This window comes from Xenopus tropicalis, chromosome 4 (assembly GCF_000004195.4).
Source record: "Xenopus tropicalis strain Nigerian chromosome 4, UCB_Xtro_10.0, whole genome shotgun sequence".
In the NCBI taxonomy this organism is placed as follows: Eukaryota; Metazoa; Chordata; class Amphibia; order Anura; family Pipidae; genus Xenopus; species Xenopus tropicalis.
Genome location: NC_030680.2, coordinates 116,906,160 through 116,978,248, shown reverse-complemented (window position 1 = coordinate 116,978,248; position 72,089 = coordinate 116,906,160). Strand labels below are relative to the sequence as shown.

At 36.2% G+C, this 72,089-nt stretch overlaps 1 long non-coding RNA gene across 1 annotated transcript; it reads left to right on the top strand.

Annotated features, from left to right (window-relative positions):
• Positions 1-23,332: 23,332 nt before the first annotated feature.
• Positions 23,333-35,655, top strand: LOC105947125. Its single transcript, XR_001170529.2, has 3 exons — positions 23,333-23,363; positions 30,556-30,718; positions 35,347-35,655. It is a non-coding gene; the product is annotated as an uncharacterized LOC105947125 (long non-coding RNA).
• The last annotated feature ends 36,434 nt before the right edge of the window (positions 35,656-72,089 follow it).

Sequence of the window (72,089 nt, the reverse complement as noted above, 5' to 3'; positions counted from 1 at the left end):
TACAGCTTAATGTAAGGAGTGCTGTATTATCCCTTGCCTTCCCTAATCTCATATTTTTGTGCCTTTTTTGTGAAAAAATTCACCGATGGTGAAATGCAGAGTTTTTCAGCAAAAAATTTCACTAGTAACAACAGAAACTTTACACTCCCATGTTATCATTAAAATCATTATTACCATGTATTTCAAAATATTAACAACATATTCCACAATACTGTAAAAAAATGACTGTATACATTGACCATACATACAATAACATTTTGCAAACAATGTTCTATATATACTTACTTTGCACATTCTCTCTTTACATAGCGCTAGTGATGAGCAAAATAATTTGGCATTCATTGATTTGCAATGAATTTCCGCGTTTCGCCATTGGCGGATTGTTTTGTGAACCAGGTGCAAAATTTATGGGCTTTATTGGTCATTGTTCTGACGCTCACTTCAAAAAATTGGAAATTGGCAATTTTTTTAGCGTTTAACGTTCTGCGTTCTGCAAAGTGAAACAGGACAGATTTGCTCATCATTACATAGCACATATTAGGGTTGATTCACTAAAGTGCGATAACGCTTATCGCATGCTTTTTGTGTTAAAATTGACGTGAAAAAGTGCGAGATTCGACAAAGTATTATTGTATGCGTTAAATAGCGCACAACCGAATGCATTAATTTTACCTCAATGCATTAATTCTTGCGCAGAAATAACACTAATGCATGATTCACAAACACTTAGGGGCTGATTTACTAAGACACGATTTCGAATCCGAATTGGAAAAATTCCGATTGGAAACGAACATTTTGCGACTTTTTCGGTAATTTTGCGATTTTTTCGTATTTTTTGCAATTTTTTCGGCGTCTTTACGATTTTTGCGTAAAAACGTGAGTTTTTCGTAGCCATTACGAAAGTTGCGCAAAGTCGCGATTTTTTTGTAGCGTTAACACTTGCGCGCAAAGTCGCGCCTTTTTCGTAGCGTTAAAACTTAAAAGGCGCGACGTTTCGCACAACTTTCGTAATGGCTACGAAAAACTCGCGTTTTTACGCAAAAATTGTAAAGACGCCGAAAAAATCGCAAAAGATACGAAAAAATCGCAAAATTACAGATCATTACGAAAAAAACGCAATCGGACGCATTCGGCCCGTTCGTGGGTTAGTAAATGTGCCCCCTAGACGCGCTAAATATCGCATTAGTCTGTGCGAAAATTAACACCTACTTGGGGCAGGCGGTAAATATAGAAGAGTACAGTTCATGAGCTTTTGGCAACACAATATGGAAGTAGTTTTACAAAAATAGTCTTTGCGACTTAAATAACGCAAACAGCATCGGGTCTAAATTAACGCAAATATCCTTTTAGTGAATCGTGTGTTAAGATGCGAAAAATAAGACGTGATAAAATTTTTAACGCATGCTATAAATAGCGCTCGTTTTATCGCACTTTAGTGATCAACCCTATTATGTCCTTATGTACACAGACAGATAGAAATCCCCATTACTCCCTAGTTACTCTGGCATTCATTCCATATTCAAACATTGCACACACAAACTCTGCATTCATGGTAATTCCCATTCCTCAGTCTTCCTCAGGTTTAAAATTGCACACCTGGAATTGTAAAAGAAACCCACAAACTGTGGGGGGGAGGGGGTTGTGCAATGCCCAAGACATCAGGTTTGAAAAACCAGTGCCCATTTAAAGAATTCAGCAGGGGGCACAGTGCTCTAATGTGTTTTGTCTAAGGGTTTATATCAAATGGATTAATGATCCCCTTTATATTTAAGTCATCAAAGAATTACAATATCACACAAAAGGCTCAAGGTAAGAGTCCGAAAGCTTTTGTACAGGTCATGTAGCATCCAACTGAGCTCTAATTTCCTTTTGTATAAAAGTAGGCCAGTTAAATCCTCTATTAAACACACAATTTACAGGAAGCCAAATTATAATTATGATTTTAACTGCAATAAAAACAAAACTTTTTCTCTTAGAATTGTGCATGTATTTTTTGTTAAGGAAACTTTGTTATAAAAACAAAGTTGGAGTAGACATTGTACTGGTACATTGACATAACCTTTTAGCCCATTGTCATATTTCCGTTGGTAGTGACCACAGGGGCTTCTGTGCTGCTGAATATGGAAAGCTGAAAAGAGGGATAATAAAAGATGTATTTAGGGGATGGGGTAAGGGGAATGGCAGCTTTCTGGAGTGTATCATAATGTTTTATTTGACAACTGCTGAGAAAAAAATATAGAATTATATTATCTAACTATAAAGAATACTTTGTACCTTTTATATTTTTTGTAGTTTTAATGAGGACAGAGCAACAATAGCTGTACTTTGCAAGCAGGAAAACGCACATAAAATAAAGGTACATCGACTGAGGTAGAAAGAATGTAGTTAACTTCTTATTTCGTATTAATATCAGTTGTGGTTAAGCTTTCGGTTCCATATTTATGAGGATAGACAAAAGTACAAACTGAACAGTAATGGCATTTAAAAAATATTGAGCCCATAAATGTTGCAGGGTAATTGAATACTTTTGATACATCTATGAATAAATGCATAATTTATATGTTATTCCTGTATAATGTTTTATAATATGAACAACACAAATACAGGTAGCTACCAAGTCCTTTTACTTGAAAAAAAAATGTATATATTGTACGGCTTGAATTAAATTAGCTGCCTTTTCTGTGTCTGATAAGTCTCATCAAATCATTTTTTAATCAAGTAAAGAATTTTGTAAATCAATGTTTTTGAATCTCATGACTGCCTGACTGCCGCACCAGATAAATCAGTGCAAATGGGTTTCTTTTAACTTAAATATCACTCCACTGTAAATGATGTAACCCTTTTTTTGACCAAAAAATGGACTTTGGCTACTCTGAAGTAGATAATGGTTACTCCGTGACCCTATTTTTGGGCTGAGCCCTTACAGTGACTTGTGGAGAAAGGGAAAGGTGTTAAACAACACCAGAGATGCTGCAAAACAATCAAAACTTTTGTATGCCAGTGGCTTTTAACCATTAAATAACGTTTTTATTTATCAAACTGAATATTACTTATGTAGAACATGTTTTAACTGAGAGTAGTTGCAGTGACATTAATGTGCAAAGCAAATACACTGGTGCCACAGTGTAGATGGGACTGCATGGTTTAAGATCAAGTTGTGGAGATTCGCTTTATTAGTTCAGATCCCCTCCAATGGATATCTCAGGAAGAAGATACTAGCCTGTTTACTTGTCCAGCTAGGTATACCTTCATTATATCAATTCTAGTTGGAGCCAAGTGCTGTTTTTTCTAGCTTGCCTGTCTGTCTGAGGTGTACTAGTACTAATACAGGTGCTGTTTCTGTTAAATACCTTGTTCACTGGGTCCCTGTTTCCTGAAAGGCATTTTTACACTACTGTTGTTTGTTTCACTCCAGTGGATGTTTTATGAGAGGCCTAAGACATTATACAGGTATCAACAAGGTGGCTGGGAAGTGTCCCAGCAAGTGTCCCTTCCCTCCTTCCACGTCCTCCAAACTTTCCACGCTTTCTTGCTTTTCTGTGGCTGAAGAAAGTGCATCTATGGGCTGGGATTAGTGCAGAGCTGTTTCCTCTGTGTAATCTGTTAGTATCAAAGGCTTATCTCTAAGCAGGGAAGGGAATCTGAGTGATTTCAGCACAACCTTCTCACTGGTTTGCCTCAGCCTACAGTAGTTCTGGTAAGCTTTTCTAGGAACATATGCTGGTATTAAAATATGTGGCTCTAAAGAGAGCCACGGGCCAATGGAATTGAGGCTGAGTTTCCTATGACCAAGGAGGCATGGGAGTGTGAAGGCTGGCCAATAGGAAGCTTTGGCTGGAAAAGTTGAAGCCAAAGCTGTTTGGTCTAGTAAAGGAGCCAGCATTTTGACTGAAACCGGGTACAGGAAAGATCATCCCTCCCAGCCACCCTTAAGGAGGCTATTGTATGTCACAGCATAATTAAGTGGTAAGGGTTGATATTTTGAAAAATATTTAATATGTACAAATCATATTTAGGATATACAAGGGGTTACAGGAAGTTGGGAAATTGAATTTCATATAAAGGTGATTACTTACCTGATATGGTGTTAATCCTGTTTTGGAAGGGCTGTCGTCCCTGTGATTAATTTTGATGTTACTGATTTCTTGGATTTAAATAGGATCCACTGCATGCCCACCGAGTCAGTTTCAATTGCAGCTCGTACAGGGTACGGGTTCTATTGAGGTAACGTTGATTATATAACTAAGATTATATGTTTATACAAAATTCCATGTGATGGTTATTAATGTTACAATGCTATATATGCTAATAAATTGGGATTAAATTTATAAAATGTCTAACAAATGCTGTGGTCAATTCAATCCCATGCCTGGTGTCAAGTGCATTATTTAATAACTTTAACAAGTCAGGCCATTTCCTTGGTCATGTTTAGTGGGTGTACGGCAATACAAAATTTGCATGGTACATGCCACAAGCCTGTTCCTGTTCTCAGATTTCACTTTGGAAATCTGGCAACCTAAAGGGCACCTATCATCCCATACTGTTTCCCCAACTGGAGGTGCAGGCTAATAGAGCCAGTTTGGGGAAACAATATTGTTTATTGAAAAAAATAGCCAGCACTAGGCTATCCCCACTAGGAGCTCCCGGGACACGTGACCATGTTGTGACAATTGCATGTGCATAATGAGAAAGTGCCCCAACTCGTTCATTGAGATGTGTCCACTGCCCGTAGCCCAGGCACATGCTCATAATGAACGAGTTGGGGAGATTCACTCATTAAGCACATGCATGCCAAACAACATTGGAATTCCCTTCCTGAACCAATTTAATAACTTTAACGAGTCAGGCCACGATTGTACTGGCTGATACATTACATAGCTTCAAGAAGGGTTTGAATGACTTTTTAGCAAGTGAAGGGAATACAGGGTTATGGGCGATAGATCTTGGTACAAGTTGATCCAGGGACTGGTCAAATTGCCATAATTTTTTTCCCCTCTGCAGCAAATTAGAGGCTTCATTTGTTTTTTTGACTTTCTCTGGATCAAATAGCAGTTAAGCAGGTTATAGACATTAAGGTTGAACTTGATGGACGTATGTCTTTTTTTCAACCTAACTTACTATGCTACTATGTACAGTAACATGGCCGCCTGCACAGGGAGCTCCCTCCCATGTGGGTAACTTAGCGCTGACAGAGGCTATTTTTTCAAGAAAAACTGTTGTTTCCCCTACTGGAGTGTAATCTTTATTAGGTGCACTTTAAGTTTAGGTGCTGGCAACCTTTTCTGAAAAGATAATATTTTAATTCTAATCTAAGGGTTATTTATGTAAAGTATACATATCGCAAGTTTTAGAAGACTCCGATATCTTCTGACTGTGGTACCTGTAAATATCCTGTATATTATATTTTCAATCAAATCTAATTATCAAGAGATATGTACGGGCCATGTAGATGTTAATGTACATATTGCATCTAAATTCTGATAAACAAATGCAAGAAAGATATGTGAGAAAGTAAAGTAAAATAGTTATGTTTAGAAATATTCAGGAAGCCCAGATTCTTTTTATACTTCATAATCTTAAACACCATGAAATTTTAATGTGTTTTTCTCAGTTCCAAAAATGTAAACTAATATATGTATATGTGAATATTTTTTAAACTAAATGAGACCAAGTGTGTAAATAGATTGCCGGGATTATATTAGTAGAAAAACATAGACCATAAACATAAAATATTTTCACATTTGCTTACACTCAGCATTTTTAAACTTTAATACATCCCTAAAGGTACTAATATGAACTCTGTATATTTATGGAACATAGTAAACATCTCTCCTACTTCTGGAAAAATCCACCTGTATTATGTACCATCTACATTTCCAAGACCAGAACTGCTTAATGTAAAAGTCATGAATTGTCTGGCTGTTCCGATTTTGCTTAGTGCTACAGTGATATTTGCTTTTCCTTCAAGATTTTTAAGTTTATGGATAACTTTTTCCACTTTATTTCTAATTGCTTGCACTTCTCTCTGTGATATGAGTTCAGGCAATGGCTCATTTTCAACTGCCTTGTGAAGGCTTAAATCCTCCAGCAGCTGAATTCTGACAGTCTCTTATCTAGCATTCCTAACACAAATCTGTCCCTCTCAAGTATTCTTCCTTCCCTCTGCAAAGCCACAATGCTCCGCTAAATCAAACAGGCTTGTTATTAAGCTTTTTCTGTCTACCGAGGACTTTGATAAAGACAAGCTTTCAACAAGCCTTCTCAAAGAGCATATATTGGTATAAAATCAGCATCTACCTTGTTTAGAATTGTATAATATCAAATATATTATATTAGCACGGATAAGGAATTGTAAATGTTGTTGCCTCTATGTATTATATATAGTGATGAGCGAAATTTTCGCAAGGCATGGTTTCGTTGCGAAATTCTGCATTTTGCCATTGGCTATTTTTTTTTAATGATTTTCTTTTTTTCTGTAATAATCAAACAGTACCTTATGCTTGATGGTAACTAAGATGTAATTAATCCTTATTGAGGCAAAACAAGCCTATTGGATTTATTTCATGGTTAAATTTTTTTTAGTAGACTTAGGGGCCAATTCACTAAAGGTCGTTAACGCTTCTCGCATAGTTTTTTGCGTTAAAAAGTGTTCAATAATTAAGTGCCGATTCGTCAAAGTCAGTTCGCATGCGCTACTACTCATATAGCATGCACAAAAAACCACATTATCGCAAAGCGTTGCATCACATTGAGGCAATTATCGAATAAATAACTAACGCATAATTCACAAACACATATGAAGTGTTAAAAGCATAAGATGTGGTGATAATTACTGTGTAACTTAATGCCTCCCAGGAGTAGGAGTTACTAAACAACATTGCAGCTGGTGATTGTCTGTGGTGACAAGATGGAGTTTGCAGTTGGATTTTTTCAAGTATGTGATTGTCCTAGAGTGATGCATCCTCCAGTTTTCAGGGAAATTTTCATAATGGTAGTTTTCAGAAAGTAATGGTTACATGCGTAGTAGTGTGCGCTAATATTGTGTGCTATGTGTGCATAAATATATTGCATGCTTTAAAATAGTGCTTGAAAATCTGTCATCGCCAGATAAGTAACGACAAGACCATTGCTTCTTAATTCAGACAAGTGTCCTTTTAGTGAATTGATTGTCAACATGCAAAATATAAGAAGTGATAATATTTTTGACCCATGCTATAAATATCACTCGTTTTTTATCACTCGAATCGGCCCCTTAATGTTGGAGATCCAAATTACAAAAAGACCCCTTATCCAGAACTCCAGGTCCCCAGAATTCTGGATATCGAAGTGCAACAATCAGATATTGACGCCAATACCTTTAATGGGTGGCATTTAGTTTGCAGCTTACTGAGGGGAAATTTGCAGAAGCACAACTGCACTCCCTGTCATAAATGACCCTTATGCTCTATAACTATTAATATTTTATTCTAAATCTTGAAAATGAAAATTATAACAGCAAAGGCACTTTATAAAATGGCAAATAATATTTTAGAGTATTAAAGTAGTTTAGAGGAGACATAAACACCTGCATTCCATGCAGTTAGAAGGAAAAAGGATTCATTTTCCAAAAGATATGGGTTTTAACAGTAGGAGTCATCCAATTGCTGAATGTTTGGCTGAAGTGCTTGTTTTGACAGCTAAAAATGGAAAATTCCAGAAAGGACTGAATGCATTTTTAGAAAATCAGAAAATGACTTTTAATCATACACTTATTTGTAAAAGAAATGGTTGTGGCAAGAAAATAAGAACAGAAATTGTACAATTGTTTTGATTAGGCCAAACTCTGGGATCAAGCTCCATCCTGGTTCTCTTCCTATCTTTCTAACCGCACCTTCTCTGTTGCTCTTGCTAACAAATCCTCTTCCCCAGGTCACCTCAGTGTGGGGGTGCCTCAGAGTTCTGTACTTGGTCCTTTGCTGTTCTCCCTGTACACTCTTTCTTTAGGAGACCTTATTTCTTCTTTTGGTCTTAAATATCACTTATATGCAGATGACATCCAGATATATTTAGACACCCCTGCACTAACCCCTGATGTTCAAACCCAGATTGCTAACTGCCTCCTGGCTATTTCCTCCTGGATGAATCAACGCCACCTTAAACTTAACCTAGCTAAAACAGAGCTCATGGTGTTCCCGCCCAAACCTGGCCCTCCTCCTCCTTTCACCATTACTATTGATGGCATGACCATTAACCCTGTTCCTCCTGCTCTCTCCTAAGAGGGAAACTGCTCAGCCTCACTTAAGCTCTCTGGCATGGTTGCCTGTTAAGCAAAGGATAGCTTCCAAAATCCTTCTGCTAACATTCAAAGCCCTTCACTCCTCTGCTCCTCACTACATTTCTTCACTCTTCTCTCTGCACATTCCTGGTTGTCTCCTCCGCTCCTGTCAGAGCCTCCGTCTCTTTACACCATCCACACCCACTGCGCTCTCTCGGCTTAAACATTTCTATCTCGCTGCTCCTTACCTCTGGAACTCTATCCCTGAATCCCTCCGTAGGGAAAACTCACCCACTCTCTTTAAGATAAAACTCAGCTGTTACCTTCTGGAGCACTAAAACATTATTTTGCCCAGTCCTGCGCTTAAGGGCAAATGCCCATACCTGGTGCACTCTTACCTTCCAGTTTGTGCCTGTATGTTACCCAACCACTTAGATTGTAAGCTCTACGGGGCAGGGACCTCCTTCCTACTGTGTCTCATGCCACATGGCACTTATTCCCTGTGTATTTATACTTATTTATTGTATTTTTTATAACACTTGTCCTCCCTATGTGTAATTTTTTATATTGGAAGATTGTACAGAGCTGCGTACCCTTGTGGCCCTTTATAAATAAAGTTATACATACATACATACATACAACTACAGCATTGCAAATGAGAATTTAAAGGAGAAGGAAACGTATGATCACAGGACAGTGCCAAAATGTTAGACACCTCCCAGTGAATGTAATCACTTTCCTGATACCCTGGGTCAGTGCTCCAGTTAGCAGAAACCTGCACCGGCCTGGAGTTCCTGTAAGAGAAAGGAAAGCACTGGAGCTATAAACGCAGGGGCTGCATGACAAGGGATCTGAATGACCAGCAGCCAGATTACACTGGTTTATGTTTAAAGTGTAGGGAACTGGTAAATTGTACCTTTTCTAACTCTGGGTTCCCTAGTATTTGGACAGCTATGAAGGGTCCTAAATGTAATAGGAAGTAAGTCCCTGTTCCTGGGTCATAGCATGACCCTTTGTACATTTCCACAATTTGGCCATAAGGTGGCACTGTGGTATAAAAGGCTAGAGCCATGAGGCCAGACAGCCATTTTGGTGAGGTCTCTGCTGAATAAGCAGGCAGGCTGTGGAATCTGGGAGTAGGTAGGTTTAGAAAGAATAGGCAGCTCCTGTTACAGATCACACTAGGGGGCACATTTACTAACCCACGAACGGGCCGAATGCGTCCGATTGCATTTTTTTCGTAATGATCGGTAATTTTGCGTTTTTTTTCGTATTTTTTGCGATTTTTTCGGCGTCTTTCCGATTTTTGCGAAAAAACGCGAGTTTTTCGTAGCCATTACGAAAGTTGCGCAAAGTCGTGATTTTTTCGTAGCGTTAAAACTTGCGCGAAACGTTGCGCCTTTTAAGTTTTAACGCTACGAAAAAGGCGCGACTTTGCGCGCAAGTGTTAACACTACGAAAAAATCGCGACTTTGCGCAACTTTCGTAATGGCTACGAAAAACCCGTGTTTTTACGCAAAAATCGTAAAGACGCCGAAAAAATCGCAAAAAATACGAAAAAGTCGCAAAATGTTCGTTTCCAATCGGAATTTTTCCAATTCGGATTCGAAATCGTGTCTTAGTAAATCAGCCCCTAGGTGTGATAGACCCAGGTTCCACTGGAAGCCATAACCTGAAAGCTGGGAGTTAACCCATTGTGCCCTGCAGCTAAGGGGTTATTGTGACTATTTCTTGTAAGTACTACCTATGCTGTGAAATGCTACTACCTGCCTATTCTATGCTGTAATTACTCCTAAGTGGCTGTGTAAATAAACAGTTCATGGTTTCAAGGTTAAGAACCACTGGCACCCATTTATTGAGAAATACAACACATATCCACCTGGCCTCCATACAAAGCGAGGGCTCACCCCTGAAAGATACAGTCTCATCCGGGATAAAATATGGTGTAGCTTGTGGTAATTGAAGGGCTAATTTACTATAAGCTTACAAAAGATTGGCAGAATCTGTGATTGGGTGAGAAACAATGAGGGGGCAGTAAAGCTTGGCTGGGGGTGGAGAAGGATAGGGATGTGATGTCACGAGAGACGCAGTTCAACTGAGGAGTCCCCTTGTCACAGTAAAGATATATTTATTTCCCCCCTTACTTGTGACCTATTACAGGGTTATTTTGGTTAACAAATTACACATCACCTTTTGAATATGGCATCTTTTTTACTTAATGCAATATATGTTTCCTGCACAGCAATTCACCCTTTATTTACCTGACAGTGGGATGGAAGATGCAGGATTGTTCAATTTGAGTCTCTTTTCTGCTTTTGCCAGGATATGGAATTAACAGGAAAATAAAGCACAGCTTCACACAGCCAGATATGTAATCTTATAGAACAAACACTAGTATGTTGAATCAAAGAGAGAACATTCTATTGTTTTAACATCTAAGCAATAAAAGAAAGCAAAAATGTAAAAAAAAAGGTAAAAAAGAAAAAGTATAGTGCAAACAAGTCATTACTGTCTAAACTGCCTCTGCATTTAATAATTGTATGATGTTTAAAATACATGTTTAATTGTTTATCCTTTGTGGTAAGGTCACTATCAGGATACCTGGGAAAGTCCAGGATGGACTAAATACATACATTACGTGAACTTTCTAGCTAGCTCCTAACCTATAATCTGTGCTTTTTGTTATTCTTACACACACTTGACCCTTTGAATCCCTTATTTCCATCTACTTAAAGGGTCACCTGTCACCCTAAGAAATAATTCCAAATCCTTTTGTATCATGTTGGTACAGCTAAATAACCTTTACTTACACTATATAAATTATTTTTTTTTCTTTCAGTCTTGGAATTTACAGTCACAGCCAGCAGGCAGATGCCATTTTGTGTATACTCTTATTAAGGCAAGCTTTGTTTCACCCCAAAATCTTACATACTTGCCATCTTGGTGATGTCCAGAAAGTGCTGAATGAAAAGTTAAAGTAATTGTAATTAAAAATCTGAGCTGTCAATCATATATTGCCTGTCCCACCTCTATGCCTGAAGCATAGAGGTGGGGCAGGAAATATATGATTGACAGCTTAGGTTTTTAAATACATTTATAACAGTTATATGTCAGGACCTGCCTGTACTCGAACTCTGGACTGTATGTAAGACTGGTTCTGCATTACCTTGTTAAACCACGGGAGACCTTGGGGATCCAGTCCTACACATATTGTTAATCACTCCTTACTTGTTCTTTGTTCATGCTCACCTCCTCCTCCCTCAGTAAGCCCAAGTGTTTGCAATCTGGCAATTAATGGGTTTTATAAGCCTGTTACAAGCAACTCCTGGTTGCTTGATCATTAAAGCCTTATACCTTGATCCAGTGCCTGTGTTCCTGCCTGATTCCTGCCCATGTTCCTGCCCGGTTCCGTGTGCTATAACCTGTTCCTGACCTTGGTTGGATCTTCTGGTATTGACCTCGGCCTGTTTATTCGACTTCTCCCTGTCTTCAGCCTGCCCCTGACCACAGTCTGTTTATCGGACTCTCTTACTGTATGCTCGCTGCCAGTCCAGACCCTCTGCCTGCTGTAAGGACTTGTGTTGTGTTGCTGCCTGCCTCTGACCACTGGTCTGTTGTAAGGACTTTCGTATTTGTTTATTGCTCACTTCATTATTCACTCCTTTTAAATTATTAAATTATGTTTCACCATAACAACATGTTTCCGGCCTATCAACAAGTGAAGTACCCACTCTATCCATATTACACAACATATAGGCTCCTACCTGCCAGCCACCCACCTGTGGCTGTACCTGACAGTATGGATGATTTAATTAAAAATAGAATTTGGATTTTATGTTTATTTTTTTTTTTATATGATTTTTATTATACAGCTATTTATGTATGGGTGACAGGTCCCCTTTAAATGATTTAATATTTTCACTTTTACAATCAGTTCTCTTTCAAAAAAAAAAAAAACCAGGCAAGGCAATAAATAATGTAAGTATACATTTGCAACAAAATTTAAATGAAGCGTGTCAAGATAAACAATAGAAAGTAGGTCCCTGCCCTACAGGGCTTAAAACGTAAAGCCTGCTTGTTTGGTATTTACTTTTAGCTAGCTATAATTACTGTATTAACTCATGGCATGCAAATCACTCCTTAATGACCGTGTGTCCATTTAGCCAAACTTGCAGACTGCCTGTTGGATCTCATCAGTGCAAGATATTAGAACATGGCGTCTGAAGGGTTAGAACATGGAAAGCAGCAAAGCAGAGAAACCATTCCAGTTTGGATGAAAAGGGTTAAAAGAAGCCATAGAGTCCTTCACATTGTAAGAAATGCAGTGTAAAGCCTTCTGAAATCAAGGTATTCACATGTCTCAGGGCACAACCACCTCTTTTTTGCACTTTGCCCTATGTCTGGGTCATTGTGCAAATAGCTGGAGACCTGTGCACTCCGAACTGGCGTCTAGAATCAAGTGTGGCCTACATTAGGCAGCACTCAATTTTTAAAGGGAGAGAGGTGGAGGCATGTAAGTGTCTTTCTCTCCCGCCCCCTACCCACCCCTTAATTGCACTTAATTTGAGGAGGGAGGCACAGCCTGTGTTGGGGCCCTGTACGGCACGTGGTAAGGACAGGGCTGGGCTTTTGTGCCCCTTAATGCTCTTGCACTTCTGCCCCCCATGGTTGTAAATTACCCCTATAGTGAAGTAGTGCCCAGTCTTTATAGACTACATTTTCGGCTATTTTACTTTTATACTGAACTGATAAAGTAAGCTTTATCAAAAGGTCTATGTTAAATACAGCCATAAGTCCTCTATCAAAAGAAATACATGATTTCTTTTTTGTAAACATGTTCTTTGGTATCAGACTACCTCTTTTAGAAAAATCCTTCATTCCTAGGGGTGGAGTCTGCACAGCTCTCTCCTATTTCCCTTCGCCCCATCCCATCAGAATGTGTGATCTATGTTACCAGCTGCAGCACCGAAGCTAAGCGAGACCAAGCTAAAATGGCAGCTGCTATCTTAAACAAATGGAGGGAGCTTCTGGGGCTCTTTCTGCTCTTTCTTTCCTTCACCTTTAAAGTGTTCTACATAGATTTGTGGCATTGCATTATAAATTGTAATATTTTTTTTCAAAAAACAGCAGAAAACACTCTACACTTAACTGCTTATAAAGTTAAAAAGCCAACTCAATATTTAAGAACCTAAAGTATTCTTGGCTTTGTCTGACTGAGAACTGTATAAAGTCTGCAGAGAGTGGCAGCAGCAAGGGTCATGATCCCACAACATATTCCTCCTACCAGTGTCAAAACCTAACTTGGTTTTATGCAGTAGCCAAGTTCACTAAGTTTACAAGTTAAGAAGCGTGTGCTTTTTGTCTTTATGGCTGACTGCATGTTAGTCTTGACACTTGTTTTAATGAAGACAAACCGCAGTCCTTATATGCTTCTCTTTATTGGTCCGACAGCTAATTTCGCTTGTATGAATAATATTTTCCTTCTGACCAGATATAATTACCCAGATTTTGAGTAATGTTCCCATAAATATAGTAGTTTATAAAAGCGCAGGCTTATTAGAAGAGAAGCATAGAATTGCTATCATGGAGATGAATTAAAGGGCTTTTCTACTTTTATATGAAACAGATTTTAATTGGTATTCACATGAAAGAACTCAATTCACACATTTAGACTGGTTCACTTTTCATAATGAATGGTAAAGTCACAGAATATCAGTTAAACATTTTAATCATTAGTGGGGGTGTTTTGAGAGCTTGCTATTTGCTGGCACAATGCTTTATACTAGTGTTGTATGTGAACCACTACAAAGGATTTCACTCTTCATGAATTGATGCAGATAGGAAATTTTTATAAAAATGTATTTTTATTGGACCTTTAACAAGCAAATACAGTATGCATTGGTCCCCCTTAAAAGACTAAATACCTATGATGTAAACAGGGGGAATGATAAAGAAATATATGGGTACTGGCAGAAATCACTTTCCTACAGTATATCTTTCTCCAAAATCAATGGTACTTCAATTACTGCAGGGTCTAAAGGAACCTGTATGTACATCTGTTAATGCTCAAGTTGTACACCTTGTAATAAAGAAATTAAATATAACCAGGAATTGTAAATGTGCTATTCAAGCATGCATAAAAGTGTATATATATGGATGATGGGTGCAGTCAAAGAAATTAAATATAACCAGAAATTGTAAATGTGCTATTCAAGCATGCATAAAAGTGTATATATATGGACGATGGGTGCAGTCAAAGAAATTAAATATAACCAGAAATTGTAAATGTGCTATTCAAGAATGCATAAAAGTGTATATACAGGGTTGTACTGGGCTGCCGGGACACCAAGAAAAATCCCGGTGGGCCCCGGTGGCCCAGACCAGACCCTTGCCGGCGCTACCCCTCCCGAACGCTCCTCCCCTGACACGTCAAATTTATGCGCTCGGGGGAGGACGATGGGTGGGGGCCCTGCGAGGGAGGTTAGGAGGGCCCCTACGGGGGGGTGGGGTGGTTAAAGGACATGCCCGGCTGAGTGCACCTGCAGGGCCCCTGGGACGGGAGCCCCGGTGGGCCCTTCACACCCCAATCTGACCCTGTGTATATATATGGACAATGGGTGCAGTCAAAGAGCCATTTTGCATATAGTACTGCGTTTGTTGGAAATGCACAACGATTTGGACATTTAAGGATGCCATTGCCCTTGTATAGACATTTTCAACCCCCCCACTTCCCATAGTGAACTTCAAGGGAACATGATACAACATCAACCTCTGGACACCAACAATATGTACAATTGCAATAACAAATGGCATGTGAACACTGAAGGCTCTAATCCATATACATTACAAAAGGTGTGAAGTGAAAACCTTTAATTTCTGAAGTGGATTCATTAAATATACACCAAATATAACGGGTAACATTACAATTATAAACTATTTGCGGAAAAATAAGCATGTGAGCATGGGAGCAATTGCTGCTCGCGCCATTTCCCACAACTGCAAGAGACTTGTGAATCAACTCTAATGGAGTTCTTAAGCCAGTAACACTGTATTTTGGGGAAACACATTGCAATTTTGTCTTCATGTTGGAAGAGTTCTGTGTCCTAGTTCCTTCAAACCTTTGCAACACTTTAGGGCACATTTACAACTGGCATTGTTTAAAGTTCAAAAATGAGTGCAAAACCCTTTTTCAGGGCCGGATTTATCTTCAGGGCACCCCGAGGCCGCCCCAGTTGGTCGCCCCGCCCCCTGTGCGCATGCGCGAACGCGCGGCACACCCCCGTGCGCAGGTGCGAGTGCGCATGCGCAAACCTTTAAACTCCCATACGGAGCAGTGAGGAGAGGTCCCGACTGCTCCGTATGGGAGCCAAATGTAAAAATTTTGTTGCGGCGGGGCGGCACCCTAGGCCCGGGCCTTTGTGGCCTTTCCACAAATCCGGGCCTGCCCTTTTTACCCTGCATTCGGCAGTGTTGTGTGCATGAGGGGAGAAAGAGGGGAGGCACATAGTCCATGCACACCTGGATGCCCGGAGTCATCATAAAAAATCCTCTTATAGTCAAAGAGAACACCTAAACAAATAAACTAATCTCATTTCAATAAGGAAATTTGAAAAATATGAGGAACATTTCCAGGAAATGTAAAAATAACATTTAACCAACCGTTTCCGTTAGATTATTCCTTGTATATTTACTCTGCATTCAAATCACTGGGGTCAAAGTTGGACATTGTGAATGTAGCAGCATCGTTTCTGTAAAGAGGTTGAATAAAGCATAAATGTGCAGATGAAGCAAACAATCAATTCATATTCTGCGAAAGTTGGATGAGCTATCGAAATATGAACCCTGTATATTTGTATGAAAGGGCATTCGTTTAGAAGCAACTCAAAAGATAATTTGTTTGAACCTTGTGTGTGAATCAACTTTAGCTTTAAAGAGAGATTAATAAGGCATGAATGTATTGATCAGAAATAAAGAACAAGAAAATCATAAAAACTAAAGTAGCCAGGGAACTTTTAATGAGCATGTTTGTGTTCATAAAGTCAGGCATTCCTTCTTGCAATTTCACACATAGCGTTAATGAATAATTATTTTTTCACAGTACTTAAAAATATTACATGTGAAGGGGATCAGAATACATCCTTACTGTATATGAAGAACTGGGTTACATGACTAGAAATGCTGTATTCTTTTTTCTTGACTTTGTAGAACCAGACCCAACAAAATGCCCACTGTGGCCATGCGTCTCAAGATAAAAAAAAAAAAAGATATAGACAAACAGAATCCCCTTGATGGTCCAAACAGAGCTCTACACATTTTGTTAGCTGTCATGTACACCTGATGAAAAGGCCATTGCCTCAAGCTTGTGTGGTTTTCCTTGCATTCAGCTAATGAAACATGTATGTCTCTATTTGGCCCACTGAGAAGTCTGTGTGCGAGCATATGTCTCCATCCTTTTCTGTGCTGTAACAATAATGATCCATGCTTTCAAAGTTGTCCGCAACAGCTCCACATCTTGTGATCTTATGAATCCATGTCTCTGGTGTAAGCAACAACTCTGCATGCTCTGTGTACTCAGGACTCCCATAGATAAACAAACTCAGAGATCACTGGAAATCATAAAAATATAAGTAAAAATAAAGTTTTTATCTTTAAAGGATATAATTTAGAATCCTCTTATATGCAGAACATACCATTTTTGTACTTCTCAACCCCATAACATAACAGGGATTCTGGGGGTTACTGATTTTACATCTATTTTTTCCAGATTATCAGGATAATTGATTAGTTATGAGCTCAGATGTATTACCTGCACAAGTACTGGTTCCCATTTTATCATGCTGTGCCATGTGTTGCCAGTAAACATAAAGAATGACATAGACCAATGAGAAAACTAGAACTCTACAGAGACCTCACTTTGGTATTTTTATGCCAACACTGTAGATTCTACAGTGAATTGCGCTTATAGGTTAAAGATTTTGCTGCATGAGTAGCAGTCAGCCATCAAGCACCAGTATTTAAAAGGAACATTTACAAAAGTCAAATTAGTCTCAGTTTCAATAAAAACAAAAGCAGTGCTGGGAATGCTATCACTATTGAAAAAATTGCTTAAATTTTGCCTAGGACAACTCTCATTAAAAGCTTTTAGGTGCAAATTTTTATAATTTTGCACTTAAGGAATATTGAACAGTTTTGGAAGCCATAATTCAAATTCAGGTGTATTAGCATGGTAAACATTTGAATGCCAACATTGATAAATCAAACCCCTAGAGTGATCTATTACAAAAGCTTCCCTGACACTAGCTACTCCTATTGAGGCCTCCTACTCCAGTACCCACTACTCCCTTCGCTAAGTGGTGTCTAAAGACCCAGTGGTTTCCTCAGAAAAATACAATGTATTATAAATAGAGTAAATAATGATAACTGTTGTATGTTGGAGGAGCAAACAGTTGGTTCTATTTTTCTATGTGGTGCTCTCTTTTTAGCCTAAATGTTATTTACAACATCAGCAGATGCTGAATTTAAAAGTATCCCTATTTTCCCACACATGATGACCTAATTGGAAACCTCTGCCAGCTTGTTGTTCTTCATTATTTTTTTAAGTAATGTAATAAAAGGAGAGAATTGCATCCAAGAACATGAAATCGTGACTAGTACAGGTTCTGAATCAGTAGCAGTGAGAAACTGTATTCATGCTTTCATGGTAGTCAAAAGACACGCACAACATAATGTGATTTTGTTTTAAAGGAGATATTTTATATAAAGTTCAGTTATAATATTCATCCTCCCTCAAAATGTGAAATGATGCAGAAAGAAAGATGCTTTGAAAGCATTTTAGCTCCTAAAACTGTCATTATATGAGAGCTGCATACACAACCTCTCTAATCAGAAGCCAGAGCAAAATGAAAGATGGGAGTGTCACTTTAGTCTCTTTTGTGTCTCTCTGCTGGTGCTGCTGCCTGGGGGGGGAGCGAGCAGAGCAGGAAGGGACTGTCTGTGACATCGCAAAGCCCCGCCCAGCCTATGCATATTAACTGCACTTTAAGTAGCTGCAGCTCAGTTACTGAAGTCTATCAGGGTGGGCGGCCCCAGCCACATACTGAAGAGTATAAATAAATCTAAAGCAACTGGACTTGTTAAGTAATCATTGAAGACGCTTCACTACTCAGCCGAGCAGCTTCTTCAGTTCAACTGACTGGTATGGGAAGTCCTCAGCATATATACTCTTCCACTAATCCAATCAAAATGGCACTTTGTACCTCTTCAGAAAGGTGACATCTGAAACTCACAGAGGTGTGAATACTGTGGAGTTTGAAAGGATTACCAAAGTATCATGCAACTCTTCAAAACAGGTGTATGAATGGATGTGTGAAGAGTTCTGAAACTGCCGGGGTACAGATATTATGTAGTGAACCGTCTTCAATGATTACTTAACAAGTCCAGTTGCTTTAGATTTATTTATACTAGATATACCATGACCTGGATGAATGAAAATCTTCATAGTCATACTGAAGAGTCTAAACCAGAAGCTCGCAATAGGGGTGGGTAGAGCACAGTTTTCAAGCAGTTATGGACATATTTCATATTTGAATCCAAAGGTATTAAAATAAAAGCACTTACTTCTGTTTTACATTATTTTACATGGTTTTGTACATTGTAAAATTTATAGTATATGTCCTCTTTAAGGACAGGTTGCCCCTCAACATCATTGAAAAGCCTGGCACATATACACTGTGTTCCTTACTTAGACTACATATTAACAATTGTTTTTTTATCATTTATGTAATAAAATATGTGGTAATGGATACCATAAGACATAATTTTAACCTCATAATATCATAAACTAGGCTGAATATAGTTATGCAGTCTGCAAAGTAAATCCAGAAACAAAAAATGTTATTACAAAGAAAAAAGATTATGTTTTGGATAACTATAACTTTTACCATTACACTTTTCCTATGTGGTTGTAAAAAAAAAAATGAATCAGTATACGTCTCAACAACATCCTTAAGTTATTTCCAGTTGCATTAGGAACAAATGGATTTCAGGCAAACCCATAACGTAAAGCTACTGATCTCTCATCCTTTGTTCCTTGAAGCTCATGTTGCTTTGTGGGGCTTTTTTTCAACTATCCTTTGTATGCCTTATACATTGCAATTTCTTACAGTACCTTACTTATAATATATGCTTATGCCTGACAATACTATTACAAAACCACTTGAAGATAATATAAATATAACACATCACTGTAATGTTCTTGTTACAGATGCTTGGCAGAAAAATTCAGAATAATTCAGTCTTTACTATTCAATCTGAAATATTTCTACAGACTGCCTAAGAATGCCATTTCAGCTTTTGATTTAATGATATTACTTAAGGTAACCATGCACTGGCAAACCTTAAATGTAGCCAAAAAGACAGGTATTGCATTTGTTACTATACATGAGGAAGGCCAAGCAACATTGTTCAATCATTTGGGGTCAAGAGCCTTAAACCATCAAAATGGGCGCAGGCATGTAAAAAAAATGGCGCGGGTGCATCAACAAAAGGTGTGTGTCAAAAAAGTTGCATGTGTCAAGGTCATGCAGCACCTGCGTTTCACTAATTTTTAGTCGTTTCACCAATTTCTTCATAATTTTGATTTTTGGGGAAGCATGACAGGACAGATTTGCTCATCACTACGCATCAATGAACTGTCCAATCCCTTCATGAACCTTTAGTATCTGACTTACAGTTCAATGGCTGTCTACAGTTAACAGCTGTACCATTGACCTAAATAGTTTAAATAATTGAATTTGCTTAAACACACTCTGTGGGAGATGAATTTCCCATAATTTGAAGCTTTCTGGATGTTGTATTTCCAAGGGATGCCATACCTGATCTTATAAATTTAAAGTAGAGGTATTCAGTGTTCTAGTTTAAAGGTAGCTGGCAGTTTTTAGACTAGCTCCACAATGATCTTCTGTCATAGCATCCAGTGGCATTGAGTGCTGCCACTAATTGTTTCATGCTCACAGCCCTTTTTAGTTAACACAGTAAACACACAATCAGATACAAATAGAGAATTGCATACAGAGGGCGTTACACCTGCACCCAAAGTTTATATGTGCAACCAATATCCTTAAGCCGAGATCTAGATTAACTGTGCATTGTCCATTAAGAGCCACTGCCCAGGACTCATTTAGAGACTGACCCAACAAAAGTTATATAACAACATTGGATTTCTGAGGACCAGAAATTACCCAACCCGTGTCTTCCAGAGGGTGTTGCCCTACAATTACAGCATTAGCTCTGCTTCTAGGCTTTCTTCTAGTTTCATCATTTGTATAAATGATTACTCTATAGTAGGAGTTCATTGGTTTTGTACTTGTGAATCATCAGATTATTTATACACTCATCTATGAGATTTTAGTAAAGATTCTGCCATTACAGTTAATGTTCAGTTTGTAATATAAACCATTAGGTGCATTATCTATTTTAATGAACATTTCAGTAGTACATTTGAAAGCACTTACTTAAGCTGAAACCAGTTATTAGTTAGTATTAACTAAACATTTTTAATACAACAATATGACAATTTAATGTATATATAGGTGTCTATATACTGTGTGTGTATATATATATATATATATATATATATATATATATAGCAACAGCAGAGAGTGTCGGCACTCATAGGGTTTTCACATCAAAGGTCAGAAGTAGAAAAGGAGCTTGGAGCTTTTTAGGTGCAAAAGGTGAGGTTTATTGATTCCAATGTTTCAGTCCTGTACTGGGACTTTCATCAGGGACTCCCTGCTGTCAGTAAGCTTCAGACTTCAGAAGTAAGGGCGGGAGCTTGGGTGCCTGGGTGCTCTTGGTTGAGTGGTTAGGTCCCATTAAAGATTTGATGGGCTGGAGGGGAAGTTCAAACTTCACCCATACAGCTGTGTAGGGGAAAGAACATGCAGGCACAGGAGATCCAGCCTTCTCTTCCCAAATCTACAGCTCACTGACAGCAGGGAGGCCCAGCTAATCACGTGCAGCACCGCAGGGCCCCCCTTGGGGGAAAGGTTCGTGACTAGGGTGGGGGGCCCTGAGGTGACAGCCCCAGTGGGCCCATGGCACCCCAGTCTGACACTGGATACAGAGATTGCAGTATTTATCACTGTTACAGAAGCAGTCAAATCCATCTCCTGATCAAAAGACTAAGCATTTCCCTAGTATAGCGAGAACTATCCAAAACAGAAGTAGGAGGTGTCTCTACATATTTAGAATGCAAAGCCTCATTTACGGTCAGAAACAAAGATGCCTTTGCACTTGAGTGTGTATTGATGCTATTCACAAAACTATCTGCACCCATATGGGCACCTTACAAACTTACCAGCCTGTTCTGATGAATTATCTATGAGTGCATGCATTATGCAGCTTAATATAAGCAGGAAGTGTTATTTTTGTTTGGTTCTTAAAACCTTTCATTAAAATTAATTCATAAAAAAGGACATGGGGTGTCTGTTAAAAAAAAATAAAATAGGTTTTAGTTAGTCAAACTCAAGTATAGCCTTTCATGGAAAAGCACACAACAGAAATTACTATTTACAGACCAGATTTGGAGGATGTTTTTTCTTTTCTATAAGCATTGTGTAGCACCTCAGATAATCAGCAGCCTAGATTTGTCAGTTTAAAGGCCAGCTTAAATTTTGGATTTCTGGCCACAAATGATCTCCCACATATATGCAGTGTCTCAGTATCAAGGTTACTAAGACAAGAAGACACAGGTACGAGAAGTGGTTCTCCACTCATGAGCAGTTTTTGCATAATGAAAGAATATGAAGAAAATGAAATCTAAGCAACTTTCTAATATACATTTATTTTATTTCTATTTCTATTTTTCATTTTGACATGTTGTGAATTCTCTGAAATTTCATCACGTGGCATTGAAGATGTATTTTATCTTAGCCTGACATTAGGTTAAATGCAGAGGAAATGAAACAAAACCAGCTTGCTTTGCGTTCAGTACAGATATCTGCACCTGCGGGTAAAGACCCAGAGGGAAAGCTGACATAAAATAAATCTTGCTTGCCTTATGGTAGAAAACATCTGAATTCACTGCACGTTCAAAACAAAATGAAAAACAATGGTGTATATATACCAGTATGGGGGTTTCAGCTGCACCAGTGCAGTTACTCCTCAGATCAGCTCTTTGAATTTAATTTTTGTAGTCCACCAATCAATACTTTACAGATTTACTAAAACTCTAACATTTCTAATTTCTTTTCAATTTAAATTCAAATAAACTCGTTTCCGTGAATGTCTTACATTTACTACAAAGTCTGAACTGAAAAAGTCACAGGAAAAGTCAAAGAAAAGTCGCGAAAATGCTGAATTTTTTGACTTGTCGCACGAAAATCGAAACTTTTACGATATTTCGCACAAAAACCCAGCATCAAAAATCTGAAAACCTTTCAAGTTTCGAAGGAAAGGAGCATGCTCCAGGGAGGGGATACCTGCCATTGACTTCTACATGATCTCAGCAAGTTTCAGCTGGTGAATTGTTGGATTGAGATTTTTAACCGTTTGAAAGCATAATAAAAATACTTTTTTTTTTGGCTGTGACTTTTAGTGCTAAAAATACCAACAAATCTGGCAGTCCCCCTAAGAGACAGATTTAGGAGTGCAAAGTTATAGTGCACCACAGGAAAATTCATCCACTTTTCAATGAGATTTTTGCAAGGGTATTTATCAGATAGGGAATTTCAACTTTAACCCTGTGAGGCATGGGGAATCTTTAACAAAGAAAATTCTTGTCTTGATGCAAAAATCAGGGGTTTATTGCCATTAAAAAAAAAACCAAATAAGCAAGGCTCTTATTTACACACACATCAGAGACTTGCAGAGCAGAGTTTATTACAAAAAAAAAATCCTACTATTCATTCATTCAACATACATCAGCTCTTTTAAGAGCCAGCACTTCCCACTTATGCTTTATAATGACTTTCTGCTTGTAGAGCCCTCCACCCTTTTATAGGATTCAGAGCTCCCACAATGCACTGCAGTATTCCCTTTAAATTCCAGGAAATGCTGCTGGCCTGCCTCTTAGAAGTGCAAGTCACTACACCCAGCTGAATCATAGGTATGGTAATACTTTAAGTTGAAGCTACACTTGCCATTAAGTTTATTTTATGCCTTTGCAGCAATACATTTAGTATAAATGCATTACATTTCCAATACATGCAGACTGTTTAGTATTTAGCTTACACATTTACATAAAAATACATGACAGCTTTCTAACACACACTAAATGCATGGTTCACAGGTGCTAACAGATTCAGAGTAAAGATAGAAAAGTGCATTAGGTGGCCAGTCTAATGGAGAAAAGAAAAAAATAGAAGATAGGAAATTTACCATTTACCATTTACCCAGTCCACGTAAACACTTGCATTAAAACCAATGTAGCCAACTTTAGCACAAATTAGACAGATTAAAGCTTTACAATTCATATGTTCACACACCCATTAATAAATATGCTTCTAAAAATCTCATTGTAAGGAATAGAATGTGGATTAATTTTTCTGTGGTGGGCTCTGATGTCACATTTTGATAAATCTGCCCCAAAATGATCAAAAGGGGGGATTAGCACTCCAAGGCTAATAAAAGCATATTCCCTGGTCTCCTATTTTACTAGTAACATGTGCAAGTGCAACTATACTTTCAAAAATAAGGGTTCTTACAAAGATATGATCATAAAGCCATTGTACCACATCAAGATAAACCCTAAATGGCTGGCATATGGTTGGCACCACCCTGTATAATAATGTTTGGGATAATGTCTCCTGACCGAAGGATTGATGTCACAGGGCATAATCCTCCCCCGCCATTAGCTTTTAAGGGAGTGATGTTGACAAAATCAGATAACTGGTTTCAAATGCTTAATTTGACCCCAATTGCGGCTTTTGATAGAATGCCCAGACCACTACCCATTTTTAAAGAAATGTGACCACCTTTAAAGGGGTGGGTTCCTGCTTTTACTTAATAGGAACAATTTAGTATGTATGGTAGCATGTTAGTAAATGAGCCCCAAATTCTTAATCCAACTAGAAAAACAAATTCAACTAAACCTAGCAATTAAACAAAAGAGACATTGGGCTGTCCACAATGTACACAGAAACTGGGATTTCTGTTTTAAACTAACATTGTAGTTTCTTCTGTCTTTTTAGTAGCGAATCTGTCCCATTTTGCGTTGGCGGAAAATTTGCAAAACGGCAAATATTCCACACAACAAGTTTGTCGCACAACTTTTTTGCAGCAACCATGCCAATTCTGCTATGACTGCACCCAACTTGACGCGACCATGCCCAAATTGATGCAACTGCAACTTTTTTGACGCATAACAAATTCTTTGCAGTGAATTTTTGCAAAAGTTTTGCGAAGCAATTCACCAATGGCAAAACGTGGAAATTCACTTTGAATCCATGGCTGGCGAAAAATTAGCTCATCACTACTTTTTAGATTACAGCCTGTTCATGTATGCTTCATCCATTACTTTCTCTGGTAAAACTAGATTGAGTGGGATGGAATTGAAGGATTATTCAAAGTGTTTTGTGAAAATGGCATAAGAGCAGTTTAGCTGAAAACTAGCATTTTAAGCAAAGTACATGCACAGAGCATTCATACATTCACATATGAATAAAACAGTATGAAGCACACAGAAAAAGTACATAACTTAATCTTGAAAGTTCATCTGCGACCATGGCAATTTACAAGAAAATATCTCAATACAGCTGCACCAGAAAAACTAAGGAGCCTTGTGTTCCTGCCTTTATGAAGAAATCCAAATAATACATTGTACTTCATTTTATTTTTGAGTGTTACTAGCATTGGGATTTTTTTCCTGCTATTTAGTCTTGTCTATTGAACAAAATAATTGAATAAATGAAGTGCTACATGTGAGAGAAAAAAAAAATGAAGTGGTATTGATTGATTGACCACCAATGGACCAATGTATGAGCAGACCTGACCACTGGCCATGGCCTGACCTCCCATAGACAAAAAAAAAAAAACTCTAATCAACATGATTTCATGAAAAGTGCCCTTCAGAAGTCATCATGAAAATATCTCTAATGGTTGCCCAAGTTTACCATGTTTTAAATATCACTGACATTGGAATTCTCAAAATAAAATCTATACATAATTGGTTAATGATAGTTAGAAACTCTCTCCACACATACCTTATTTCTAATACAGTCACTGTCACATAAAACTGTGCGCAAGTGATAGATTAGACTAGGAGTTTTCTTTTATTGACTTAGAAGTGATGCTGCTCTTGATAATGATGAGACCCAATTATGCCTGTAGGTAAACCATTAATTTAAATTAAATTTAGAAAAGACAGTATGAGCTTGTTAATTAAAAAGTCAGTAGGTGGTGCAGCTTGATGATGATGATGTGATGAATAGTCTGATTTTTATCTCATAAATTTGAGATGAAACATTATGCTGTTTCTTAAATTCACAATTAAGAGAGTCTTATCTGCACTTAAATTTTTTTTTTTATCATCATAAAAAGCATCCGTTAACTTAAATGGCTCACTAACCTGGCTTCTACAAAACCATGAAACAAAAACTATTCAGCTGTTAAGCTTGAACTGGCAGGGTTTCATCAGTCACAGAACCATAGCAAGTTAAGTTATTCCCTAGATAATAACAGAACTGCAAAATCAACACAAAACCTAACAGCAACCATAACTCATGTTTGTCTTTGGCTCCCAATGCTCTAGACCCAACCAAGATAATGTCTTCAGCTCAACCTCTGCACACTAGTTCTCTCCTTTTGTAGATAAGAATTTCTAATGCACTATGTATCTGTGAAACTTATAGATCATTGTACTAACCTTAACAATAATCATAAATCAATACAAATAAATTTGTAATTTCTGTTAAAATAGAAAATACTGACTTCGTATAAGACTTTACTCTCTCAAGTACCCTGTAAACATTCTTGTTTTTTTAGTTTGTGGTCTAGTTGAATGGTTACTGTAGGTTATGCATTTCTTAAATATAGTGATGAAAGAATCTGTAAAAAGATTCGCGAAACGTCGAAAATGTTGAGTGAAAATTTTTTTTCACCCATGACAATTCTTTTTGACACGAGAGACAATACATTTGATGAGAAAGACTATTCTTTTTGATGCTTGACAATTCTTTTGACGAGCAAGACATGGGTGTCAATTTTTGGACACACAGAAAATTTTTCTGCTGCAAATTTTGTTGCCCATTTTGCAAAAAAATCCGCTAAAGGTGAAACTCGGAAATTCACCTTGAATCCATGCCTGATTAATTTTTTCACCCATCACTACTTAAATATAATATCACACCAAATAAATAAAGAATAACAACCAACATATTCTGTAAGCTACATATTTCAGCATATTGTCATCAATTAGAATGAAATGATGCAAAGCTTATCAGATTCCCATAAAATTTGCAAAGCCATGGAGAAAAATTATAAAATGTATTACAATCAATGGCTTTTCTTTTGCATTTTTCACAGCACAAGAAAATTTCCCAGACGGAGAAATTCTAATAATGCCACTGCAATTTTTTCTGCTTTTTCTCCAAAAAAACCCACATTTTATAAATTCCAATAGTACTGTTGCCTATTTCCTAACACAAGAAAAGTATTTTTTCCAGAGAAACAAAATGCATGGTAAATTTTTAGCATGGATTTACAAAAATATTCACTGCTGGCAAATATGCTAATTCCATCCCAAAACTCTACCAGGAGAAAATGTTCAGGCATCAGTCGCTAATATTACTTAATCAAGATGGTGTAACGCTTAATCATAGGGGATTTGTAATCTTTATTATAAATGACTTTTAATAACTACAAAATAACAATGCCTTGAAGAGTTACTGATAATAAAATATTCCAGGCTGTACTCATCATTATACCCTTTGGTTGAATGCTATTTGAAGAATTGTATCTACCTCACTTCTCTCTTGAAATGGACCATTATTAATAGGTTTGGACACAACTTTAATGACCCTCCATGCTCATTGGAATGTATTAATTTTAGCATATTGAAAAATTAATAATTTTATCATATAGAATTGAAAATGCTAGTGCCCTGGGCTATCTGTCTTGGCACTGAGCACAAATTTTCAAATATTTTATATTTTTTTAATTAATTCGGTGAAAGACCATCATCTTCATGATTTATTAAATACAATACTTTACATTAACATTATAACAAACTGTTTCTTACAATAATTTAACAAACAAAGTTGCAGAGTAAAAATAGCATCATAGGGCCCTACTTACAAGAGCTTACAAAAAGGGTTAGGGTAGCTTTGAAATATAAGGCAAACAGTTGTTAATAAGTTAATATTTGATTAATCAAGGTACATTTAAAATGCTTCCCTAAACAGGTGGGTCCTTTGATGTACATTTTATGCCTTACATTTTTTTAGTTGTAAAAGCAAGCCAGGGAATAGTTTCAAAGAGGTTACCCTAGTTAACATAGTTAGTTAGACTTTTTCTAAAGGATGTCTATTGTAGTGACATAAGCAGATGCAATGGTTAAAACAATCTAAAGGAATCTTGCCAGTATTTTGATAAATACATACATATGATGGTTTCTGACATAAATTACTATTTAATTATCCATCAATCAATCTAAGGGCAGATTTACTAAAACTTTAACGTTTCTAATTTTTGTCAAAATTTTCATTTTAAAAGTTTCAAAAACTCATTTCCACGAATGTCTGAACTGAAAAAGTATGTGCAGCGAAAAGTTGCAAAACTGACTTTTTTTGGAACTCCCGCACCAAAACCTCTACTTTTTAAATTGTTGCACATAAAGAACAGCATCAAAAATCCAAAAACCTCTAACGTTAAGCAAAGCAGGATCCTCCAGGGAAGGAGAGGGACACCTGTCATTGACTTCTACATGATCTTTTTGGCGACTTTTAACGCTAAAAAAATGCCACCGATCGTAGCTGTCCCTCCTAATATTCACATGCAAAAAATATCACCATTAGTCAAAGGAATTACAGTTTAAATAAGTTTAATATTTTTTCTTGAATTACTTTTATGTCCATTGAAAAGTGGTGAGGTGTATCTTATAGGCAACTTGAGAGGGCAATATGCATATGTAGATTTTATTATCTAAGGGGCAGATTTATCAAAATGTGAGTTCTGTCTATTCCTATGGGATTTTAACAAGCAAATTTACCAAATGGTAAGTTCTAACTTTCGCCCATTGATAAATGTGCCTTTTAAAATCCTATAGAAGTGAATAGAACATGGATGAGTTTTTAGGTAATAAGCTCAACTCATTTTTATAAATCTGACATTGAATATCAAGGATCGCAGTGCCTTCTTGCCTAGAATGTTCTTTCAACACCATCACAATTATTTACTCTACATAATGGGCATATTTATAAAAAGTGAAATAGCGCTCACACCAGAGTTCACTGAACTTTTTAGTAAACTGTTTTACTTTAAGTTTAAGTCTTCCTTCCAAGTGTGTGTTCTTAATAGACACTCAACTTAATTCCTGTTTAACTTAAATTCTTTTTGACTGTAATACCTGTAGAAATCAAGATATTAACTAAGATTGTTTAAACAAAATCAATAAATAAAAGTACAATAAATAAAGGAAAATAACTCAGTCATTCAACATTCATCTAAACTGCCATGCAGCAATGCTACCAATCAGCAATTAAAAGGGGGTTTGAAGTAAGTAGATTTTTTGGCACTTTTAACTCAATTTTTCTGGTATTAATAATTTAGAAAGTTGAATTTTAAGGAGAAGGAAAGGCATTTTATTGCCAATAGATTAGCCACAATAGTGCAAGCTAGAATGCTATAATTTTGTAGAAAGCTTTACCATACCTGTGTCAATAGCCCTAGAAGTTTATTTAGACTGCCATTTTAGCTTGGTTTCGGTAACTTCCATGCTGCTGCTCTGGCTGCTGGTAGCTCAGATTACAACAGAGAAGATGTGGAGGAAAAAGAAGAGGGAGAGGAGAGAGGAGTAAGCTGCCCAGACTCATGCCATGTCCCGAAGAGAGAAGGAAGTACTGTATGACAATTTATGTAATTGTGGACTTTTCTGTCACTATAAAAATGATATTAATACTTACATTTTAAGGCTACTACAATATACATTTAAAAAGTTAAGATTACAATCAATAACTCTCCTTTTTGATATTGGGAAACTACTTCCATGTGACAATAATGAAAACTCAAAAATCACAATATTTGTAAAACATGTGTCAGCTATCCAAAAAACTGAATTCTTAGAATAATGTGAAGACTTACCTAAATACACTATTTCTCTGTACTGTCTGTCTTATGCATCAGTTGTGCACATTATCTGGGTATCCGCTATGCTGCACAGGTGGAACAGTTGATATCACGCAATGACCTGTTTCACTTTGCTTCTGTGTGGATATTAGAGAAAAAATGTGTTTTTGGTATGATTGAATTCCAAGTTTGAAGAGCAGCATGCCGGGCTAGTTGTGTGCACATACATACAAATGTGGTCTATCTTTTTTCAGCACAGGTGGATCCTAAAAATTGTGTACCATGTATATTAAAAGCTATTATATGATTATTTCATGTTGTAAATTATAATGCTGATTAATGGACCTTTTGTGAGTACCTTCTGTAATGAACCTTAAATAATTATAGCTGCTGTAAAAATACCTTGATAAAAGGCGCTAACACAATATCAGGTCTTTTTATCTTAGCAGATATTTTAAATATTTGACTGTACTTTTATTATGTAACCATTGAAAAAATGTATTTAGAATGAAGCATGACTATCAAAATTCAACTCATAGATTAAGATGCTGCAGCAATGTAAATGATTACATATAGAATTTTTAGAGCTACAGATGGATAAATCTGTACTTCCATTAAGGTGGCCACACACGTGGCGATTTGCGATCTTTCGTGCGACCATCAGTCGCACGAAAGATCATACAATCAGCCACAAAAACCGTTCAGGGCTGAAACGGCAAGTAAGGAGGTAGAAACAATAGGATTTCTACCTCCTTCTGCCGATTCAGCGCTGAAGGCAGATTTTGGTCAGGCGCCTTCTCTGGTGCCCGATCAAAATCTTTTAACTGGCCCGATCGGCAAGTCGGCCGATATCAGCAGCCTCCAGCGATATCGGTCAACTCACCGACTTGCCATACTTGCCCTGCTCCCCAAAACTTTATTCATAATTTTACATACTTTTAGTTACCTTGCTCTGTTACACAATATCATCTTCAATAAGTACTTCTACATAAGATTTATTCCATTTCCCATTACAGGCCTGACAACACTGGCATCATCATTATTGACTAGAAACCATTTACTAAGTGCAGGATGCACAGATATCTGCTGTCTCTTGGCAGAGCTGTATTCAGGAGGGACAGATGGTTTGAAGGCAAAAAGTCAGACAGACGCTGTAATGGAACCCTGTCCTTGCCAATGGTAGGTTACCTTGTGGCCACCATCTTCCAAGTAAATAGAAAACTGATGAGGAATAACTTTATTGCTTCACAGATTGCAGAACAAACATTCAAACAAATAATGAAGATCAAAAAAGTTATAGTTGGTCCTTGCATAGGATGCCAAAAGTTGTTTTTCCCCATATTCAACACATTTCTTACAAAAAATAAATAAATGCAAGAATAAATTACCTTAGTCTCCCTAAAAGACCCATCCCATTATTAACAGCATTTTAGTAAACTGATTTTTTACATAAAATGTTAATGCCATTGTGGTTGCCTGTTTATTTTGCAATTGAGTATAAACTCAGTTCAGTGTATTTTGCTGAACTAGAAAGATATAGAACATTTTAAAGCATTTTGATATAAAACCATGTCATATAAATATGCAAGGCAATTTTAACCCTGTTCTGATTAGAGGTCAAGAAACTATATTATCTATTTTAAGTAATGAGCTTGAAGGATTCCTTAGGTCACACTTCAGACAATTAGATGTGGATTTGGTTCTCTGAGCAGTACTGAGGTCAACTTAAATATTACAGGGCTGCTTATGTATACTTAGGCTTAAAAATTAACCATAAAACCTTCACCAACAGATTTATTTTTAGATATTATTTGGTAAGAAACATCTTATTTTGTCTGTTTTATTGCATAACAATTATGAAATAATTAGTTTAAAATCATTTCTATAGTCACTAGTCATTGTATACACAATTATCCAAAATACTTCAATGTCTGAAGCAAATAAGAACAAGATATTTGCAACAGTCAAGTCATGGTCCTCAACTCCACAAAGATGCTCTTGAGGAACATTAAGAAAGCTGTGAATAATAATATAAAAAAAAAATTCTCACATTCAATAAGTATAATATATAATTAGTGGTGAACTAATCTGTCCCGTTTTGCTTCATCGAATAACTTGCGAAACTGCAAAAAAGTGTGAAATTTGGCTACTGTGCAATTTTTTTTATGCACGCAACTTTTTTTCATGCAACTACAAATTTGTTTTGACGTGACCGTGACTTTTTTTGATGTGATCATGGCTTTTTTTCTCACTCCAAATACATTAATATCAATGGGTATTTTTTCTCCAGAATTTTTTGTTGCAGTTTTACTCACAAAAACATGGCCAATGGCAAACTGCAGAATTTCACAGTGCATCCATGCCTGGCAAAAAAAAATCATTCATGACTATTTATAATGCAAAAAAGTCTTTACAGGGGCCCAGCACAGATTAGCAAACCCTACCCAGACCCCTGTTGGTAGATTCCATATAAGTCAGACAATAAAGAATGTACTTGTTTCTTTTGCAATCTGGTGAAAAATGTGTTTGTTTAGAAATATCCATAGGTTCAAGCATAGATGAGGTGCCTGCCTAAGGAATATTCTATGTCCAAAAAAGGTTGTCAGACACTGGAGCTAGCAAATTGGATAACCAACCTAAGGTGGATGTTTTTCCTTGTTCGCTCTGCAATTGTTACAACTCTATTAAATGACCAAATATACACCACCCCACAAAAGGATAGAGGCTAATAAGGCCTATGCTACTTGTATGTAAAAATGCGGTTTATGCTCTTAAATGCCCCTGTAGTATTCTCTATGTGGCGAAACAAATTAATAAAAGAATTTAACTGCACAAACAATATTCCCTTCAAATTCAAACAAGACATATACACAGATATCTTGGTGTTTAGGCATTTTTAATACCAAACACAATGGGGGGTCATTAAAAGCATTTAGGCAGCGCAGAATTATTCACACTGTGAATATATTTGCTCTGCTAGCCTTGCTGGACAAGAATGGTACATTTAGGGGCAGATTTATCAAAATGTGAGTATAGAGCTTAATACATAAAAACTCACCCACATTCTATTCATTCCTATGGGATTTTTAAAAGGGTATTTATCAGTGGGTGAAAGTTAGAACTCACCATTTAATAAATACACTTTTAAAAATCCCATAGGAATGAATAGAACGTGGGTCGGTTTTTATGTATTAAGCTCCAAACACACATTTTAATAAATATGCCCCTTAGTAAATGGGCCCTCTAGAATAAATTATGGCTAAGTAAATGAATGAACAGTACAGTTTTCTGTTTCATGTAGTTTTAATTATTATACCCTATTTTTAAGGTAAATATAAATGCCAGCTACTCATTTAAATATACATATCTACTGCTGTAAGCACAGCAAGCAATGGTGAGTCATTGGGGCATGGCATGGATTCACAGTGAATTTCCACATTTCGCCATTCGCAAATTGTTTCACGAAACTTCAGCAGAAATTTGATGCAGAAAAATTTTCACAAGTCAAATAAAAGTTGGGGTCATGCAAAAAAAGACACAGGCAACTTAAAAAAAGACGGGGCAACAAAAGTCACACGACAAACGTGGTTTGCATATTTTACGCCTTTTTTTTTTTTTTTAACATGTCTTTGTCACTAAGTAGTTTTCCCACAGTGCAATGTATCTTATAGTTAAAATTACATTTTGGCCTTAAGAAGGTCACATTTCTTTGGTTCTCAGCTTTTATACTTGATAAAGGTCTTTAACCCTAAACATGGTTGGTTTCCCCACTAAAATTCACGTACAGTAATGCTGCTTGTATGTTCTTCCTTATGTTCATGTTTTTGCTTTATCAAAGAAAAAACTTATTTTAAGGCAAACTCTATTTTTTCTTTGTCTTCTCTTTGCTAAGACAGTAAAACATATTTTGGAATGTTAGAGGAAAGTGTTGTAACAACTAAATCACACCAACTTGAGGGCAACATTTAAACTCTGTCCTGTTAGTCCCCTTGTTCCAGGACCCTACAGCAGGAGTGCTAATCAATAGACAACTGCTTCTAAAAAGTAAGTTTAAAGAATCAAATGAAACCATATAGAATAGAAAAACTCCATGGCACCCAGAAATTTGTATTAATGTGTATTACCTAGAGCAATGATCCCCAACCAGTGGCTTGTGAGCAACATGTTGCTCACTATCTACTTTGATGTTGCTCTCAGTGTGCCTCAAAGTAGGTGCCCATTTTAATATTTTTGGCTTGGAGGCGATTATGAAAGCACAGAGACAGTTTTACTCCAAGCAGAGCCTACTGTAGGCTAGCAATTGGGCTACCAAATAACCAATCACATTCATTATTTAGCATCCCCAAAAAACTTGGGCTCCCCAAAGGTTGGGGATTTCTGACCTAGAGTTTAATACAGTAGTTTGCCTGAATATTGGAACTGACTTTTCCTGCCCAGTGTACATCAGGTATATGATGATTGCCGAGTGTCATGAAGAGAGTAAAATAATGTAAGAAAAATATGTTACCTAGGAATTAAGGCTATTGAGTTAGAAATAAATATAGTCTATATATATTTGCAATACCTTGTTAATATTGTTAGTGTTACCGAATGCAACTATAAAACTACAAGAAACAATAAAACTATTTCATCATTTAGAATGTTTTTGTACAATAAAAACACTTACCTGTCAAATGACCAACATTTTTAACCTGATAAAGAACTCTCTATGTGCCTGTCACAATATCCTGTCCTTTGAAAAATGACACTACGGGCAGCAGAAAAGCCTCCCAAAGTTCCCAGTGACTGTACATGTGAAGATGCTTACATAATACAAAACACAATTATTTTTGGTGAATAAATAAAACACGTTTAATTTGTCAGTATGTTCATATAAAGTTATTCATTTTAAAAATACATAGTGCATATATTTACTATATATCTAGCTATAAATATTTATTGATGAAAGAAGTTTAAAAAAAAAAATTCTTCTGGGACTACAGTTTTCTGTTATGTCTGAATAGTCTCTGAAATATATATGGCCTCATTTGTGCTGTTCAGGGGTGACTTCTGTCCTTGGTATGCTTAATCCCCTTCTTATTTTTTTTTTTTACAAATGACCAGTTTTGTCACAGCCTGTCAGATCACTTTTTGCACTGTATTTACTTGCTTTCTTGAAAGACTGAGTTCAGTGCCCCCACCTAGTGGGCACTGAGGAGCACACCTCAGGGGGATTCCACTAGGACATAAATCACACACAGTTTTGCAGCAAAGATAAATTTTATATAACAATTGGAAAATACTATAATTGTAAAGTGGAAACGGTAATAAACCCTGCTTTGGGGTACCCGTGTGGTTTTAGCCAACTTCTGGCTCAGTTTCTCCAAGGACACAGTCCCTCATCCACCCTTCACCAGTTCAGTCCCTGGCAAAGTCCCTTCCCCAAGAGTTGTTTAGTTCCCAGGTAACGCTACTTGCCCCAAATTATCTCTCCTTTGGATAGGCAGTTGCTCCCCCTATCACTTAATCAACGCCTGCAATGCAGAGTACAGTACAGGTGCTGTTTACTCACGGATCTGGTCTCTCTCTCTTCTCTGACTGGAACTGCAGTAGGGCTCATATATAACCTGCTGGACCTGCCCCCTTCCTCCAAGAAGTGGTGCTCTCTCCATTCTGTAACCGGGCTGAAAGATGTCACGGACAGAAAAACAGGGGAAAGAGTTTTTTGATCCTCTAAATATATTTTTAGGAAAGTGAAATAAAGTTCAACCTATTACCATAAAAAGTTTGAGGCCTATTTATTAACATTCTCGTTTTCATTGTTTTAGAGGTTTTTGAAACCATGAAACACATTATCCAGGAAAACTCGTTTTCTGTGGCTTAATGCACCTATTCCATGGGAAGACATTATTACACAAGATTCTGCACATTCAACACATTTGGACATGGTCTGGGATGTTTTGGAGGCTTAGCTTTGTTTATACATTATTTCACATGTACAGACCAACTTGTGCAGCAAATGAACTGGTTGAACGTGATAAAGGGATTTGCCTATAAACTTGTTATCTTCACCATTTTTTAAAGTAGAGCTGCTTTCTATGTTTCTTTTTTTTACCATTAAAAATTTTATTTTTGAACCAACAAGTTATTTTGTTGTAATATTGGTGTTTGGGCATTCATCTCAGTACATTGTGCCTGAGTCTGAGCTTTCAGAAGGAGCCAGCGCTACACATTAGAACTGCTTTCAGGTAACCTATTATTTTTCATACTCCCCTGTAACATTACTATTGAGTGCTATTCTGATATCTACTGGGAGCTGCTATCTTGCTACCTTCCCATTGTTCTGCTGATCGGCTGCTGGGAGGGGGGTGATTTTGCTCGAACTTGCAGCGCGGCAGTAAAGTGTGACAGACATTTATCAAACACAAGTCACATGGCTGTAGCTACCTGGGAAATTAAGATTATGGCTAAAATTTCAAAATTAAATATAAAAAAAGTTTGCTTTTAAACAATTAATTTAAATTCAGGATTCTGCTGGGGAAGCGTTATTAAGTTGCTGACATGTTTGGTGAGGACCAATAGTCAGATACAAAAACCAGGCCAGTGTCCGTTACATGTCAATGGCATTTGGGCTTTTTGATAATATTGACAAATGTTCTGCTTGTAAAACATCCCTCTTTATATTATTTGCATACAATCTGCACCCTACTCCTAAATGCAGACTATCATCTACATTTCCAATTTCAAAAGTTCAGTCAACAGAAATTAGAGATCTGCAATGCTTTCTTAGAATATCGGCATAGAACATGGTGTCAGCTATTGCTTGGCATGAACAAAACAAACTGGAACCAATAAAATGTAATAAACTATGCATGAGCCATAAATCAGTATTTTAAAGGGTATAATGGAAATAACGAGCAAAAGGTTAAATATCTATTGAAGGAAATATTTGACTACTGTGCATACTGCTCTATATGCATGTATATATATATATGACTCAGCATCATATTCTTTCTATTGTAAACTCTGTGGCGCACAGCTCAAGACTAATTACAGGAAATAATAAAATAATATTGCTTTGGTCAGTAAAAACCCTCAACTTGTTCATATGTTTAGAAAAAAAGCACCAGTCTGCTCCAGGAAGAGGATTTGCAAAGCTGCAGATTAAGATACAAAGAAAATTACATTGAAGGAATGCAATTGCTTTAAGATCAGATGCAAGTGCTTTCCATAATGGGATGGCTCACCTTTGCAAGAGCCTTAAAAGTCATTGAAATGTGATATACCCACATTAGAAATACAAAACCAAGCAGTAATCTAATCTAAAGTATATGAAGAGGGTAATTTTTACCAGCTAACCATATTTAATGCAAACAAAAGTGTGATACGCATTATTTATTGATGCTATTTCTTTAAGTACAAAGCAAATAAGATTTTCATATTCTCTGCAGATAAGAAGTTCCAGTTTATTGATCCAGCATTTTAGTGCCTAGAAATACAGTTAATAAACTTTATTATCTTCTTGCAGTGAATGCTGGAAAAGTGCATCAATAATCAAAACAGAAATGGGAAATGGTGGAAGATAGCCACAGATTTCACGGCAATGCTCGTGTCTGCTGCATGCTTCAGTAAAGGTTTCCATTTTTGAAGTGAAGATAATAGTTAAATATAAGAGTCTGAATAAAAGACAATGGAAACAATAATCACTAGCTTCATTCTTGCATACACAGATCTGCATATGCAGATTTATAATGTGGGGTTAACTCCTGCTTCACATAGTAGTAAGTAAACACCTGAACCAACAGCACAAATACATGTATAGTATTATAGAGAAACTCATTATCCAGAAAGCTCCAAAAATATTGGAATCATTTATCACAGATTCATTTAAGTGCTCTTATACACAGGCTTTTTAAAGCATTTTTGTAAATGCACCCAAGTGCGTTGTTGCCAGTTCCAAACACAGCCCTCTGTTCCATTGTCTTCTGAATGTGCATCAAGCACAAGAAAAAATCCAACAGGTGGAATCTAATAAAATGCTTGCTGTAAAATATCTAATGCCATAACACACAACTCTGAATGCTTATGAGTACAACCAGGCAGAATATAATGGAAACAATTAGCTGATGTGTTTGGGTGCACTTAAGCCTGCATCTCAAACACATAAAAAACATCCACGTGTAAGAGCCCTAAAGCAAGCAGATCTAATTTCCACTTTTCCTGCAGTGATAAAACTGTGATAAAACAGTATATTTTACTTGATGGTAAACTGTAGATATATCCATTTTGTTGGCAAATCAATCCTAATGGGGTTTTCAATGTTTAAATATGTTTAGTAGCCTTTAGGTATGGTTATCCAATTACATAAAGACCCTTTATTTTATTTTAAGAAAAACCCAGGTTTCAAGCAGGTCCCAAGTTCTTCTCATTTCTTACAAATGTAGTCACTAGACAGTGTTTAAAGATAAAAATACTAACACTGGTGACTGACTTACTAAAAATAGGAGTGTAATATAACAGCCCTTTACACTATCCTGTCAACATAGGTCAGAGTTAATGGACTCTACACCCTTAAATATAAGAATTGGTGCAAGGTAAGGATGTACCTGTTACATCTTCTCATGTAATAACAAGAATATAAGGTGCAGCTATCGATGAGCAAATTTTTTCACCAGACATGGATTTGCAGTGAATTTCCACATTTTGCCATTTCACCAAACTTCTGTGACAATTTGGAATTAAAAAATTATAAAATTAATACTGATAATTACAAATCCATTGGTCACTGATGTATAAAAACAGATGCAATTCCCTTATACATAGGAGAGGAACTTATATCACAATTAATAACAAATTCAATGACAGAGAAAATATATATATTATATATATATATCTAAAGCAATAGATATAGTACTTAATGGCACTCTGGCGCGTCAAATACAATTTTGTCGCTCCAATTGTCGCAAAGTACAAAAAAGTCGGGCAAATTAACGAAAAAGTAGCAAAAAAATACGCACAGCAGAAAAACAAAAAAAAATGATTTTTTTTTTGTATTCAGAAGCGATCGTACTTTGCTAAATGAGTTCCATTGAGTACCTACCTTGTATAGTGAACAAAGGCTTTGTTCACAAAACTTTGTTCCAGCTAACAAAGAAAAAAAAAAATCAAGAAAATCAAGTTGGGGGATTAGTTAAAGTTAACTGGAGATACAGGTATGGGACCTCTTATGCAGAATGCTCAGGACCTGGGGTTTTCCAGATAAGGGGGTCTTTCTGTAAATTGGGTCTCCATAAGACCTTAAGTCTACTAAAAATGTTTTAAATATGGAATAACTCCATTAGGATTGTTTTGCCTCCAATAAGTTTTACTTGTATCTTAGTTGGGATCAAGTACAAGGTATTATTTTATTATTACAGAGAAACAGGAAATTATATTTAAAAAAAATAAATAATTATTTGATTAAAATACAATCTATGGGAGCTAGCCTTCCTGCAATTTGGAGAATATTGATAACGGGTTTTCGAAAAAACCAAACCTATACCTGTATCAACAGCTATGAAATCCACAAATTAAAAAAGGGTATTTTTAAAAGAATTAACAAACTTTGAAAAAATATGCAATCAGACTACTGTGGGTGATTTTCAATAGAAGGCGGGGGCAAACCCAGTGGCACAGAAGTGCAAACAGTGGCTTTGGACACACATATCTATTTAATAAAAGCTATTTTTTTGGACATCTTTGCCCCACTACAATTGTGGTTGTGAGCCCTATGGACCCCCATTCCTGCCAAGGCTACACTGGTTGTGACTGCTAAAAACTGGGAACTATTGTACTACACAGCATGAAGTAGTTACTACAAAAAAAATGTTATATAGTTGAATTAAATAGGATTATCTGATGGATTTTAAGAATTTTTAATATTAATATCTCATAGCTACTTTGTTAATTTTCATTTATTACAAAATGCTTACGTGAAATTGTTCTACATGCTGTTTTGCATGAACCTACAAGTCTGTAAATTTTCCCATTCAATGGTGGGTGACAAGGCAAATTTATTTTAGCTACAGAAAGAACAACATTTTCCAAATCTGCATATATATTAAAAAATGTTCATGTTGTGCAGAACTCTGACATTTGTACCAGTTATTACTGAACATCTGACTTCACATATAGTACCTTAGCTGTTAAATTAACAATGGCCCTGCCATCTAGAACAAAATATGCAATGATAGGAACAACTAAGAAGAGTATGTAATCTAGATTGTACATGTGAATTGCAATTGACTTAATACACACTGCCTTATTGAAAAATAAATTTCATGGGACTCTGTAAGCATCTGAAATGCTCGATTTATTTATTTATTTAAGTGGTGAATGTGAACAATAATAAGTGATGCATTTCAAGATATGGGACAGTAAATAAAAATGTGTGAGGCGTGAAGGGCAATATGAAGACAGATTTAAGCAAAAGGCAGGCAGTGAGCAGAACAAGACCTGGAAAGGAAGCAGACATATACACAAGGGCGCATGAAAGCACAATGCAACCTTCAAAATATAAAAAATAAAATTGAATACTGCTTTTACTACCTTAATATTCCTCAACAACTAGGGTATTGTAGAAATAAATAAAATGTTTCCCTTTCATGAAACCTAGAATAAATATCCCTATTGTAAAAGAACAGAGCAAATGGTAAATAGTTATTCAGGCCATTGTTCACTATAGTTGTCTCTTGCATAGTTGTAGTTAATTGCATTGTATCAATTTTATTTTAGCAGAATATATTTTTGCCCATCTAATTTTCATGTATTTTATGAAGCGTTTTTTTGTACTAGGAAATTGTATTTTAAAATGTTGTATTTTCCATGGTATTCATAATAATGGACTACTGCATGCAACTGAACAAACGATATCAAGAAACATTGTAACGGAAAATAATAGGAACACGGAACAATGTCATATTGCTTATTATTTTCTTAAAAATCCTGCCACAGCAAGTACTGATAAACCAGAGCTATAATATTTTGGAAATGAGCTGACAAAATTATGCATTGCAAAGCAAAAATAATAAAAGAATATGTGTAAAATGGTGTTAATTGACTTAGATTGACTCTCTGGCATTAAAAGCCAGTTTGTCTGTTAAATTAGTTTTCTGGAAAAAGCCACAATATATATTCAAAACAAGAATTTTATTTTTTTTTATAAAATGCAGGCCTACAATGTCCCTGGTTATATAAATGCTTTTGCTAAAAAATGAAGGGTTAAATAACGTATAAATACAAAAGAATATGGATTGGGAAACCAGTAGTGAATAACCGGGGACATTGGGACATATTTACCCATATAATTATGCCCCAGTATGAGACATATTAGTGTGAAACCTCTTTGTCTAAGTTCACCAAAGCTCACCTCAGTCTGTCAGCAACATTTCCATATTCATAAGGATGGTTTGGTGAAAGGGAAGATTCTCAAGAGAATTTTCACTAAAAAGAAAAGATGTATGTCGGGAATTAGTATGGAGGAGGTGACATCGATAATGAGATTCAAAAGTGGCTGCTATTTATAATGGAAGTTCACAAGCCTAAGCCTAGAGACTAGTGATGAGTGAATTTTTTCACCAGGCGTAGATTCACAGCGAATTTCCACATTTCGCCACTAGCGAATTGTTTCGTGAAACTTCTGTGAAAATGTGTCTCACGGATTTTTTTGCCACGGGTCAAATTGGGCACAGTCGCATCAAAACGTGCGTGGTCGTTTCAAAAAAAGAGAGCGAGTGACAAAAAAATAGCCGTGGGTGACAAAAAAGATGTGGGCGACAAAAAAAATCACGCGAAAAATGTGCTTCGCAAATTTTCCGCCGGTTCGCAAATTTTCTTGCGTTTCACGAATTTTATGGCGAAGCGGGACAGATTTGCTCATCACTACTAGAGACATTTCTTTTGGTGAGAATTAATTTTTGTACTCTTGGTAAGCTGCCGAAGATTCAATGGAGAACTTTCAAATTTGCGTAGTGATAACATGCCAAATTTAAACTCGCTCTTTAGTAAATAGGCCCCATTGTGAGAACCTGAAAATAAACTTTAAAAAAAGCATAAAATATAGAAAAAACAGATAAAAGGTATACAGAAAAATAAAACATATATTAATATTAAGAAGTTTTTTAATGTGTTGTCAATTTTTGTTTATATTCAATGGTGGTTTAAAATTTACTTGAAAAATTACATTTTAACACTTTAACTGCCATGCACATATGCCATACATGCTGCCAGAAAAAGGTTTTATCTGCCAAGCACATACCCCGCAGATTCTTGGGCAGATAGACTTCTCTCTGCAGAGGCGGCACATGACCAACATTTAAAAGGCATTTGGAATTTGTTCTAAGATTATTTTGTTTTCTTGTTTTTTGTGATCTACAGAATTATTAGCGAGTTTATGGTCAGCTTCTACAGTATATCTAAATTTCAATTTTCTCCTGCTCACCTTTTTCTTATACAGGTATGGGATCATGTATGCTTGGTGGCTAAGGTCTTCCAGATCAAAATGTGTTTTGTACTTTGGATCATTACACATCACTGCAGAAATATTAACCCAATTTCTAATAATAATGGGATTTTTTAGAAGTATATTTATCTATTTATCAAATTGTCTAACTTTTACCCAATAGTAAATATCCCATTTAATAAACCCAATAAAATTATTGTGACCAATATGGATTTATGTAGCTTATTTACCATCAAGTACACTCTACTGAAATCATCAGAATTAATTCCTCAAAATGGATTCTATGGAAGATGGGCTTCCTAAAATTTAGAGCTTTAAGAATCTTCAGTACTTTTTATTGCTCTTTTGGTTTTCATTTTGGAAAATAAACTTTAGTCTGAGTAGTCTTTATGAGAACTTGTTATCTTTTTGATTTAACAACTTGTCTAACCTGAACTATAATCAAGTTTAAGATGTGTCATAATAAAAGCAATGTCTTAATTATTTTTAAGCTTTTAAACTGTTATGCTGGATTTTTTTTTATACAACTGTGAGTGCAGCATATCACATTCAAAATATTTTCCATGTTCAAATAAGTAATGATTAAAAATAACATTCATATGCCCCAGCAGATAAAATGTGCCACTGTTTCTGTATAATCATTCTTATGGCAAACTGCATGTTGCTGGACACAAACAATATTTTTCCTTTCTACTTTTTATAGTCCAGCTATCTATTCTTCATCTTTGCACATGCTTTGATAAACACATTATTTTTATAACTCTTATCACAAAGGTTTTCATCTTTGACTGAAAGATCCTCTTAAAGACTACAGTTCTTAATCCTATGGAGGCTTTATGCTGTTGCTTAATTATAAACTTGTTTGCCATCCTTGTCTGACAATACAGGCTTTCCTGTAAATTACTGAGCCTTAAATGACAATAAGAGCTTCATATTGCCTTATGGACATATCTTGCTTTTAATGTCATTATGTAGAAAGTAAATTCAGATGCTGTTGGGTTTTTTTGAGTTTTTTTTAGTGTGATGTTGGGGAATTCACAAAATTATAAAATAATGCTTAGTTTATGAACGAGTTATGAACCAGTTTATGAACCTGTTAATTAGGATATTCAATAGTGATGAGCGATTTTTTTTTGGCAGGCATGGATTCGCAGTGAATTTTCGCATTTCAGCATTGGCGAATTGATTTTATGAAACTCCAACAAAAATTTGTTGCATTTCAAAAATTGTTGTGGTCATGTAAAAATCGGCGCAGCCACGACAAAATGGGTATAGCCATGTCAGAATAGGTGCAGGCACATCAAAAAAGGTGCGGTTGCGTCAAACCACTGCGCTGCAGTTCAAAATAAAGCAAAACATATTTTCTTTCTAGGGAATGTCATCCCTGTGAATGGGAAAAACTGTATGCAGGTAAGTCTTTGGTGTTGAACTAGTGAGTTTCCTGCAAAACTACACTGCATTCCCCTGCTTACAGTAATACTTGGCAGCTATAGAACTCTTGGCAGGGTAATTTATACAATTTAAATCATAAAGCAGCTAAAAAAAATCATATTTCTAGCTCAAACATTTTGAATAAAAATTAGTATTACCACTGTGTGTTAGTTTAATGTTCTTGTATTGGTGTAAGTATGCTGAACTGTATTTTCAGTTTGTGTAGATATTTTGTATGCCTGTTCTAGTGATGATGATTCTAGTGTTATATTCATACATTTGTATTTGTGTTGAAAAACCTGCTACCCTTACGCCTGAGCACTGAGACATGGTCCTTAGCTCTTGTTTCCTTCGCTGGCACCTGTGTGCTCATTGTTCTTACCCTTGTCCCTTTCCTAGTCTTGTTTGAACTCTATCCAGGTCCTGCTTCAGTCCTGCTCCACACTCTACAGTCTCTATGCCCCCTCTACAGTCTCTATGCCTGTCCCAGATACTTCACCTGCTCTGCCCTGATCCTGCCAGTTTATCACCGATTCTTTGTCTGCTCCATCCTCTTGTCAAAGTGGTTACTGCTGGAAATAGAAACAAACAAGCAAGGCAACGTTCAAGGCAAGGTAACAAATATTGTGATCAAATGCCAGGCACAGGTCAGTATAAGCAGGAACCTAGAACCAGTAGCACACAGGAACAGGACTACTAGACTCAAGCATAGACAAAGGACGGGACCAAGATTTTTTAAGGGCAAGGAACAGAAAGGTTTATGGCAACTGCTGCATAATTCAGTGGAACTAGTCTCACAATAGTATTGCTAGAAGCACAAACTGCATTGGTTTTCTTATTTGACATGCAGACTGCCACCTTACTGCAGTGGTAAGTTCAAGGAAACCAAAAGTACAATCCCTGCATTTAATGTTAATGGCAGACTGCACATTATACTCACCCCCTTAGCTAACAGGCTAAATACCTTGTTTTTTCTTTTCTCCATACACCTGGGGATAGTCCCAATCTCATTAAAAATGTTTTTGGCATGATTTTAGTTTGTCATTATGTTTTTCTTTTGCAGAAAACTGGGTCTAATGTGTCTACTAAAAGTGTTTGTTACTGGAAATTATATCTGTTGTATCTGAATTTCAGTTAATTATATGGAAACCCATTATCCAGAAAGCTCAATTATGGAAAGACCATATTCATATCTACCATATATTTAATTTTAATCATATAATTCACATGTTTAAAACTGATTACTTTTTTTCTCTAAAATAATAAAATGATACCTTGTACTTGATACCAGCAAAGATTAAGCCTAAACATTATGCCTAGCTGGAGCCAAAACAGTCCTATTGGGTTTATTTAATATTTAAATGATTTTAATAGACTTAAGGTATTACCCCCCTAAAAAATTATCCAAAAGACCCCTTATACAGAAAACAGCAGGTCCCCAGCATTCTGGATGATAGGTCCCAACCTGTATATGATTTGCCATGTGTACTATGTGTATAATAGGATGAAAAAAACAATAATCAAGTTCAATTGCCAGAAACCGTTTATTTTGTTTATAAAAATATTAACAAAAGTTTACAAATGGCAACGCACCAATTTTTCAACCTTGTTATGACATCTGTATAGGTAACTTGCATGTGTTTGCTATTGTGTAAATTTAGAGGATTTTTCACACAATTCCCATCTGTGCCCCATTGCACTCTATTAATTTAAACTGGCATAAATTACTTTTTCTTCCTTCCAGAACTAAGCTAGTTTCATTTTGCCTTAATTACTTTTTTCATGCAATCACAGAAAAGTCAATTAATATTTCATCACCAGCTTGTAAAATGTGTTACTTCTACATATAAAAATAACATGTCATAAATGTACATATTGGCTGATTTAGACTGCTTACACCTAAAGTAGTATGAAGTGCTGAAACTTGAAACATGTATTGGCTAAGCACACAATGATATTCTGGAGATGTGAGCAAAAAGGGTAGCGGATTTTCCAAAGTACCCATGCACCAATATAGCACTTTCATCACTAGAACAGACAAGCATACTTACACCAGTACATGAACATTAAACTAACATGCAGTGCTGGATAAGTGGCTTACAGATAATATATCTCATTCCTGTATTTTAAAAAAAAAATACATTGTATTGTTCATATTAACATATTTCATTATACAAAAAGGACTAGTTCTCTGAGCAGAAAATACTGCAAACTGTAAATCTGTAGCAAAAATGTTCCTTAATCACAAAGTTGGGCATTATATACTAATATAGCCTATAGTACTATAAGCCAAATAAATTCTCCCTTTCTCGTAAATGAGAAATGAATGATCTAGTGATTTTCTAGTGTTTTGAAGATTTTTTTAGCACATCCAAATGTAAAATGTTAACTGCTGAAAAGGAAATCTTTCTATGAATAATGAATAATGGTAGGCAGTAATAACATCACTATCAAAAGATCTGTTGATCTGTCGAAAAATAAATTTTTTGGCAGGCATGGACTCGCGGGCAATTTCTGCGTTTTCCAAACAGGTGGCAAAATTAGGCGAGAGACAAAAAATTGACGCTCATGTCCCAAAAAATTTTGCGCGCAACATAAAAAATTGTTGCGCACTTTGATTTGATTTTATTTTGCAGCTGGTGGATATTTTTGTGCAATGGGCGACAAAAAATTGTCGCTCATGTCCAAAACAAAATTGTTGCAAAGAACAAAAAAATAACATGCAGCAAAAAAAAAAAAAATTTGTGCGCGGCATTTTTTTGGGCACAACATTTTCGCGTTTCACAAATCTTTACCCATTTCGAGAATCTTTCTAAAGATTCATAAATTTTTCGGTGAATCGAAACAGGACAGATTTGCTCATCACTACTGACTTATTCCAGATGAATTTTTTTTAAAAAGCAAACAAAAAACCTATAAATTAACTGAGAAAAAAACGAATAGTTATTTCAATTGTAGAACATATATTTAGCATTTTTACTATATATTTCCAGTGATTGACATGCTATAATAGTGCATCAAATTATACATTAAGACAACATATTAATCAATAAATAAACAATAAATTTATGATCTAAAAAATTAAATAGTTCTAAGCCCAGTTTGTATACTTATTTGAATAACCTTAACTAAAAAAATGACATATAAATAGGATTCCTGTTATCAAATGTGCCGATTCAGTGCATGGCAGTCATGCAGTAACCACTGCTCTAGGCATGAATCAGTCAGATGTTGTAACATTTTCATACACTACCAATTCCCATGGAGAATTCGTACTATTGCTAGAGCAGAGAGGCAAAAACTGTGTGTGAAGCAACCAACCATGCTTAAGAGAAACTTTTCCACTTTTCAGAGATAAAATGACCTTTGTAGACTGTGGGGAATTTTCAAAAAACTTTGAGTAAACACAATTTGTAACAAAAATAATGATAAAAGTTCAGTTTTCATTGTTTAGCATTCCACGGCTGCTATATTATTTAAAGGAAAAATATACATTATTTATTGTGTGTAGTGGTTGTATGCCTCTGGCATCTCCTATCAGTGTCATGTTATATGTTGCAAAGAGTTAGGGGTCAACATATTTTATCTTAACTCTAATCCCTATATATTTAGGCAGACTGATGCTTGTTAAGTTATTTCTAATCAAGGTCATGTATACCAGTGAGCTCAGGCTCATGAGAGCCCTTATGAGTTAGAACTGACAGTGTTTCATAAATTGGCTCTGCTGGGCCATGAACATACTCTTTGGCAAACAACAGCCACAACATTACAGATGACATCCTAGAAGAAGCTCTATTTAAATCAAATAATTGAGTATTTTTAATCATTTCCTTTCTCCTCTACAGCTATAAAACAGTACCTTGTATTAGTGATGAGCAAAATGTTCTGCCAGGCAGATTTGTTTGTAAAATGGGTGTAAAAATGAAATGTGGAAAAATTTGCCATGCAACAAAAAAAAAACAACAAAAATAGGAACTGCGCACATCACAAAAAAATTGTCGCACACAAAAAAATGCTGCGCACGTAAAAAAAATTACCCGTGTTCCAAAATCAATTATTTGCTGTTTTGCAAATCTTTTCAATGTATACCAAATTTTCCAGGCAAAGCAAAACTGGACAGATTCGCTCATCGTTACCTTGTATTGATTGTAACTAAGCAAAATGTACATTAGTCACAAAACAGTCATATTGGCTTTATTTAAATGGCAATGAGAAATAATGACAGGATTCAGTGTATGCAGATTCCTGCATATAGCCACCCTGATTTAAATGGATTCTATTATCAAGCTTGCCTTGGTTACTTCTACCCTGGCCTTGAGGGCAGAGCCACCTGTTTGGCTGTAATAGCACTTTGTTTTTGTGGTCTGTGTACCGGTTGATTTTAAAATGGTTTACAGATTTTTGACACTTGATCAGTTACATGTGTTAAGCTGGTTAGAAACTCAGTGATCTTACCTACAGAAATGGTGGGTTAAATTAAAAAACAAGGAAAGCCAAATATTAGGTATGTCCCTGGTGAAATAAATTGATGGTCATGCATAGTGAAAAGCAAATTTTTTCACCAGGCATGGATTCGCATTTCGCCATTGGCAAATTGTTTCGCAAAACTTCAGTGAAAATTCGCCGCAGAAGAATTTGTTGCTCGTCAAATTGGGCATGGCCACAGCAAAAAAGGGCGTGATTGCATAAAAATGTGGGTGTGGTTGCATCAAAAAAGTGTGGGCGACAAAAAAAAAAAGACGTGGATGACAAGACGCGAACGACAAAAAAAAATTGCGCGACAAATGTGCTTCGCAAATTTTCTTGCCGTTACGCAAATTTTATGGTGAAGAGAAACGAGACAGATTTGCTCATCACTAGTAATGCAGACAACTCTTGTTAAAAATCAGAAAACTTTATTTGACTGGTACTGCGCAAGTCTAGAGAGCAAAGAACAGCAATTTATTTAACTGGTCACTACCTTATATTTTGACTCTCCCCTGTGAAATATGATTTGTTTTATATTTAGGTAATAGAGGTTGAAAACATGTATTTTTTTTCACCTTTTTAAGAAATTTTTTTCATTTTTGAGTTTTTTTAATAAAAAAACATGTAAACTCAAAAGTTCACAAACTTGTAGCTTACAGGAACACCTGACTAAAAAACAAATGAGAGTGTGTTTCTAAGGCAAACATGAAGTGACCTAGGTCATTCCTCACTTGTGAGATGGCTATTAAAGATTTAAGTTTTACAACATGGAAACAAAAGCCTTAATAAACCATCTTTATAATTAAAAACATTACATAGCCTAGCTTTGTGCCCTTTTTTAGGTTATAGCAACTTGTTAGGACCAGTTTTAATAAAAGAAGGAATTGCATTACACTCAGGGGTGCATTTACCTCATAGGCACTCAAGGGGCCCATGCCTGGAGGGCATCTTTAAAAATCACAAAAAAATAAATTTCTCCCTGCCATCACTGAATATGTGCCTGCTAAGTCTGAGGCAGGGAAGGGGGTACATGAAAGGCCATGGAGTGATTCAGTGTGTGTGCTTTGTAGGATGTGATGCAATGCACATGTGTATTACATCACTTCATACCACACACGCACACTGCATCACTTCCTAGGCTAGGTGGTGACCGGTTGATCACAGACAACTTTTTTAGGTCTGTAGTAGTGACTAGCTTGGCTGAATTATTATTATTATTATTATTATTATTATTATTATTATTATTATTATTATTATTGTCTCCTATTTGATACTGCCTGATCCCATAAATGCATTAACAAATTATCAAGATGTGTTCTGGTTTATTACTATTTATTATGATCTCTGTTAAATCTGTTAATCTAAGAAGACACACTGAGTAAAAATATATGAAAATATATAATATATACTGTATATATATGATAAATAATTGAAAAATGATAGTATGTAGTAAAATAGACAAAAGAAAACTTTTATAGCCAAAAATATGTCTTAAAATTACTTTTCACGGCTTTATAAATATGCTCCTAAATGTGCTATTTGTTATACTGTACATCACTCTGTTCACAACAGTTTTGGGCATAAATTATTTACATAGCTGTATAAATCAAAAGATTGTGTCTAAACATTGGAGGGCATTCTTCGGCCATAAAACTTTCATGTGAACCCTATTTGAAAAGACGTGCTAAAGCCATATGCTTTAACTGGGTATTTTTATGGCAGAACAGGTGGATATATGAAAGCATTATTACATTTGCATGTATACATAAGTTATTGGTTGTAACAAAAGCTGCTGGGGCCCAGTGGGAAACATTTCCTACTCAACAAATACCTCAGTGTACAGAGTACAACTCTTGCTTTTTCAAGAGAGGGCTAAATAAATGTGCCTTTGGTGCCCAGCTGGGTACATTTTGTGTACTGTAATACACTGTAAGTACAGGTATGAAATTCCATATCTGGAAACCTATTTACAAAAAGCTTTATTTATTTTTTTGCTGGTTTTGGGTTGTTTAACATTTTATTACCGCAGGTGACAATTTTTTTCTCTAGCGTCAAAATTTATGCAGCCAATTTTGTCGCCTGTTAAACAAAAAAATCCTCCAATGGCAAATTGCTGAGATTTCCCGCGAATCCATGCCTGCCAAATTATTTCACCCATCGCTACGCTATATCTCTTTATTTATATGCCAGATACATTTTGTTTCTCATTCCATGTTAAACGCAATAAAAGTTCATTTTCTTAACATTATAGCCAAGGAAAGCAGATTCCTAATATTTGCAGTAAACATAAGAAAATTACTTTGTTGTATTAGATCACAGAATTGCATTATATAAATTGAAAAGGCAAATCCAATGATTATAAAATGCAAACTTAAATTGATCTCAGCTGAGTTAGGTAATTCTGGAACAAATAAGTCATTATTAGTCAGAACAATTGGGTTTCTAAACTACTCAATAGTGATGAGCGAAGCTGTCCTGTTTAGCTTCAGAGAAAAATTTCACATTTTTCTACAGAACGCATTGAATTCAATGGGTGTTTGTTCATGGCATTTTTTGGTGCAAAATACATTGGGGTCAATGGGCATTTTTTCACTGCTAAATGGGCATTTTTAGTACTAACTTTATTAGAGCAATATACAATCAATGGCCACCACATTTTTTTCAGTGAAATTTTGCTGCAGTAATGTGAAAAAGAATTGTTGTTGGCAAAACACAAAATTATTGCAAATCCATACCCAGCAAAAAATGTTGCTTTTCACTACTACTGAGTGGTCAAAGTAAAGCCTTCCATGAAACTTCAGTACATATTCAGTATAGGAGATTAACTAGAAAAAAGAGATAGGGCCACACCATTTATCTTAAAAACTTTAGGTCGAATTGCCTACAGTACTAATTCAAATAATGTTTCTGTTTTAGACTGTGAAGTAGATAAGCTTTTTTTCTGCTGTTTTAATTAGAGAAGAGATTTATCCTATATTTTTTCCTCAAACTGTCTGCTGGACAGTGACAGAATCGTTCTTTTAAAATGGCATTGTTCTTAGTTGGGATTTGGATGTATGGAAAATGTATGGTAATTAGACATTATTGGGGTTATGTAATAAAAGGCACTAAATTTGCCCAGGTACAGTAACCTATAGCAACCAATCAGCAGGCAGCATTTACTAGCCTCTTATCAGTTGCTATTGGTTACTGGTCCTTGGCAAACCGTTCCTTTTATTACAGATGGGGGTTAATATATTATGGAGCAAAAATTTTTGCCAGGCATGGTTTCTCAGCAAAATTCTGCATTTCGCCATTGACACATTTTTTTGCAAAATGGCCACAAAAAATTGGAGCAAATTTGGAGGAAAAAGTTGTGGTTGCGTCAAAAAAGTTGTGGGCGTGTCAAATACATTGCTGTTGTGTAAAAAAAAAGTTGCATTTGCATCAAAAAAAAGTCATGATTGTGTCAAAAAAAAGTCACGTGAGTCAAAAAAGTAAATTTTTCGCTGTTTCATTAATTTTTCCACAGTTTTGGGAATTTGGCCGCGAAATGAAATGGGACAGATTTGCTCATCACTAGTTTTTGATGTGATCTTTGACTGACTCTATCATTGAAAGCATAATTACACACCATTATACCCCATTAACTTTAGTTAGGAAACATGCCAACCCCTAACACTAAAGGGATTGTGTAAAAAAAGACCCAAAGTTTGCTCAAGTGCAGTAACCTATAGCAACCAAACAGCAGGTAGCATTTACTAGTCATCAATTTAAAACAAAATATCTTAATGGTTTCCTGTACCTGGGAAAAAAATGTTACATGGGTTAACACAGCAACACAGTGATACCAATTAACTGTATATATAAGAATATAAGAAGTGTACAAAAATAAGCATTTAACACCCCAACACACAACCTGGGGTCAAGGGGCTAGTCTTAATAACTAGGGGCTGATTTACTAACCCACGAATCCGACCCGAATTGGAAAAGTTCCGACTTGAAAACGAACATTTTGCGACTTTTTCGTATGTTTTGCGATTTTTTTGGATTCTTTACGAATTTTTCGTTACCAATACGATTTTTGCGTAAAAACGCGAGTTTTTCGTATCCATTACGAAAGTTGCGTAAAAAGTTGCGCATTTTTCGTAGCGTTAAAACTTACGCGAAAAGTTGCGCATTTTTCGTAGCGTTAAAACTTAAAAGGTGCAAAGTTTCGCGTAAGTTTTAACGCTACGAAAAAAGCGCAACTTTTTGCGCAAGTTTTAACGCTACGAAAAATCGCCAGATTTTACGCAACTTTCGTAATGGCTACGAAAAACTCGTATTGGTAACGAAAAATTCGTAAAGAATCCGAAAAAATCGCAAAACATACGAAAAAATCGCAAAATACCGATCATTACGAAAAAAACGCAATCGGACTCATTTCGACCCGTTCGTGGGTAAGTAAATCAGCCCCCTAGAGTACCACTGGCTAACACAGCCCAAATAATTAAACAGTAACCTTAAAAATGGACAGAGTAAGGACAACTTTTATTATTTACACAGTGTACTTAACCAAGAGCTCCTAAAAATGTAGGCAGTGATACCTTACCATAGAGAAAGGCAACTGCTCTCATACATAGGAATAATTGTGGAGCTAACAATATCAACAATGACATCAGTATTGACATCAGGTATTTGAGGTCCAGGTTTCTTGTTTTGACCAAGTTCAGCATTGGCACCCTCCTCTAAAGAGGTCTGTGCACAGGATGGACACTGGTGCTAATAATACTGGTGATAATAATCAATAATTACAGAAATGGCATCAATTGCAAATGGGCGCACTGAGCAATCAGACTGCATGTGTTTAGCCAGTTTTACAGATTACTGCTAAGAACTTAATGCAATGTGATCCTACAACTTATAAAATATCAGTCCCGGTCCAGGAAAATTAAAATTTGCTGTAGCCGGCACGATGCCAGGTTTCAATATTTCTGTATTCAGTATGTGAAAAAAATCCATATTCAAATCTCAGCCAGGTTGAATTTCAGCCAGCTCTTTGGATGCACAGCTTAGGAACCTCTAAATTATTATATATTTTTCAACATCTGTTAAATGAACAGAATGTCATAACATTTTCTTTTAATGTAAAATCCTTATAGTCACCTGTATTTAAGAAGCATGCATTGAAATACAAATAGCAGAATTTACAAATATAAATAATCATGAAATGCTCTATCCTTTTTAAGTTAAAGTTGCTATTGTCTTCTGCTGTGGCTTTCATTTCTAGTTAAACATTTGACAATGTTTCTGTTTAGAGTCCGCTATAATTAATGTCAGGGTTTCTTTGGAGCTGCATATGGTACACAGAAAATACACATGCAAATTATGGTCATTACAAGCAAAAACACTATGTTGAGTTGTTGATGTAACTAAAATGGAAATGCAGCAATTTCACAAAAATGGTAGCAGCGCCATGCAATTATAAAATCCCAAACTAATTTGTATGTGCTTATTCTGAAGTGTATGGCATACAGGCTATCTGATTTTTCTCTCCTAGATGCACTGCTTTTTACAACTTGTATGCTTTTAGAAAAGACCTTTAGCTTTTACATAAAAGATTCTAACTTTTAATGCAAGAAGGGTTTTTTTGAGTCACATTTATGTAAAGCACTTACATCATGAGTATTGAATTACACTTTAACACCCTCAAGCTTCATTAAAATTCTCATGGTTAAAGTTAGGCAGAGGCCCATTTACCCTTTTCATCAAAATATCATGGATTATGAAAGCTGTAGAGACCGTTCTGTGAAAACCGTAAGTTATGTTATCTCTCCATTAGTCATTGCAACCTACGTGGTCCTTCTGATATAATGATGCCTGAGAACACGTTACAGGATCTGTTCTATGTTGTAGACAAGTAAAGTCAAACTGATGTTATGGGGCCTCTTTCTTCTTGAGTGTCCCAATCCTTTTAACACTTTAAAGGAAAACTATACCCCCAAACAATGTAGGTCTCTATAAAAATATATTGCATAAACAAGATCTTATGTTTAACCCTGCTTCGTCTTAATAAACCATTTTCATAAAAATATACCTTTTTTAGTAGTATGTGCTACTGGATAATCCTAAATAGAAAATTGCCATAAAATAAACTATCTGTTGGTCCTTTAATTGAATCTAGCTCAAACATTGTATAATATTCATCAAATATTTTCGGAGATTCTTATACTTTTACCTGAATGTGACTACAACATTTTACACTATTCTGTCACAAAAAATAATTTATTTGCTTTTTTTTTCTTTTGCAGTCAATTTATCAGTTCTGACAATATTTTGGGGGATTTTAACTGCACATTTGGATAAAATGTCAACATAATTAACCTAAGCAGTTGGGGGGGGTGTAATAAAAGTTGGTAACAGAAGAAATGTTCACAATGCAATAATGTATGCCTCTGTATGAACATATTTGCCTTCGTACAAATTTAATATAGCTTTTGCAACCACAAAGTGATGAGAGAAATAATTTGGCAACCATGGATATGTGTCAAAATTCCGCATTTCGCCATTGGCATCAAAAAATTGTTGCCTACGTCAAAAAAATTATTGCACGTGTAAAAAAATGGTTTGTGTCAAAGTTGCGTGCGTAATTTTTTTACTTATGCACTTATTTTTTTGACACAGGAGGCAATTTTTTGACATGGGACTTTTAATAAATGACTAGACATTTGTGGTTTTTTGTGGAAATCAGTTCGTGGTTTCAAAAAAAATCCAAATGTTGATAAATTTGCCCCTTAGTGTAGCAGTAGGTGACATTCTTTATACTGTCAATCACTACACAGAAGCCAAGTATGCAGCACAAAGAGGGATTCTGTATGACAGCTTCACTTTTGCTCATTCAGTAAAATAACTCCATTAACATCCTTAAGCAAATTCATTGCTCTTTATTTCAAATCAACCCCCTCCCAAAAACAAGCAAATTGGATTTCAGATAAATATCAGATATTGGACCTTTGAATTTCAGTTAAAGGAACATATAGTAGTGTTGCTGAGGTCCATTAGGAACCACTACTTTTCATACAGCGATTCTTTAGCAAACCACAATTATAGGTGTGCAGGGAAATATGAATAAATGGTAGAATACCATGAACCTATAGTACAATAAAAATGCATAGAAGCTTCTGTTTGTAGAACGTCTGTTTGGCAGGACCCAGTAACCCCATCAATAAATGTATAGAATTTTGTTCCTTACCTGACTTCACACACACATTTTTATATTGTGGCTGTCTCCATCAAAAATCAATTATTATTGGACCCTCCAACCACCACGCAAGCATCATTCTGTGATGCAAATCCAAGATTTAATGTTAGATTATATTTAACTGGATTCATTCATTCTATGCTTTGCATGGATTTTATAGTACAGGTATCAGACCTGTTATCCAGAATGCTTGGGACCTGTGGTTTTCTGGATAAGGGGTCTTTCCGTAATTTGGATCTCCATATCTTAAGTCTGCTAAAAATAATTTAAATATTGAGTAAACCCAGTAGGCTTGTTTTGCCTCCAATAAGAATTAATTATATCTTAGTTGGGATCAAGTACAGGTACTGTTTTATTATTACAGAGAAAAGGGAATCATTTAACCATTAAATAAACCCAATAGGGCTGTTCTGCCCCCAATAAGGGGTAATTATATCTTAGTTGGGATCAAGTACAGGTACTGTTTTATTATTACAGAGAAAAGGGAATCATTTAACCATTAAATAAACCCAATAGGACTGTTCTGCCTCCAATAAGGGGTAATTATATCTTAGTTGGGATCAAGTACAGGTTCTGTTTTATTATTACAGAGAAAAGGGAATCATTTAACCATTAAATAAACCCAATAGGGCTGTTCTGCCCCCAATAAGGGGTAATTATATCTTAGTTGGGATCAAGTACAGGTACTGTTTTATTATTACAGAGAAAAGGGAATCATTTAACCATTAAATAAACCCAATAGGACTGTTCTGCCTCCAATAAGGGGTAATTATATCTTAGTTGGGATCAAGTACAGGTTCTGTTTTATTATTACAGAGAAAAGGGAATCATTTAACCATTAAATAAACCCAATAGGGCTGTTCTGCCCCCAATAAGGGGTAATTATATCTTAGTTGGGATCAAGTACAGGTACTGTTTTATTATTACAGAGAAAAGGGAATCATTTAACCATTAAATAAACCCAATAGGACTGTTCTGCCTCCAATAAGGGGTAATTATATCTTAGTTGGGATCAAGTACAGGTTCTGTTTATTATTACAGAGAAAAGGGAATCATTTAACCATTAAATAAACCCAATAGGGCTGTTCTGCCCCCAATAAGGGGTAATTATATCTTAGTTGGGATCAAGTACAGGTTCTGTTTTATTATTACAGAGAAAAGGGAATCATTTAACCATTAAATAAACCCAATAGGGCTGTTCTGCCCCAATAAGGGGTAATTATATCTTAGTTGGGATCAAGTACAGGTACTGTTTTATTATTACAGAGAAAAGGGAATCATTTAACCATTAAATAAACCCAATAGGACTGTTCTGCCTCCAATAAGGGGTAATTATATCTTAGTTGGGATCAAGTACAGGTACTGTTTTATTATTACAGAGAAAAGGGAATCATTTAACCATTAAATAAACCCAATAGGACTGTTCTGCCTCCAATAAGGGGTAATTATATCTTAGTTGGGATCAAGTACAAGGTACTGTTTTATTATTACAGAGAAAAAGGAAATCATTTTTAAAAATTAAAACTATTTGCTTATAATGGAGTCTATGGGAGATGGCCTTTCCGTAATTCAAAACTTCCTGGATAACGAGTTTCCGGATAAGGGATCCCATACCTGCACTAACAATGTAATATCACTACTTGACCTGCAGGTGCCGTGCACTCAATGGAAATAAGGCAAAGCCCTTAAAATAAAGAAAATAATTAAAAGAAAAATACAAATTAAATATGGTGAATGTTCTTCAGGTTAAAATAAGTGGTCTGCAATTTCTGGAGGATAGTAATTGCAGATAAAATGGTTTATGGCAGTCCCTGGGCATTATGTCAATTTATTCACATTAATATGGGACTTAATCTTATCTCCTGAATGTTAAGCCTATACTTTTCCTTCTTTGGCTGATTAATCAAATTAATTGTAGCTAGATGGGACACAGGTTGGTCCTAACATCTTTACATGATGGAAAATACAGGTGAAAAAACACCCATAGACTTCAGAGGGGCAGAAAAAAGTTCCAGTATGGTAAAAATCACAGCAAAAAAATGCCCATTGACAAAGCGAAAAGGGAAACTATAGGGGGAAAATGCTGCTTAATTTCAGTTTAGCAAAGGGCAATTAACTTATATAACCCTTTCAGCGCTGGCTGATGGCTTATTGATTTATGCCATGTGTTGCCACCATGCGGCATAGAGTTAAGGGCCAAAAAGAAACTTATAATCTACAGCACTGGGACCATGGACTTTTTATAGTGGGGGCATAGATTGTATATTGCATGGTACTAAAATAGTTAAAAAAAAACCTAATGTAAATTAATATTCTTCTCGAACATTTTATAGGTGTAAAAAGAAAACAGGAAAAATATTATTGCATATACTCGTAGCTGGAATTGGTTGCTCAAACACCATCGTGACCTTAGTTTGTCTTCTAATTCATTTGTTTACATCTGTATTTTTGTCAATATTTTTCAAAACACAGAAGATGAGTTTTGCAACTAATCCTTAGTTTTATATCTACACATGACCTTTTGTATCGCAGCAACCGTCCTATTGATTCTATTATCCCTACCTTCTTGAAGGAAATGTTTCTCTCATTTCCGAAGGATAATGAAGCTATTTATTTTCATAGAAATTTTAAATGAGCGTGCTAGGCATGCAGAGTTTTGTTTGTGGCCCAGTTCCATTGTTTTACAGATTACACGTACTGTGTTGTAGCATTTTCTTGTTACTGTGGGAAAAAGATTCTTCTGAAGCATCAGAAAAGTAAGCAAGACTTTTCTGGTCTCATTCAGATCTTTATTAGCTGCAGTATTTATATTTAAGTAGGCACTCACATATCCAGGTTAAAAGCTTGCCTGGGTGCAGTCCATTCTTGTATACAAACAAACACCACAGCTTGTGCATGAGTGGAGCTGGTATAGGTATGGGATCCATTATCCAGGAACCTGTTATGCAGAAAGCTCCAAATTATAGAAAGTCTGTCTCCCGTAGACTCCATTTTAATCATATAATTCTAATTTTTAAAAATGTTTTTGCTTTTTCTCTGTAATAATAAACCAGTACCTTGTATTTGACCCCCAACTAAGATATAATTAATCACAATTGAATGCAAAACAGTCCTGTTGGGTTTAAATCATTTTTTATTATGGAAAGACCCCTTTTCCAGAATACCCTTGGTCCTGAGCATTTTGGATAACGGGTCCTATACCCGTATAAATTTGAGCAAAATTTTGAAACACTGACAGCTTGATATACTGGGAGAGATCATAGTGTGCTAATGGAAAATGAAGAAAGGTTTTTCCAGCCCTCCATGTTGTAGCTCCCATTCCTCCCAGCTACAGTCCGGTGATGTCAATGGTGGCCAATAAAAAGGGATAAAAAGGGTAACCATTCAGGAGTTTTAACTTCGTAAACAAGCAAGCTGCAGATAAAACTCAGTCCCTGTGTAAAATGTATAATGAAGCAGTAGAATTCTTAATGAATCAGATGCAATTGAGAGTAGTACTGGCCAGACCGGGGATGGCTTTGATGTAGTTGGCCAGTTTAAATATATTGCAATATATGAGCAAACGATCCCTGTTTTGTTTAAAGGGGAAGACATTTCTTAGTAGATTAATACACAAAATTAATGTCTTGTATATATTGATTATGGGTAAGGGCAGTAGATCTTTTGTCTGTGCGTGAATGTTGTGGTCATTGGTCATTAGACCCCCCATAATGGTTTAAAATGTAGTGAGCACAACTTTCCTTTTGTTTACCAGCCCTTGGTTAGAACCATGTAGAAAGGTTGTCAAGCCGCTCGTCATATATAACTTTTATTTGCACACAGAAAACAAAAAGAAAATAGTCACTGCTCATATTTGAATTGTATAAATATATAGGTATCAACAATTTATATGTCTATGCAGCTATAACATTTAAAACTTTGTATGCCAATGGGGTACATTATTTTCTGGGTTTGCTTTTGTCTCAAAATAACAACAAGTTTTGGGAAGAAAGAAAATAGGTTTCTGTTTATTACATTACTTTAGAAAAATTATGGTGTATTTGTGTTTATCAGGTTTTGAAAGATGGGCGCATTAGAAATATCTATCACCTTGAAGATACAATTCTGCATACAAATTCCATATTAATATGTGAAAATTATATTTTGTCCTTGTAGTGTCACACATTGCCCTCACAACTTACAAGTCTAAATAGCACAGACAATAAAGCTTCATACATAGTTTAGCTTATTAATGAGATGTACTGCTTCCATTTTAATAAATTAGATGTGAAGTCATAATTACAAAATAATTGCATAATTGAAAAAAAAAAAAAATTATTTGAAAGCCTTTTTGTCAAACAGACACATAACAAATGTAAAAACTGCATAGTAGTTAAGTAGTAAGTGTTATTTCTAATTATCTTGTTGTGTAGTACATATTCATTATGCATGTTACTTCTTTTAATTATTATTTCACAAAGAATATACAAATATTTACAAAGAACTTTAAGTAAAAAGTGATTTCCTTTTAAAGATTTCAGAGTCTATGGGGCACATTTATCAATGTATGAATGCTCCGAAGGCGACTTTTTCATACTAAGCATATTTTCTGCGACATTTTTGTATCTTTGCTTGACTTTTTCATACTTTGCGACAAAATTTGTGTGACAATACGTCAAGTACGAAAAGTTTCAAATTTATTCAAGCTTCGGTATCGAGACTCTCCTTGGGCCAGGTTGGAGATGCAGAGTGCCATTGAGCCCTATGGGAGACTTTCCTTGGGCCAGGTTGGAGCTGCAGAGTGCCATTGAGTCCTATGGGAGACTTTCCTTGGGCCGGGTTGGAGCTGCAGAGTGCCATTGAGCCCTATGGGAGACTTTCCTTGGGCCGGGTTGGAGCTGCAGAGTGCCATTGAGCCCTATGGGAGACTTTCCTTGGGCCGGGTTGGAGCTGCAGAGTGCCATTGAATCCTATGGGAGACTTTCCTTGGGCCAGGTTGGAGCTGCAGAGTGCCATTGATTCCTATGGGAGACTTTCCTTGGGCCAGGTTGGAGCTGCAGAGTGCCATTGAGCCCTATGGGAGACTTTCCTTGGGCCAGGTTGGAGCTGCAGAGTGCCATTGAGCCCTATGGGAGACTTTCCTTGGGCCAGGTTGGAGCTGCAGAGTGCCATTGAGCCCTATGGGAGACTTTCCTTGGGCCAGGTTGGAGATGCAGAGTGCCATTGAGCCCTATGGGAGACTTTCCTTGGGCCAGGTTGGAGATGCAGAGTGCCATTGAGCCCTATGGGAGACTTTCCTTGGGCCAGGTTGGAGCTGCAGAGTGCCATTGAGCCCTATGGGAGACTTTCCTTGGGCCAGGTTGGAGCTGCAGAGTGCCATTGAGCCCTATGGGAGACTTTCCTTGGGCCAGGTTGGAGCTGCAGAGTGCCATTGAGCCCTATGGGAGACTTTCCTTGGGCCAGGTTGGAGCTGCAGAGTGCCATTAAGCCCTATGGGAGACTTTCCTTGGGCCAGGTTGGAGATGCAGAGTGCCATTGAGCCCTATGGGAGAATTTCCTTGGGCCAGGTTGGAGCTGCAGAGTGCCATTGAGCCCTATGGGAGGCTTTCCTTGGGCCAGGTTGGAGCTGCAGAGTGCCATTGAGCCCTATGGGAGGCTTTCCTTGGGCCAGGTTGGAGCTGCAGAGTGCCATTGAGCCCTATGGGAGGCTTCCAAAATCATGCACAGAAGGTTTAAAGTCGGAAAGGTTTTTCCACCGTTTACGATCTTTCGGATATGAAAATGTTGTGACATTCGGATCGCCAATACGATATTATTGGGACTATTCCAATTTTTTCGTAAGCATTTTCGTGATATTTGCAATCATCAGAAATAATCGTATCCAATCCGAATTTTTCCCATTTCGGGATTCAAACTCGTTCTTTGATGAATGTGTCCATATATGTATCCTAATAATGAAAAATATGAATGGGATTTTATAAAATACTTGCACTGTTGCACTGTTAAATATTTTTGTTTAAACCAAAGATATTTGTTAAAAAAAAAGTTCTACCTCAGTTCAAAATGTTGACATATATGATTGATGAGAGAGGAAGTCTATTTTTTTCAGAGGTGTCAGCTTAATTACAGATTCTTCATGTTATAGGCAAAAAGGTACTGACTGCAATAACACCAGAATGCAACAGAGTACACATTACAGCACACTGTGAATAAAATAGGATCAAAGCACTGGAAATGTCTTTTTTCAGCTTCGTTTATGCATCTTTTAACATTTGCAAAGCTTTACCATTTTTACCTTTTATACTGGAGAGTTTGCATTAGCTGTGGTCCAATGAGGCAACAACCTTAGGGTGAAGCCGGGCTGGGCACTTTATTTGTACATATAATAGTAAAGCAGCTTATAGTTTATATCCTTTATATTCATATATATATATATATATATATATATATATATATATATATATATATATATATATATACACGCAGCACTTCAGGCTCTTTTGCATTTGGGTTTTGTGCTGCCCACCCACAGGCTTTAGATCCGTTGTCAGTCACCCTCCAGCAATTTACACACACAGATACAAATCATACTTCAATAGCCAGATACAGGGGTAACAAAAGAGTGTAAAAAAAGAGACTTCCTCCATTACAGTGACAGTGCCACATCAATTTCAGCAATTTCAGACCTCTGCACATACAACTGTGTGTGTACAGGCACATAGACTTTTGAATGTTGGATTCACAGACACTTCTCTGTCTCTCAGTCAGAGCTCTCCTGTAGACTTACTAGCCAGGCTTTCAGGCTTCTTGATTGGCCAGCTGAGTCTAATCAGTCCCACCTGGTCAGTCTGTAGCATTTAATCTGCTATAGCCAGTCCTTGTATTCTTAGGCTAATGCCACACAAAGCATTTGGCGCATATTTTCGGCAAACCGAAAAACGCTTGCCGAGAATACGTTCCATACCCTTAAAACTCCCCCTACCTATACCTGCATGCAAATTAATTGAATACGCTTGGGTGCAGACACATGTAGCATTATCCACATAAAAGCACAAGACTTCTTATAGGGTATAATAAATCTGCAAATCTGCCAACAATAATATGTCATGTTGCATCACCTTAATTCGTGCTGCTGTCCATAATAATTACGTCATAAGTACAGTACAAACTGTAAAATTTATTTAAATGCAGAAGTCATAATTAGTGATGGGCAGATCTGTCCCGTTTGGCTTTGCCGCGAAATTTGTGAATTTTTTTGTGAATTTAACATTTTTTTTTGACGGGGGTGACAAATTTTCTGCAGCAAATTTTTTCTCCCTTTTCACGAAACAATCTGCCAATGTCGAAATGCGAATCCATGCCTGGTGAATTATTTCACCCATCATTAGTCATAATTGCCAGAACTAGGGTTTTCCACCATCTTCTTAATAAGACTATACACATCACTAAACTTGGCTGCATACACTAATCTATAAGGCTGCATAAGCTTCTCGATACAGTGTTGGCCTACTAACTGCATAGCACTGGGTGATAAGAAGGACAAGGGGGTGAAAATCCACCATTAAACTGAACCCTCAAAAGAAATATGCTTTTGCAGTTAAACAAGGTGTTCAGCCATTACTGGCGAATAAGGCAACTGAGGTCCAGACATTCGCAGTGCTTGCTGCATGGCCACTACTTATAGAGCCTAGTGTGAATATTTTATGGGGTTTTTTGTTGGTTTTAAAGCAAAGCAATTGCTTGGATTTTGTTTTTTCAATTGAACTGCACTTTATTTTTATTAGAAAATGAAATAAATAAATCATGAGGATGCATTCACCAATTCAATAATCTTCATCTGTTTCTATCCAAAACAATTTAAATAAACTATTAGTCGATGTCATTTTGAACCCTTTAAACCCTAACTTGTCAAAACCCCATACCCGTGTAACCAATTATCTGAAATGGAATCTGTGTATTTATAACTTTTTCTTTGTCTGTATCTGTGAAACACCCAGAAAACTGTGTTGCAAAGAAATAAATAATGAAAATGAAAATCTAAGCTTTGAATAATTGATAAGTACCTAATCTGAAAAGAGTCCTGACAAAATGAAGTAAGAATGATTAGTGGTAAAAGCTGAAAATAGCAGATATGTGTCCTTTTATAATGCATTAATTCAGCTGCTTATAATTAAAAGTACTTCAGCTCTTGCTGTTTATTCTGTTTAATCAAATAGATTAATTTGCAAATGACTTCCAAAGAGGTCATTTCAGAAGTCTTAATGTAATAAACAGTTTTCTTTTTGTTCACCTTAATAATTAAACTTTGCTCTTTAATGATCTTGCTGAGTATATTAATAACACACATCTAGATCTGTGATTGCACGCTACACATTTTTTCTAGGCTGAATTTTGCTATTGCAACAGTCTTTTGCCCTATTTATTGGGATTCTTCTTTTTTTCTAATCTGGGCAAGTTATTATAAAAAAACATAAAATTAGCAGTGCAACAAACTGCACTAATATGTGCAGTAGTGTTGGTGGAAGCGCATAAAAATGAAAATAAAATAAAAAATATAGTGCAAATCAATATAATAAAAGAATCCAAAAAAGTTTACAAAGTGAGAGCTTAGTCAAAACACCAATGCTAGGTAAAGTGACCCCAACTCTATATATATGCTAATGAAGATTCTGTATCTGCTCACCAGAACAACTTATAAAGTAGCATGTAGAATCATCCCAACCGGGCATTGATAGAAGAGGGATCCAGTCGCACAATATATATAGGATAGAGGACAAGGCAAAATATAGTGTAAAAACGTTTAATATATTAAAATCCTGCGCAATGCAGGCTACTTACAATGTAGTAGAAGTATAAAAACAAGGAACAGAAGAGGAGTCAATGGTAGCTCAACGCGTTTCGCGTGCTGACTGCACGCTTCCTCAGGAGCAAAAAGGGAGTGCCTCCTGAGGAAGCGTGCAGTTAGCACGCGAAACGCGTTGAGCTACCATTGACTCCTCTTCTGTTCCTTGTTTTTATACTTCTACTACATTGTAAGTAGCCTGCATTGCGCAGGATTTTAATATATTAAACGTTTTTACACTATATTTTGCCTTGTCCTCTATCCTATATATATTGTGCGACTGGATCCCTCTTCTATCAATGCCCGGTTGGGATGATTCTACATGCTACTTTATAAGTTGTTCTGGTGAGCAGATACAGAATCTTCATTAGCATATATATAGAGTTGGGGTCACTTTACCTAGCATTGGTGTTTTGACTAAGCTCTCACTTTGTAAACTTTTTTGGATTCTTTTATTATATTGATTTGCACTATATTTTTATTTTATTTTATTTTCATTTTTATGCGCTTCCACCAACACTACTGCACATATACTTTGAGGCTCATCTAAAGGGGAGCTGACATCAGGAGGAAGCAGCATTTTATTTACATTGATTTCTACCACATCGAAGATTTACACATACGGATTTCTCATCAAGAAGCGCTGGGTTTAGGAGTGTTCATTCACTCCACAAATACTAAACTGCACTAATAACCATTGTTATCAGTTACATTCCATACTTGCAGAGATCAGACAGGTATAAATACAAAGGATCATTTATGATGTGACCTTGCCTATAGCTGTGGTTGTGGAAAGTGGACACAGACTTTGTGCATATTGTCTCCATTCATTAAAGGTACCTGCGCCTAAACATGCTCCCCGCACTTGCTTGTATTTGTGGCAAGCACCATTGTGCCCACCTAGGCTTTTGGATAACTTATAATCAAGTAAGGTTATTGAAACATTAGAAACTTTGATCTACTACCAGCTTGAAGGAGGTAGTAATTCAAAGGTTTCTATTGTGGGCTGCAGCAATATGTGCAAGACATATGCATATGGGGAATAACATACAAATGTCATTTTGACACAAAGCATTGAAAATTACACCATTCCAGACAATTGTGAGCTCAGCTGTATCTTATTCATGTCAAAACAAAAGAGCAATTGCATGCTTTTTGATGCATCAGGCACAATTGTGTTTATGTTGGAACAGTGAGAGAAAAAAGGAACATTGTTGGTTCTTTTTCTATGTGACAAATTATTCCCCAATATTTGCCTAAAATGTCTTTGTAGATGTAAAGAGTAATTATGTCCTCTCACAAGCACTTTTTCTCCAGATGCAACACCAATCTTGCCAGTCCTTCTCCATAGTTTAATTGTTCTTTCCCAGTGTTGCATTCCTTTAGCAAATAATCAAGCTGTCTCTCTATGGCATCTAGGAAATTCAGATGATACAGATCAAAATAAGCTATGTAACTTTGTTTTTGTGTGTGTGTGGGGGGGGGGGGGTTAGTAGTCCCTGTGTAGTAAGTACAACTGCTGCATCTTACTGTATGTCTATAGTCTTGAGATATGAGTGTAGGAAAGTCTAACGCATTTTCTTATTCTTTATTAATTGAGGCTCTAGGATCTTGCTCTGGCTTGCCATAGGTTGCTTAATGTTAACGCTGTAAACTTTGTAATGTGCCTTATTTTGTTATTTACTGTTCATCTGTAGTAAGTAATCAACATTTAGTATAAACCATATATATTTTTCCCAATCTATACAGACTGCATACTAAATATGAAGTTGATCTCTAATAACATTAACAGCTTAATACTGGTGGTTAGTCAGTAAAGTTACTGTATGTAAAAGCATGTTTAAAGGCATATTACAAACACTTTAGGGCTCCACTCATATACTGTATCCCCTGCTTTCTGAAATGCAGAATTCTTTTCCTAACGTATGTCTCTTAACTGCTTTACTCAGTGGTGAGTTAAATATGGGTTTATGATTCCCAAACCATTAAAATAGAAAATAGGACTTTTGTACAAGTTTGGGTCCCTCTTGAATAGTTAGGAGAGATGCCTGATTCATATTTCAGACTAAATAGAGTATTTTACCTACAGTATCTACCTGTTATCACACACACAGATGTTTTGTGTTTGCGCTGCAAGCATCCACAAGACTTTAAGACTTTGTGGCCGATACCCTATAACACACTGATTACTGCTGAGCGATGCTTAACAATGCATAACAAAGCATTACTTATAAGATTCCAGGGCTTTTCTAAGAAAGAAATGAATTATACACTCCAGTTCACTAAACTATTTTTGAAAGGTTAGAAAAAAATCTGTTTGTTAATTCAAACCATTTAAAAACAAATGTGCCATTAATTACCCTGACAAAAAAGTCTTAGAATGAAAAGTCTTACAATTCAAACACATTGCATCTCACTGCTTAAAATAATAAGGGTATATGTGTTCTACTATAAAACGTAAAAGGCTACAAATGAATTAGAATAGTTTTTAATTTTTTTTTCACAAAATTTGGCTTCAGTTGCTTATTTTGTGCGGTTGTTAAATGATACTTTTGAAATATCAGTGTCCAATATTTTGAGAGAACCCTTATAGATAAAACCTTAAAAAAAACTTGCCAGCAAATTGCCCTCTTTGGCACAAGCTAATAGGGCTATTGCCCAAACTAAAAGTAGCTGGTCACACTCCTCAAATGATCAGTGATTATTCTTCAGATCAAATATCTACAATAGTGCAATTTGAATTATGTACATCTAGGGGCCCATTTACTTACTCACGAACGGGCCGAATGCGTCCGATTGCGTTTTTTTCGTAATGATCGGTATTTTGCGATTTTTTAGGAAAATTATCGCGACTTTTTCGTTACCAATACTATTTGTGCGAGTTTTTCGTAGCCATTCCGAAAGTTGCGATTTTTTCGTAGCGTTAAAACTTGCGCAAAAAGTTGCGATTTTTTCGTAGTGTTAAAACTTGCGCAAAACGTCGCGCCTTTTAAGTTTTAACGCTACGAAAAAAGCGCAACTTTTCGCGCAAGTTTTAACGCTACGAAAAAATCGCAACTTTCGGAATGGCTACGAAAAACTCGCGCAAATCGTATTGGTAACGAAAAAGTCGCAATAATTTCCGAAAAGTCGTAAAGGCGCCGAAAAAATCGCAAAAAATACGAAAAAGTCGCAAAATGTTCGTTTTCCAATCGGAATTTTTCCAATTCGGATTCGAATTCGTGGGTTAGTAAATCAGCCCCCTATAGTTATACCAATTATAACTGAATCATATTGGGGGTTGGAATTCATGTTGACACCTTTCTCTAGACAATTGCTGAATAGAAAAACTGTATTTATGTAACATTTGGGTAAAAAGGAAGGCCACTCCTAAAAAGACAATAACAACTGCTAAAAAGTACAATCGATGCATACAAGTAAATATGTTAAAATAGTAGGACACCAAAAGTATGCAAGTTTATTACTGTTATATAGGGATGCGTGAATCTGACCTGTTTTGCTAAAAATCTGCAAAACGCATTTGCTGTGTGACTCTTTTGTCATGTGCATCATTTTGCCGCAACCGCACCTATTTTGCCACAGCTGAGCCCAACTTGACATGATCGCACCTGTTTTGATGCGCCTGCGCCCAATTTGACACCGCCGCAACTTTTCTTGCTGTGCTACAAATTTTTCCGCTGCAAATTTCTGCAGAAGTTTCACGACACAATTCACCAATGGCAAAATGTGGAAATTCACTGCAAATCCATTCCTGGCAAAAAAAAAATTGTTACACAGAAAAAGTTGCATCAAATTGAGCGTGGTCGCGTCAAAATAGGTGAGTCCACGTTGAATTTGGCGTGGCTGCGGCAAGACGGAAGTGGTCGCTGCAAAAAAAAGGGGGCGATTGTGGCAAAAACACACAAAAAAGTTGCACTACAACAGCATTTTGCAGATTTTTGGTGAATTTCCCGGTGAAGCGAGATGGGACAGATTCGCTCATCGCTAGTCATTATCACATTGTTTGAGTGATAGCATCTGATGTGAGCCAATTTGGCTAAAAAAACAATTACCTAAGCAGAGGGAAATAAGTGCGCATCCAAGAACTTTCCCCTGCATGTTATCAAAACTCCTCACTATGAAGGCAATTATATTAAATAGTTAAATACTCTTCTTGCATGCATTTTTTATTCTCTTTAATGTTCCACGCGTTTAATATTTTACTTAAAAATAAGAGACAAAAGCAGAGACATTCTGCCTTAAATACACCAATACGGTGTTCAAAACTGCTTTGCATTTTTAATCTTGTTGTTGCTCAGCTGAATCATGTCCTCTCCAAAGCTATTCTTTAGAATATTAGAAAATATTCAAATGATGTGATATTATTTCTACTACTGTAAAGCATTTAAGAACTGCATGGTAGATGATTTTACACTAAGCAATCCATTAAAATATAATGAGCTTCTTTATACTAACATAACTTACAATGCAATGCCCTATTCTAAAGGATCTTAGAAGATTCCCTGGGTAATTTAAAGAGAGAAATCAGCATCGTTAGAAATTAAACTATGGTATAAAGAAGAAAAAAAATAATGAAAAGTATTAGTTCTGAGACAATCATGGAAACAAAAGGTTTTAAGATCCGACATGGGTTCAGTGAAGAAGTCTTCAAGTATATATACTGTATAAGATACAATTAATGACCATCTGCTCCCAGAGTTTCCAATATTTGTTAATAAGAAAAAGTAAGAAAATACAAATAAAATTTCTATTACAGATTGTTATCAATAGAGATTAGATGACTACAGTAGATATATTTGTATACTATGCACAAACATGCCACATCTTGACCCAGTAAATATTAATTTAGTTAGATGATTTATTCAACCCTTTGGCATCCTGCCTCTAGGCCTGTATAATATATAAATAATGACATTGGGTTAAAATAAAAAAAATAAACCCTCACCTTATAATTGCTTAAGTAGTAGAATAAGGTTCCCTTAAAGGAGAATGCAAGTCAAAATTTAAAAAGCATACTGCCCAATAGTCCTCCTATTGTTTAGTAAAAACGCCACACTTTTGGCTCACCTAATCATATATTTACTCACTCACACTTACTTCACATTTTCTAGAACAGGCAGCCATCTCTAAAAAGGTATTCTCCCTTCCTTTCCCTCCTTGCTTCATACTGCACATGTGTTTCATTCCCTCCCCCCCCCCTCCCCTCTGCCAGATCCGCTTCTGATTGGCTGGTGGGCATGTGTAGCTCAGAACAGCAGACAGGATCAAGTTACACACATGCTCAGAGAATAGGAAGGCTGCCGCTGGCAGCCTACAGGAAGGACAGAGATATTTTAGTGATGTCACTGTAGTCTTCGCACTGCTGTAGGCTGCCAGCACCATATCTCAGAGAAGCAAGCAGGGATCTGGGAATTTACATATGCAGTAAGTACTTAAAAAGAATGCCTTTAGACTTACTTTTAATTTATATTAACCTTTCATTGTCCTTTAATTTGTATGTAAAAAAAGTTAATGATTTACATTAAGGGCCTTCCAAGTATAGTCATCTGTAAACCCTGGTCCTTATATAGCTTCCCAGTAACAACAAGGGGAACAAAATACAGTTCTTATACAAAATACTATTTCGACATTTTTGGACGAGGAGAAATGGGACAGATTCGCTGATCACTAGTTATTATGCTTGTTCAAGAAATCATCCAAACCCCTCTTAAAGGCATTAATAGGATCTGCTGCCACAGCATGGCTCGGAAGGGAACTCCACAACCTCTCTGCCCTCACAGTAAAAAAACTTACACTGCTTTAAATGAATGTTCTGTTCTTCTGATCTAAAGGGGTGGCCTCTGGTGCGCTGATCATTTTTATAGGAAAAAAAGAACACCCCCCTATCTGCCTATAATCCCCTCTAATGTACTTGTACAGAGTAATCATGTCCCCTCGCAAGCACTATTTTAAAACAGCCCCAACCGTGACAGTCTAACTTCATAGTTTAAATCTTCCATCCCCTTTACCAGTTTAGTTGCAGTCTCTGCACTCTCTCCAGCTCATTAATATCCTTCTTAAGAACCGGAGCCCAAAACTGCACTACATAATGCATCCCTTGAGTCAATGCCCTTTTTTATACAAGACAGCAATTTATTTGCTTTAGTAGCCACAGAATGACACTGCCTGGAATTAGACAACTTGTTATGTACAAAAATCCCCCGATCCTTGTCAATTACCATTACCCCAGCACACTACCATTTAGTGTATAACTTGCATTTATATTATTTCTACAAAAGTGCATAACTTTGCACTTGTTAACACTGAACCTCATTTTGCCCAGTTTTCCAGTTTTGTCAAATCACTCTGCAAAGCGGCAGCATCCTGCATGGAACTTATAGTTTTGCACAATTTAGAATCATCAGCAAAAATAGAAACAGAACTTTCAATGCCCACCTTCCAATAACATCTCAGTAAGCTGTGTTATGAAACATTTTATAATTACTAACCAAGCACAGCTGATAGGAGTAGCCTCTGTATTGTTTTAAATGATATGTATGATGAGCAGGTAGGAGTTTATGAAGTTAAAATAATGCACAGTCTGCTGACCCATCGTCCCCATGATGTATTAGCCACTGCTGTAACATTTCCTTACAATCCATCCAGCCAGAGACCATAGAGGATGTCTGCTGAATATTTTTGCAGCACCAGCTATAAGTCTTTACTTAGACTGGCTTTTGGGGTGAAAGCTTATTCGCTGTACTAGTTCCTTATGAATCTATATGGTTAATGTTATTATAGTGTTTTAATTGCCAGTAACTAATCCCTTCCATAAACGTGCTTTAACCAAATTACTGGTGTATACTTGTTCTTAATTGTGTGGGGCTGCTGAAAAATAAAGTTTGCCATCAGTTGTCATCATTGTATGGGCCTTTCTAAATATGTATATGTTTTTAAATCCATACAATATCTGTATTTAAAGCAATATTAATAGTCAATTTCTTATCATATTATGTAGTGCTTAGAGGTCTTTTATTAATGCCTGTAGCAAATGCTATTGGGTCTACCAAGAACTCTATAGGCTAATAGTTCTTTACAACATTGCACTTTAAATATTGCATTATAAAATAATGGAAAACAGTTGGAAGAGATGTTGACATACTCCCACACCTTTTTTCAAATACAAATGCTTCAATAAATCTAATGAACTAACTGTGAGCAGTTCACTCATCTCTAATGCCAGTAGTTTTATAACAAATATACAATTATCTCTAGCTTATTTAGAAAAACAGTAAAGTTCAAAGTAAATGTATCTCAGGGAACTTCCATTAATATAATTACCAGCTTGCTGCATATACTATTTTGTGACAATTACATTTTGAAATGTAATTCTAATGAAAGTTTTTTGAAAATTTGGGAGTCAGAAAATTGGTAGTTTAATGTGCTGAGCCTAATTTGAAATAGCACATCATATCTACTGATGCTTAAATATATGTTGTGCTTTTTAGTTTAATCCTATTTGTCACTGTTTCAAGTCAAAGAAGTTAAATACAGCAGTCACTGCAGGTCTGTATAAGTGTAAATCTCCAAAGAGAGGGGCATGCTGTTTAACCTGGTGAGCGGTATACAATATTCATAATGTATAATGGCATGTTTTTCCTAGAGGCACCTTCCACTGTCTTGATTGGTCTCTTCTAGTTCAACTTTTTAATTGCTCACTTTTGAACTTCAAAGAAATGATTTAGTCAATGTCTCAGAAATGCTGAAATTTGATTGAGCAGCTAATACTGGAAGTCTGTCAGTCATTCTGCTTGTTATTCTGTTCCTCTTGCACTGTATTGTCACCCTTTTCACACTCTTAGGCTTATAATTGGACACTTTACGGGATCTAATAAGAAACATGGAAAGTTAAAGCAAATTTAATAAACTATTATTCAAAATGGAGATTTAAAAAGTATGCATGAAGAACTATTTTTAACTATATTAATTTAAACTGTTTTCTCATAATATCAAAAGTACAGAAATATCTCAAAAGGTATGTGTAAATATTACACATGGCTATTCACAGCAAATTTCTGCATTTCGCCATTGGCAAATTGTTTCGTGAAACTTCAGAGAAAATTCGCCAGCAAAAAATGATTTGCACGTTAAA